The sequence below is a fragment of the Amborella trichopoda genome, chromosome 10 (assembly GCF_054954075.1).
Source record: "Amborella trichopoda isolate Santa Cruz 75 chromosome 10, AtrichopodaSantaCruz75HAP2 v2.0, whole genome shotgun sequence".
NCBI lineage: Eukaryota > Viridiplantae > Streptophyta > Magnoliopsida > Amborellales > Amborellaceae > Amborella > Amborella trichopoda.
In genome coordinates, this window is record NC_142345.1 from 41,250,985 (window position 1) to 41,322,580 (window position 71,596).

The 71,596-nt window shown below is 36.0% G+C and overlaps 5 protein-coding genes across 18 annotated transcripts in view; 1 reads left to right on the forward strand and 4 right to left on the reverse strand.

Moving 5' to 3' along the window:
- The first annotated feature begins 6,639 nt into the window (after positions 1-6,639).
- On the forward strand, positions 6,640-22,915 carry LOC18433937 (transcription factor BIM2). Of its 5 annotated transcripts, none has more exons than XM_088848993.1 (13): positions 6,652-7,265; positions 8,030-8,296; positions 8,525-8,602; positions 14,784-14,989; positions 15,064-15,158; positions 16,228-16,360; positions 17,351-17,487; positions 18,945-19,053; positions 20,123-20,192; positions 20,317-20,412; positions 20,530-20,981; positions 21,508-21,634; positions 22,323-22,915. In XM_088848993.1, exons 4-13 carry the CDS (start codon positions 14,904-14,906, stop codon positions 22,434-22,436), a joined length of 1,419 nt encoding a protein of 472 aa, XP_088705119.1. In that variant the 5' UTR covers positions 6,652-7,265; positions 8,030-8,296; positions 8,525-8,602; positions 14,784-14,903; the 3' UTR covers positions 22,437-22,915. The 5 variants fall into 5 exon arrangements, with proteins under 5 accessions (XP_020522638.1, XP_011623243.1, XP_088705119.1 ...); XM_088848992.1 differs by having other exon boundaries at positions 6,675-7,265; positions 15,064-15,188; XM_020666979.2 differs by having other exon boundaries at positions 6,640-7,265; positions 14,784-15,158.
- A 3,139-nt stretch (positions 22,916-26,054) lies between these two features.
- Positions 26,055-26,885, reverse strand: TIC20-V (TIC 20-v-like protein). Its single transcript, XM_006844013.4, has one exon. The coding sequence runs from the start codon at positions 26,848-26,850 to the stop codon at positions 26,194-26,196; it is 657 nt and encodes a 218-aa protein (XP_006844076.2). The 5' UTR covers positions 26,851-26,885; the 3' UTR covers positions 26,055-26,193.
- A 6,047-nt stretch (positions 26,886-32,932) lies between these two features.
- On the reverse strand, positions 32,933-40,857 carry LOC18433935 (rhamnogalacturonan I rhamnosyltransferase 1). Of its 4 annotated transcripts, none has more exons than XM_088848996.1 (9): positions 40,293-40,857; positions 38,748-39,232; positions 35,915-35,982; positions 35,682-35,770; positions 35,423-35,588; positions 34,813-35,102; positions 34,384-34,588; positions 34,126-34,283; positions 32,933-33,527 (listed from the first exon to the last, which is right to left on the reverse strand). In XM_088848996.1, exons 2-9 carry the CDS (start codon positions 39,079-39,081, stop codon positions 33,284-33,286), a joined length of 1,554 nt encoding a protein of 517 aa, XP_088705122.1. In that variant the 5' UTR covers positions 39,082-39,232; positions 40,293-40,857; the 3' UTR covers positions 32,933-33,283. The 4 variants fall into 4 exon arrangements, with proteins under 4 accessions (XP_088705122.1, XP_088705124.1, XP_088705123.1 ...); XM_088848998.1 differs by having other exon boundaries at positions 38,748-39,240; XM_088848997.1 differs by having other exon boundaries at positions 39,532-40,857.
- A 7,609-nt stretch (positions 40,858-48,466) lies between these two features.
- On the reverse strand, positions 48,467-59,798 carry LOC18433934 (Prolyl oligopeptidase family protein). 6 transcript variants are annotated; one of them, XR_016042146.1, is made up of 11 exons: positions 59,291-59,798; positions 57,303-57,460; positions 55,491-55,713; positions 55,222-55,364; positions 54,502-54,704; positions 53,480-53,614; positions 51,804-51,980; positions 51,249-51,604; positions 50,723-50,939; positions 49,180-49,373; positions 48,467-48,972 (listed from the first exon to the last, which is right to left on the reverse strand). XR_016042146.1 is itself a non-coding variant. In XM_088848999.1 (11 exons), exons 1-11 carry the CDS (start codon positions 59,644-59,646, stop codon positions 48,780-48,782), a joined length of 2,307 nt encoding a protein of 768 aa, XP_088705125.1. In that variant the 5' UTR covers positions 59,647-59,798; the 3' UTR covers positions 48,467-48,779. The 6 variants fall into 6 exon arrangements, 5 of the variants coding, with proteins under 5 accessions (XP_088705125.1, XP_088705126.1, XP_088705128.1 ...); XM_088848999.1 differs by having other exon boundaries at positions 51,804-51,932; XM_088849000.1 differs by having other exon boundaries at positions 51,804-51,932; positions 59,298-59,399.
- A 3,609-nt stretch (positions 59,799-63,407) lies between these two features.
- LOC18433932 (eukaryotic peptide chain release factor subunit 1-3) overlaps positions 63,408-71,596 on the reverse strand; it is a 17,230-nt gene continuing 9,041 nt past the window's right edge. For both annotated transcript variants that reach the window (XM_006844009.4, XM_011624939.3), the window contains exons 2-3: positions 64,744-66,177; positions 63,408-64,064 (exon numbers count right to left, since the gene is read on the reverse strand). In XM_006844009.4, the coding sequence (XP_006844072.1) occupies positions 64,834-66,147 (1,314 nt within the window). In that variant the 5' untranslated portion in view covers positions 66,148-66,177 and the 3' untranslated portion in view covers positions 63,408-64,064; positions 64,744-64,833. The remainder of the gene's footprint in view (positions 64,065-64,743; positions 66,178-71,596) is intronic.

The following is a 71,596-nucleotide window of genomic DNA, read 5'->3' on the forward strand; positions in this document are numbered from 1 at the left end:
GGTAGGGTTTTTCCTGATGGAGTAAATGAACATTATGCTCGTGCGGAAGTAGAATATCTTTTCGATTAATTTAATATGTGGGAATATAAACTTTAGAGAAACCTTAGAATAGAGAGATTATTTACTGATCCCTAAAACGATTTGCCTGACTTAAAAGGAGAATGTCTAGGTAAGTTCCACTAATGCTGCATATTATAAAGCTTTGGGGGTCCCTAAACAATGTGCATGAATGTGGTCTTTTTGTATTCGTAGGGAATCTTTCCCCCTTTGTTTATGCTTGTGTTTATATATTTAGCTTTTTTATTTATGCTTTGTTTTTTTTTTTTTATGTTTTTTAAGAGCTTTTTGTGTGTTTGTGATTTTTTAATGGTTTTTTAGGGTGTTTTGTTGGGTGATGGGGATGCTTAGGGTTTGCATGATAATTTTAATTATTTGTCGGTTTTATGGGGTAAAACATGGAATGTTCTTTGTGCTTCCACACAGGAACTGTCTTTTGGGTTTCACAAGACCACAACGCAAACTACGACAGGGATTACGCCGGAAGCTGGCTCCTGGCACCGCTGTCATCGAATATTCTTCTCCAATGGAAATGGCTCATTATGGCAACTGCCTTAGAAAATTAAAGTGATTTAAAAATCCCTTGATTCATAATTATTTGGGTCAGATCAGGATCAAGATCAGGAGGTGGGCGGTCCCAAGTTAAAGAGCCATTTTTTATTCAGAATTATTTGAATCTGATCGGGATCGGGAAATGAGCAGGCCCGATTTGAAGAGCCCTAGAATCACCATGATTCTCTAGTTTGTTCGATGTTTTTAGCTTCTTTGTTGCTTGTAGGTCTACTGCACTTGGGAACTGCATGAGTTGGATTAGGTGAACCGGAATTGAACCTCTGGCAATTCAGGACATGCTTCGGATTTTTCAATCACTAACCGTGTGGTATAGTGTTCTTTTTCTAGCTTTTTGTTGTGCATTTTTTTTTATTCTTTCTTGTATTCTAACATTTTCAATTTCCATTTTGAATGCTGGTTCATTTATTAATCATCAAAGGAAATATTGTTATCTATGGAATAGCATCACCGGTTCGTGAATACTAGGTCGAGCTCAACTCAGACTCACCCGAGCAATTGAACCTCAACAAGATACTGAGTTCAAAACCAAACCCACAAGAACCCTCCTAAATCTGGCCAATTCTCAATATTTTAACATATTTTTAGGAGTTAGCCAAACGTAGCCAAGCCTGCCAGACCTAACTCAGGCACGGGATCCGAGCGAGCTCGGGATCCGAGCGAGCTCGCATTGAGAAGCCCTGATGATGATGTATACAATGGGGTTCCAAGTGGAAAAACTGTTTCTTCTTGCATTTTTTAAGTTATGGAAAATCCAATTCTCACCGGACATGGCCATGCTTGGGTCCATGGTCTAAAAAGAAGGGAACTCTTCTCCTCAACCTGGTCTTTTGGACATGTCCATATAATGGTAGGGCCCTCCTAAGTCATAACACTATCAGAGCAACATAGGGAAGGGACAATTGATTCTCAAAGTAGTTTTCCCCCTCCTAAGACTTGATTTTTCATCAAAACATAGCACTACTTCTAAGACATTACTTGTTACTAAAGACTATAAAGCTTCTAACAATTGAGTGATAATTGGGAACATGGTCTCAAATTTGTCTACCTATGGTGGGGTATAGGGCTCAAAATTTTATTCCTGTCTCACCTTAGTTCAGCAGAAGGAATTCAAGGAACAAAGTATAGAAAAATAAAAGATATCATGGGTCAAACGCAAATATACATTTACCCACATCATGTGCTGTTGGACTCAGTTTCTATGGGTCCTAGTACTTATATGCGCATATGCGTCCTCTCTTCAAAATCTATTTTTGAAATGAATTTTGGACCTAATCTTTTAGATATATGATTTTGACTATGGAGATCATGAATATGTAAAAACTAAATGAAATTTAGAAGCTAAAAATGATAACTTTTTGAAAAAATTTTTATAGACCATTGACTTTTATCCCTTTCAGAGGGACCACCACTTAATATTCATTTATCTTTAATGGAAAAAATTTATATAAGATTGCAACCCTAACCTTAAAATGTAGAATTGAGGTGCACCTCAAAAATCCATCATGAAATGTTGTTTTGATATGGAAAACCCTCTAATTGATCATCCCGACATCGAGATGTATAAATATGAAAAGAAAAAACGATTTCGAAACCTAAAAATAGTGTATCTTGCAACACATTATTTGGACCATCAATTTTCAAGATTTTCAAAAATTTTATAGATCTACTTCATTTGAACTATTTTTGGAGTTCAAGCTTTTATAATTAAAGATGAAATTAGCTTCTCAAACCATCCTAAGATTATTTTACACCAAAAATATATTTATGATGAAATTTGGAAGTGTGCCTTAGTTTGATTGTTTAAAATTGCAACCTTATACAAACCACACCCTTAACATCTTTAATATGAATGTTTTATCCCTCTTTAACTGTAGAAATGCGGCGCCCCTTCAAATGGCTATTGAAGATCTCACAATCATGTTTGCAAAATTGTTTATTAATCAGCTTTCTAAACGTCTGTTATGGATTACCCAAATTTACCTAGCCCAAAAGGAAAAATCTCTTAGGTACCTCCTTTCTTTCGCTTTAAAAATAAAGGAAAGTAGTGACGTTTTTTAGAATATTTTTTATTTTTTATTTTATTTTATTTTTTTTAACGTTTTTTTTTTAGGGTTCTTAAATGTTTTTTCGATCATGCAGCCTGCTAGTGCTATGCACGGAAATTGATAGAGAGCTTTCTTTATGGATTTTGGTTTTGGGCATTTATTTATTTATTTTATTCAAGATATAATAGAGAAAATTAATATTCTTAAAAATAAAAACTATATGTGATTATTTTATACTAATGTTATTCAAATTGATCATAAAATATAGTTAATATAAAAGCTCAGATGATGATTTAAATTGATCACAAAATACAAAAAACTTGAAACTAGAGCTATTATATTCTCATAAGCAAAAGTATCTCGTCCACATCTTATAACGAAAAGTATCCTGTAATAATCTTAAAAAAAAAAATTTTTAAAAAAAAGAAAAGAAACTTTTAATAAGTGATGGTTTATATGAGCATAATAGTCTTAGGGACCATCACTACTGTCAAAAGCTTTTACCTTAAGCTTTTCCTTCTTTGCCAGGGCGTGGTTTTCAGGTGTTAAAAGTGGTTAACTACGCCACACCTCATACACATGACGGAGGCGTTTTAAAGAAATTAATTAGGACAAAAGGTAAAACTTCGTCTAACAACTCATTTCACGCTCTTCCTCTTACAAACAGAGTGAGCTCCTCCCTCTAGTCGAATTTTTATCGGAAGCTCATTCTCAAATATTTTAGGTAAGTGACTTCATTATCTTGAAAAATAATCCGTTCTTTTTAAAAATGAAATGAAATAAGTATTTCTGCTTATTATCATGAATTTTAGGCGCGATAAATTTTATGCGCAAGCGATCTTATTATTTTGAAAAATAATCTTTTTAATAAAATTGTGATATTTTATCTATGTTAGAAATCTTAAATGCTGTAAATTTTTAGAAAAATAAATTTATTTATTTTTCTTGTTTATTGTTAGAAAATTTTAGATACTGTAAAAGTATTAAAAATAAATGTGATATTCCTGCTTTTAGTAAAATTGTGAGATTTCTTTCTACTGTTTTTGAATATTTAGACATTGTAAATTTCATGTACAAATGACTGCCTTATTATTTGAAAACTGATATTTTACAATTGATTATAGAATTGTCTGTGAAATGTTTATTTACGAATTAACATCCCATAATAATTCTGTATTCTTGAATTTCTATAAGAATTTTTCTATACATATTAGATTGGCAATTATGCTAAAATGGCTTTACGAACTGCTACTTTTCTAAATTTGAGCCGAAAATATTCGACTGGATATTTTTGAAATGTTATTGAAAGTGACTGTTATTAATGGTTTCAGTGAAATTCATATTAATAATTTCAGTGATATGTTGAATACATGATATTGCTGCTTTCGAATGTTTAAAGAGATTTAGAAATACTTTAAGTATGCAAGTGGACACATCCGGTTCGCCGGTGAGGTATAAGTGGACCTATCCGGTACGTCAGTAAGGATTAAGTGGACTCAGCCGGTACGCCGGTGTGGTATAAGTGGACCTGCAGGGATTAAGTGGACCTATCTGGGACGCCGATAGGGATTAAGTGGACCCATCAGGACGCTGATGGGGTATATAGGTGACCTACTTGGGACGCTAGTAGGATATTTTGTGAAATCTTTTGAATTATGGATGGACGTTAAAATGTTATACGCATTTCAATTATTCGAATTATACTTAATTATGCATTTTTGAAAGTAAAATTGTTGATGCATTTCTATTAATAGATCTCTTTTTTTAAAATATTGATACTTTCAACCATGATTATTTGTAGGATTATGGTGATCACTTACTGAGTAGCCAAACTCATCAAATTGAGGTAAACATTTTTTCAAGATAACTGCGGTTTCATTTTGAGTGCTTGTCAGAATCAACTCTGGAAGATATTGTAATTGTGCTTAAACTTGTAAATTTGTCCTATCAAGAGATGTATATATGTATTGACTGTCACATCTCAGGAATATCAGTATTGTAAATTCTTAGGGCGGGACATATCCCTTCCACATGATGTGGACAAGTGGTAGGGTATTTGTTTGAGATTTCACAAGGCCCTATCAAATGGCCAATAAATGATTTCATATTTTATTTCATTTTTAAATAAAATATATTTGAATTTTAAGGTGTAGGTTAATTTTAATAAATAGAATTATATAATAAAATATGTTGAATAAAAACCACATTTGATGCCAGAAAACCTTGTGATGTTTAGGGATCCATTCCCACCAATTATGGAATTTCATGCTTTAAAAATAGTACAAATATAGTGGATTTTATGAACACTTGAAATGAATGGTCAAGAAAATTATTTACTAGTTGATCAGTTTTAGGTCGAATCCGTCTTTTTTTTTCCATATCCATAAATATCATGGCGGAGATATCGATTTACAAGTTTTTGAAAGCGAGAACTATATTTTCCAATGAAGTTTGGTGCCGATATATAAAATCTCTCGACTTTACAAAATATGTTTCCTCAAGTAATATGGTTTCCTTGAAGCCATTGTACACTATAAGGCCATTATATTTGCCAAGTGTTTTTTTTGTACACTATAAGGCCATTATATTTGAAAAGTGTTTTTTAGCTTGGTATGCATTACTACGTTCAAGAGAAAAAATAAAAAAATGGAACTTTGGACCTAGTCCAAGGCGTACTACAAATTACTCCAACTGGTCATCTTGACTTCGAGATGTATAGATATTAAAAAAATGGATTTCACATATTGATAATAGTACATCTTGTTATAAATTATTTAAATTGTCTAGTTTTAAGATTTTTAATTGTACATATCTACTCGATCTGCATTATTTTTAGAGCTTTAAATTTCACGATCTCGAACAAAAATAATTTTTTAGGCAACCACAAAGTTTACAAACAAGCACCAAAACTACATCGCTTAGCGTAATTTGGAAGCGCACTTTGCTTTGATTGATTAAGGTTGATCCCTCTTTAAAACCGCCATAATTAAAATTTGTAAAAACAAATAATTAAAATTTGGGGCATGATTTCATGCAACAGTTGTATAGTAATATTATGCAACTCATGTTATATCTATTTGTTTGATCCAAAATTTGAAATATACACTCTTTTCTTTTTAATGGACAATTACAAAAAAGAAAAATATTGAAAACGCAACCTAGAAAGTATTTTTTTAGCCCAATTAACATAGGCCGTTCATTTTGGTGAGATGCTTAGATCTAGGTCTTAGAAGAATTTTTTCATTTCTATTTTTTTTGGATGGTTTTATTATCATTAGATGAATAATGTTAAAAAATAAAAAAATTTATTTTGAGTTTATAAAGGCCAATATCTCAAAATTCACCAAATGAGTGGCCTATATTCATTTTTGGAAGGGGCTCATTTTGACCATATCTAAAGTTCAAATTGAAATTTTTTTTTTTTGAAGGATTGACAATTGAGACGAAGAGAATATGCGTACAAAATTTTTAGTCATATAAATACCACAAATATAATTTTTTAAAATTATTGCTGCGTTATACTGCGATACAACCGTTGCATTATATGATTGCTCGTAAAATTTTGTTCATTTACTTTGAGTCTGGGCTACGTTCGTCATTTTAGTAAAGTACTAGGGGTATTTGCGTCCCTAACTTATGACGGAAGCGAATCTCTTGCACATGGCTGCGCTTCCGTCACCACCGGGTTTCTCGCAAGTGTGTGGGGACTCAACAGGCCCCACGTGCCGACCCAGCGCACGTGACTCCTTAACCACTCTCTTAACCTCCATTAGCTCAGGTTAATCGCGGGATCGGAGCTAATCATGCGTTTTCTTGTACACCCCATGTCAACTCCAAACCATGGTCAACTCCTACGAAACCCTAACGCCGTTAAGCTCCGTCTAGACGGCGTTAACGGAACGGCGTTTCCCTTACGGACAAAAAAAAAAGGCTTTCTAAGTAAATAAAATATTAAATAAATAAAAAGGTCGTTTAAAGGGTTTGGAACCAGACGCTTTTGTCTGGCTCAAACTCCTCCCACTGGTTCGACTTCTCCAAGAGAGGTTCCGATATTTCGACGAAATTTCGGTGAATTTCGCCGAAACCTTTGGCTCTTCATGCGTGTTTCCCTTTAGGAGGAGCTGAGGAGTGAATTCCGGCGGAATTTTGGAGAATTTCTCCTGCATTTGGCCTTTCCAGGACCTCTTGGTTTCTTCTGGAGCTTTGTCCTGCAAGCAAGCAAGCGTTTTCTATCGGCTGGTGAAAGTTTCAGTTTTCTCTGATATTTCGGTGAGTTTTTGGCCGTTCGACTCTACAGCCTCAGCCTCCGTTCAGAGATAGTGGCAAAGCGCCGGAGACACTGGGCCGAAATTTCGGTGAATTTCGACTGTTTCGCCTTTGAGGAGGTTTTGCTTCACAAATACATCGAAAAAGATAACGCCGTGTTAGAGATTTCCCGAAATTTTTGCATATTTCGGTGAAATTTCGCCTCGTTTCGTTTATCTGAAGAACTTTTGAAGCGCGTCCCAAAATATTATTTGAATTTCGGTCCAAATTTCGCTGCATTACTTTCTGCAATTATTCGGCTTCCTATACACTGAATTTCGCCTGGTATGAACATTCAACAACATCAAGAAGCAAATTTCTCGTGAAATTATCACATGCTTTAGTGTGCTATGCTCTTTCGTGGTTGATTTAATGATACAAAATTCGTTTTAGAAAATTTTTTTGTCTAAAAGCAATATTTTTATCGATTGAGTGATGCTTTCTAGAGTCTCAGATCGTCTATTTTTCTTGGCTATAACTTATAAGCTTGATTCTGAAATTTGATCAGATCTGGGATCTTTTTACGATGATACAAAATGAGACATTTTTGGATGAATTATTTGTGAATTTATGCACTTATACGAGTATTGAAAAGATTTTTCGATGAACTTTTTGTGAATTTATGCAATTAAGGGTGAATTTAAGTGATAAAAGGAGACAATTCTGAGAAGTAAAAGGCGTTGAAAACAATTGTTTTTGCTCGTTCACTGTGGAAATGATTAGCCTGTGGATTTCGGAGAAATAATCTGAATTTAGTCGCTAAATTTGGATCAAAGTCACCTTAAATTCGAAAAAATACAGATTTTTTGTAATGGGAGCAACAAGGATAGTATTGTAGAATGCAGGATGAGGTTACAGTTAAAAGTTGAGGCCAAACTATGGGAAATTTTACCAGTAATAGGTGCTAAATTGGGAGAAAATGAATATTATGAAATTTTACTGAACTCTTATATGGTACGCTATTTTTATGTAATTCAATCGTAAGTGTCAGAACTTAAAAGCATCATGAAGAGTTATACTGATCTGGTTATTTTCTTTATTTTGTGAAGAAATATTGAATTTCCACGACTGGTGCTACAAAGCTTTGAGGTTTGAGTGACCCAGGCTTCTCAAGTTCATTCAGCGTTCACAGTTATAAATCGACTCCTGGTTTTGGTGTCGACGGCAAGAATTTTGAGACGGATCAGATTGTTTGTAGATTAACAATAAATTCTCGCATTTGGTACCATTTTTAGCCATTGAAAGCGCTGGATTCTTGTGTATTTTGGCTTCTGGAATGGAGCTTCCTCAACCTCAGTTACCTTTCACCACTGAAGGTAGTTCTTCAAAACCATTTCTCAATTTATAAATCAGAGAAAGAGAGGTGGTAATTTTTCAAACATTTCTCAATTCTTAAATGTGTGTGGATGAGAGAGAGAGGGGTAGTTTTTCAAGCATTTCTCAATTCTTTATTATGTGTGTGTGAGAGAGGGGGGTTTAATTCTTAAATCTTTGTGTATATGTGAGAGAGAGATTACATCATGTGAATTTTGGTATTTTTGCAGGAGCAAAACCCACTCACGATTTTTTGTCACTGTATAATGAAGCATCCTTTCAGAATACAGAACCCGGAGCTTCTCAAGGTACGTGCCACTTATAATTGGAAGCAAACAATGCCTTATCTGATTTGATTTAGACTATTTTCTTTTGTAATCCCTGCCCTTTATTTTCTCTATCTCTGGTTTTTTTTTTTTTTTCATTTTTCTAAATTAATCTCTTTTTTCTTAAAAAAATCGTATGCTTTTCCTTGTTTTGGGTAAATATTGCATAATTATATGTTTGGGTTGCCAATTGGTTTGGTGAAAATGGGATTTATGGGTTGGTTGGTGGAGTTCGTTTATCTAATGTTGCAATACCTGTGTTTTTAGTGCACAAACAAACAACTAGGCTTATATTTTTAAAAGAATAGGAGCATTCAATTATGGCGTTAGGATTTAAATATGATAAAACCCAACCCACTACCATGCTCTAACTATAATTTATTGTTATTAACTAGAAATTCCCTAGCTTTTTTTTTTTAAAGGGAAAATTGGAGATACCCCCACCCACCCATACCCTCCCCTCCCCCCACCACCATCACAAAAAAATAATATATATATATATATATATATATATGAAAAAAAAAACTAACAATAGCTGAGCAGCTATACTGAATAATAAAAAAAAACTAACAATAGCTTAACAGCTATAATGAATAATAATATAAGTGGAATCCCAACTGTCAGATATTTATCATGTGGTTCAGAATGCATATTACTATACAAATTTTAATATTTTTTTTGAGAAATCGGATCATAATGAAAATTTAGACATGTGTACTAAAAAATAAGGTGCACAATTAAAAAATTATATAAAAAATATTTCTTAAAATGTAAAATGATCGAAATACCCCTGAAAAATCATGAGGGTAATTTGGTCATTTTAAATTATTGAAAATAAATTTTTTATATTTTTATATGGTGCGCAATAGTGTTAGGTATATACAACCAAAAGTTCATCTTAATCAGATCTATAAAAAAAAAATTAAAATTAAAAGAGTGATATGTATTTTAAACCACTCGATGAAAATCTGACAGCTGAGATTCCACTTATATTACTATTCATTATAGTTGCACAATTATTGTAAGGTTTATATATATATATATATATAATTTCATACGAAAAAATGTTTTTGATACCACACTATAAATTTCAAAACTGTTTGTTTTTACATCCACCTCCAACCAGGAAAGTAGATTTTTTTTTAATCAAAATATCCCCTATTTTAAGCCGCATTTCCAAATTGTGACACCAAACATGTGCTGGCCCAGCACAAAAATGTGCGAGTGGCTTGTGCCAAACCAGGTTTTGACGGAAAGTGCCGGTTAGATACAAAATCTGCAAGATCAGCTTCTGATATTCAAATTTTGCTAACCGGACACAAAAATGCGTCAGATTGACTTATACTGAAATTGTACCGGTTTGACACAAAAATATATGCCTTAGACATAGTAGGAAATGTGGGATGAAATGATGGTATTTTGGTTAACAAAATTCATTTTTTTATTGGGTGCTGGATATAAAAATAAATTGTTTTGGGGTTAATAGTGTAGTATCCAAAGTAATGTTTTTTTTTTTTTTTTACTATTTTTTTTGGGAGTTGAGGGTGTTTATAATTTTTCCCTTTTTAAAAGAGTGTGGTTTGTACAAGGCCAAGGCCCCAAACAATCAAAGTAAGGTGCACCTTCAAATAATGTCGAAATATATTGTTTCAATACTTGAAATCTTTGTGATGACTTGAAATCTTATTTTTATATCTAATTATAAAATTTAAAACTTCAAAAATAGTGTATATCTATAACTTTTCCATTTTTCTATGGATGTAGCTTGTATAAGAACGAGGACCCAAACAATCAAAGTAATATGCACCGTCAAATAGTGTCGAAAGATATTCTTTCAATACCGTAAATCTTTGTGATGGCCTAAAAACTTAATTTCGTATCTAATTATAAATTTCAAAACTTCAAAAATAGTTTAGATCAAATAGATCTATGAACATTATTCACAAATTGGCCTTCCTTAAAGAGGAGCTTGTTTCGGTGCCCACTAATCTTCAAATTGATCATCTCTACCTCAAGATGCATGGACATGAAAAAAATAGATTTCAAGTAGTGGGAATAGAGCATCTTGTAATGCATTTTTGGACCGTCAATTTCTAAGGTTTTAAATTTTATAATTTTATTGTTTGGGCCTAGCCCTTATATAAGCTTTTGCCTTTTTCTTTTATTTACCTTTTTTTTTTTTTTTTTTTTGGGGAGGGCGGGGTTTTATCACTCAATCCATAGGGCACTCTAGAGAGAGAGTGTTTGATCGATCACCACTTCTAATGGATGGCAGGACATGTCTGTGGATTTATTCCAAGGGGATCTCTCCCTCTCTCTCTCTCTCTCATTGTGTTGTTAGCTTCGGTGTGGATACCAAGGTTATTAAAATGGGTGATTTAAATAGAGCAGCCAGATCTGACAACGCACATTCGCTGTGGGAGACACAGAACCAATCATGTAGACAGTGCATGAATTCATTGAATAGACGTGTTTCCTTTATATCTATACACTTATATTATATGCAGAGAGAGAGAGAGAGTCTAAAAGTTCGTATCATTTGGCTCTTCTTCTTTTTTTCTTGTTTGGTTGGGGGGAGTCCTAATTATTTGGTTCTTTAAGTGACAAGTTCAGATCTGACAAAGCACATTAACTTCAGGAGGAGCTTAACCATCCATGCAGGAATTGTTTGGTTTCATTTTTAGACAGTAGTGTTTGGTTTCATTTATTAGGAAACAATGATAAAAAGTCAGGAAGCTTCTGGCAAGACTATAACCTCAAGTAGAACAAGCATACAAGATTTTCCTTTAAGTATAGAATGAGTGAGGTGAGAAATAAATCTTGAACTAATTCTAAACTTTTGAGTTCCATTCTATTTTCTAGCTCTTTCTTCTGGTATTTTTTTTTCTTTCAGCACTTATTTTGTCGTAGAGAAGCCAGTTAGGGTGTCAGTTCCTTATGTAACTCCTTTTCCAGGTGACTCTACATCCTCTCGCTTCCTGCAGTTCTACCCTCCTTTGATTAAAAAAAAAAATATAGTCCTCTCTCCATTATCTTTTGGAGCATGTTGGGATTTGGAGTGATTGATTTGGTATTAATGTGTTCTGGGGTCACAATAAGAGGAAACAGTTCACCATTTCTACATTTTTGTTCATTGGGAGAAAAAATGTTATTTCTATTGTAACTAAATGTTACTACGGAAAATAAACTTTTTCAGAAATAATATCAAGATGGAAAAGTATTATTTGCTTCGAACATTCGTCATCCATGTGTTTTGCCACGAATATTTTTGGTGACGGTGAACGCAGATACTTGCTTGTAGATTAATCACTTGAAAAAGCATCTCCAATCCAAGAAATTAAAGGATCATCAATATGAAAGGGAGATCCATAGCTTCTGTGATTCGAATAGAAATGACAAATATTATGACCTGGTCCATCAATAGGTATATTCCAATTTTCAGACCAATCTACCCAATTCCCTTTGACATCTATAAAGATGAAATGAAAAGGAAGACTGGGAATATCTGAAAAGGAAGACTGGGAATGAAAAGGAAGACCGGGAATATCTTAAGCTTCAAGCTTTAGTCGAAAAGTCCTCGATGAATTTTGATTTGATTTTGAAGAGATTGATGAGGAAATAGACCGGTCCAACCCCCAGGTTTGATGAGAGTAATGAAGACGAAGAGAATGAGCAACAATAGTCAGCTTCTCACAACATTCTTCTGATTCATCTTCGAACATATCAGAAACCATCCCAAACAATCCAAATTCCTTAAATAGGTTAGTATCTTTGCATTCTTTTGTATTAGAACAAGGTGTCATAAATAGTTCTGGAAATATCAAATCTCCAGAGGTCTGGAAATATCAAATCTCCAGAGGTCTAAGAACAGGATTTGTATGCTCTTACCTCTATTTTAGTCTAGATTTTTAAAATCTATTAGACAAACTGAAGTCGATTTGCATGTGAAGGGGAAGATAGAACACCAAAAGATGAAAAGATTCCTTGCCAGGGAGGTGGCACCCTAACTGGCTTCTCTACAACAAAATAAGTGCGAACTTTGAAAAATCGTCCATGTTCACAGGATGACCTTGTGAGACTTATTCGGCTGCTCGATGTGTTTCGGAAATAATGTCATCTATTATATTCAAAGTCTAAACGCGATCATTACCCAGATTGACGCATTGGGACGGGTTTAGGTGACTTTACTTAAGATGCTTTGAGATAGAACACCCATTTTGCTTAAAGTCAAACACAAATGTTCAACTTTTGCATATTTATATACATCAAAAGTGTCAAATACTACTTGTTCATATTTTAAGGGGTTCACAATACCATGGGCAAAAACATCATCAGCATCATTCAAGCCTTATCTCAACTATTTGGATTTAGCTACATCAATCATGTTATGTTATTTTGCTCTATCAAGCACATACCCTTAGTTAGACCTGAAGTCATCAAATCGCCTCTCCTAACCGATGTTGTATTAGGTAGCTTATAGGCAAAGCTCTAGCATGAGCATATAACATAGGTTTAAGATTCATGAAAAGATGTGGCAAAGTTTTACCTTGGTTAGCCTACCTAATACAATCCTCCTCCTTTATTTGGGCTAGAGACCATCATGGGATAAGCTCTGGGCGTAAACCATGAGCTAAAATAAAGTACAAAACCACGGGCCAAAAAGAAAGAAAAATAATGGTACTTTACATGAAGTTAAAAAATAAAAAGCAAAACAAAAAAAACTATTCCATAATGAAGTCATTTTATTCTTCATAAGCCTTTTCTAATTCTTCTGGAGTCTCTATCATCGAACCATTCTTCTCGAATTTCTAACTGCATATAAAGGGTTTGTATCTATTTTGGAGACTTTTGAGGACATTGGGTAGCGAGATGTCCTTCTTCTGACAATAGAAACATGGTCCCTTTTTTTATTGTGTGTAAATGCCTCGGTTTCTCGAATACAATTTGTAGGGCTTAAACGTCCTCCTCCTATGAACTTCTCAAAACTTAGGACTATTATAGGATTCTACTCCATTTATCATATCACAAAGCTTTGGTCCAATCTTTATGTAAGATTTTTCTGAATTTTCCTTGTAACCAAGCTTTTTAATTTGTACCCATCTACATCAGATATTTTGGCAGTGATTATTTCAACAACTAGATCTGAAATATTTTCTGGCATTGCTGCAACATAAATGGCATTGCAAGTTTAGATTTTGTGTATCCCTAACTGTAGCTTTCCTTCACAAAACTTTTTGAAATTGTTTCGAAGTCATCAGTATTTACAAGCTTTCTTTTATGCAACAATACTATATCTACAGCTTTTCAGGCCAAACTTTCAACAACAATTTCTACAATTAATATTGAACCTATTTGAGCCAATTTCTACAGTTGCTATTTGTTCTGAACCAGAATGATGTTCCAACCATCATCTGACTTTTCCTTGCAGCAATCCTGTTGTTTGATTTGCCATGTCATTATTTGCCCATCTTTTGGCTGCTTGGACCATAAGTCACCTATATATCGAAAAAATAATTTATTGCATTGCTTTACTTTATGGTAAATCAACAAACTCAAAATAGAAATATCTACTCCAATCCCTTATTCATGTGTTATCTGAGGCAGCTATTCTCATCATTTTGTTTGCCCTAAAATTCATCCAAAACTTCTCCCTATGGGGCATTCTTATTGAGGAAGAAGAAATATTTGAAGGGAAATTGAATAATTTTACACTCGTCAGCCTGTCTTCATATGCTTCTCTATCTTAAAATGATTCAATAATTTTTCTCCTTCTCTCTTCCTTTCTTTTGGTCCTTCTTTTTTTCAGCAATATTTCTGAATTTCTCTTTATCTCTCTAATCTGAGTTTCTAGAACTGAAATGTGCTTTTTAGCAAAACTGGTCCAATGCATTAAATAATTCAGCTGTCTTACCTCATCTTTGGAAAGGAGTTATGAGGGGTGACTGGCACCCTAAATATCTCTCTCTCTCTCTCTCTCTCTCTCTCTCTCTCTCTCTCTCTCTCTCTCTCTCTCTCTCCCTTGCAAATAAGAAGTCATTATTTTAACTTCATATCAATTATGCTAACTGGCTTTATTTATTTCATAATTTAGGGTTGCAACCATCCATCTTGTATGGTCACTTTTATTAGCATATGTGTTTCATTTCCCCTTGTCTTATGCCAGGTTTCTCAAGTTATTTGAAGACCCAAGATTTCTTGCAACCTCTAGAGAAAGTAGGAAAGAGCAACACTAAAGGAGACGCCCCGTTGGAGGCATCTCTTGGAAAAGTTTCATCAGTGGAGCATGTTCTCCCTGGTGGGATTGGAACTTATAGTATTAGCCACATATCCACCTTTACACAGAGCAGTAGTGGGAAGGTTGAAAAACCAGTAGGTGTTGTGGTTCCATTGAACAATCCTGAGACAAAATCTGATAGAAATAATGATAATACTTCTAATAACAGCTCCTATGGGGGAGGTGCATTCACATTGTGGGAAGAATCAGCGGTTGCAGATAGCCGGATGGTGGATCGAACGGGAGAGAGACATCCTACAAGAGGTATTGGGGAAATTAATAAAACTCCCTCAGGTTGGATGTTCTTCTCATAAACATTCATATTTCCTTCTCTCTTTCCTCTTTTTTCTCTCTAAGCATATCTTCCATGATATTCATCTTTCTTTCTCTCTTTAAAAATATAAATAGGTTTGTTGGTTTCTCTTCAAAGTTCTCTCCTAAAATTGTGAATAGGTTTGTTGCTCTCTCTCCCTGAAGTTCTCTCTCTAAAAGCATGAATATATTTGTTGGTTTTCCCCCCTAAAAATATAAATAGGTTTGTTGGGTTTTTTCTCTTTTCCATTTTTTCTCTGAGTAAATCACAAACCCATTATGTCTCTAGAGAGAGAAATCAACTAACCCATTTACATTTTTAGAAAGAGATGAATATGAATAACAATGTAGGCCTAGAAAGAAAAAATGAGAAAAGAGAGAGAAAGAAGGGCATTTTTGTTATGATTAATGCTGAAAACTAGCCTTGAGGGGTCAATAAAAAATAAAAAGATATTGAGTTAATGACTTTTCAATAGGGGCATCGTAAGGAGAACATCCAACCTAGAGGGGTGGGGTGCTTAGTAATTTTCCCTTTTCATTTCAATTAGTTTGAGGGCAACTATAGTATAATCCAATGAGCATCACTCTCCATTCCAATGGATGGTAATGGATGAGAGTGCTAGCCACCAATATCGGATGGTGGATCCCACTCTCTGGCCATCCATTTCTTTCGGGACCACGATGGCCTCGATGGACAATGGTGTTTATACCATATTTTTGCCTTATAAAAATTCGGAGATTTGCAAGTTCCTCAAATTGTTCATAACCCAGAACTAAATGGACATCATTCTCAAATTATCTTTTCTTTTTTGATTGATGAACTGAATTAAGGTACATCGCATCCAATTTGCTAAAAAAAATTTACAAAGAAAAAAAAAATCAAGTGGCTATATGGATTCTAAGGAGCATCAGTCACTTTAAACAAAACGAATCATTCTTTCTTGGCATCTTGATCCATCTGCAGTGTTTTGCTCATATAACTCAATGAAGGTATTAAAACTTTTACTTCTTTTCCTTTCAGAGTATGTAGAAAAGTCTGGGTATTGGTCTACAGAGAGGCCAGTGGTGGGTGTAGCTGACCTGCCTTTCCTTACAAAGAGTGGCTATGGCCGCGCAATGGTAGACACGACACAACTATCCTCCTCGTCAACCAAGTAAGTTTGCTTCCTTATTTTAAATATGCATCCCATCATTAATGCTGAGAATAAGTTATAGTGGCTCTGAAAGTGTTAGGATTAATAGCACATTTTGGAAGAGATCAGAATCTATTATTTTCTTCAAATCCATGACATTGTGCTAGTGATCGATGCTCTGTTGTCTCCAATTACATTTGTGCTGTCAGGCAAAGAGCTGCTAACAAGAGGCATTTTGCATTCTATTTGGGAAGGGGTGCCCACCTTTCCAGGAAAGGGGCCCTCCCTTTTGCTACCCATACAATGCGTTCTTTGCGTTATATCTTTCAAGTAGAACAAATTAATTCGTCTCTCACTAGGATATGCGAATTGAGAAACAATGGGAAGTTGCATGCTGCAGGGAAAAACAGGTTTGCATCACTAGAAATTCACAATGAGGACTCGGAGAAATATCTTTTTTGATTCTTTTACATCAATGTCAACATTAGCACTATGCACAACTCCATTTCTCATGAAATGACCTCAGATTTTCCCAAAAATTAAGTATTATGCTCCCCATGCAGTATGATTGAACATAGGGGATTTCATTCAAATTATATGAAAGTATTCAATCCAAAATTTTAACTGACTTTTCTAGCAACAGGCATCATGACCATTGTAGACTCATGTTTCTTCTGAAGTTCACAATGCAAAGACTAAGGAGGGCAATGTATCTTTAAACTTAACAACAGAATGATGAATAGATTTGCTAGTATGAAATGCAACAGATTTAATCATTTGACATATAAAAAGCATTGGTCCTGTTCATCCAGGAAAAAGTTTCAGCCACATTTTATATAAAAAATTGCAAGTTCAAAGTTCCTTCAGGAAAAAGGAGAAGAAGAAACCCTGAGAGTGACAGGGAGACACATTTGGGAGATCTAGGTCACATTACACAAATGCCTGAAGAAAGCTGTTGCCTTTATTTTACATTACACTAAGTTTAAATTCATGTTGGAATAACTATTGCAGGCAACGGCCTCAGAACTCTCAAGGATTTGTGGAGATTGTAAAATCGGTTAAGGGGACCTCAGAAGATGATGATGATGATGAGGAAGAGCATATGGACCGCAATAGAGATAACAGGAAAGAGAGCTCTTCCCACAAAGGTATGCTTTACATGCCCCTCAAAATTATTGCAACGATTCTGCATCAGTTATATTTGAAGTGCCTTTCATTAACTACACAAAAAATTACGAAAAGTGTTTTCATTCAATGAATCACGTAGTCATTGGAAGGCAGGCCAATTTTTGTTTACCAATTAAACCAAATCTCCAACTTACTGGAAAAATCTCCATGACTGCTTTGAGAAGTGAGATTTCATAGATATCTTCTGCCATTGTAGCTGAACAATATGTCTTTTCACTTCAGGATCTGGAATGCAAACATTTTTCAGTATAGTTTATTTGTAGATTTGAGCATGCAGTCCAGTAGCTTTGTCAGTCCATGCTTCAATCCCCACTTTTGCCTTGATTCCTTCTAAAGTTCATTTAATAATTGCAGCATAACCCATTTTTTCCACTCTTACCATCCAATTATCAGCATCTCAACCTTGGATGTTTCTCTGACTCAAAACATTTCAACTACTAACTGACCCCAAAGGACCGTTCATACGTAGTGACAGGCCAAGGTGATTGGCAAAGGACACTACTATGTCATATCTTACCTAAAATCACTTTTCATTGGGACCCGACCAATGGGTCATCTGCAAACTGCAGGGAGACCTTCAATAAGACTGCTCCCTCAGCCCTTCTCATCAAGCGACTCTAGGCCCCAGGCATAGTGGTCAAAGAGAAATGGGAATACAATAATTACTTGCCTTGGCACCTCAAAAAGTGGAAGAATCCTTAGGTGATTAAAAACTAGGATAGAAAGAGTGCCATCAAATGGAATCTCTTATCCATTGCCTCCATCTGCAGCCAAAGCAACCCATCCAAGCATATAGCTTTAGGGAATCCAATCTATATCGATATTTAATGTTTAAGCACTTTCCATGTCAATCTTGCAAACAAGCCATGGTCCAAATTCTTTTGTTTAGAATCCTGGCAGCCAAGAGTCAATCACATACAATGCAAGATTTTTCTTTTTATAAAGGTAATTAGGCTTGTGGAAATCAGAATTCCTAAACACCTCGCTCAATCTCACAATTAAGACCTCAGCACCAATCTTATACAGGCTCTAACCAGGCTAATTGGTCTGAGACTCTGAAGCCCATTGTCTCCTTTGCCCTTTCCTTGGATTAAGGGTTCGTGTCGAGACCGTTGCAAGAACCATTTTGCCACTTTTAACACCCACAATAAAAGTCAAGTAAAGCAGTTGGCACTAATAGCTCTGTCACCCCCCAATGATTGCTACACTCCCAAATGCAATGATTGGGAATGGAGGACTTAATGCTGATATGTGGAACTATCTTTAAGATCTGAGATGTAGATCATGCCTCAAGAAAGGAATCGTCTATATTTCCATTTTGTCAGTTCTTACCAAACCTCTCATGAGTTTTAATTAAAAATATATTGGTTTCAATCAGGATATTTTACATAAATATCTTGTCGATGTGCTACTGCAGGGGACTTGCTGGTAAAAGTAGATGCAAAACACATTGATCAAAGAGCTAACACACCAAGGTCTAAGCACTCTGCTACCGAACAGCGCAGGAGGAGCAAAATCAATGACAGGCAAGTCCAATTGGATTCACATAAGATATCCTCATGTTTTGTCATTTGTCCAACCATGTATTTTACCTGTCTATACCTTCCTGTTTTTAATCATTACCCACTTAACTTGTTATTGTATAAAGATAAGACCATCACCATTGTTAGATAGCAAAACAAATTATCATATGATTCTTTGTGATTTCATCTCCAATCCACGGATGCTATTACCATCATGGTTATTATTATCATTAAAGATTTCCTGGCAAAACTTAGTGCTAGTTGCAAATGGCAACCCGGGAAGCTTTCAGCATATCCTCAAAAACTGAAATTTTCAGTTTTTCTCAGGGCTGGAAATTGTTTCAGTGAAGGTTGGAGGGTGTACCCCAGTACTTCTTTGGACCTTGGAGAGGAGAGATTTGTGTTAAAGTTATATGTTTGGTCCATGAGACAGGAATTGAGTTTAGTGGATCGAGATTTGGGAGAGAAATTTACGAGAGAGAGGTATATAAATAAGCCTCAGAAAGGCTATGGTGGACAGAAGGCATTTGGAAGATCATAGATGTTGGGAGGAAAATTTCTGGATACTCTCGAGCTACTAATAGCGGGATCAGAGCCCCTCTAGTATTGGATCATTTAGCTGCTTGACTTGGGATTTCACTCTCCTCGAGGAGGTGAAAGATTTGGGATATGGATGAAGGAAAAAGAGGCAAATGACCTAAAAAAACAATGGGAAAGGTTTGAGGTGTGCCGAATTTGGGTTCGTCTTGTTCGTTTGGAAAGGATATGGCTACTCTTGTTTTACGCATTACTTTTAGGATCCTTTCCACACATGCATGCACACACAAGCACACAGGCACATTTGTGAAGTATGTATCCATATTGATTGAGTTGTTTCCAAGTCAACATGAGTCATATTTAAAGACTGACAAAGAAATCAGTTGCATTCCTAATTGAACCCAGTTCACAAGTTCTCTAAATTGCATACCACAATAATGCGCTGTGACAATGGCAGTGAATTATTTACATTATGATCTAAGTAAGAATTTTTAAAATGTGTGTGTATGTAATCGGCTTTATGTATTGTCTGCAGATTCCAGATATTGAGAGATCTTGTGCCACACAGTGATCAGAAAAGGGACAAGGCATCATTCCTATTGGAGGTACATAGGACACTGTTATGATTATGAACATTACATATAACATATTTACCACCTAGTGGCCTTAAGACTATTTTACATTGACATCCAATGAAACGAATCATCTTCAAGCTGTATATGGCCGCAGGTCATTGAATACATCCAGCTTTTGCAAGAGAAGGTACAAAAGTATGAGTCATCATACCAAGGATGGAATCAGGACAAGATGAAAATAATGGCCTGGGTAATGAACTAGACTCTTCACTTTGCAAATTCAAACTTTAGCAAAGTTATGAAACATTCCGAGAATGATTGGACAACAAAGACCTAATGATATTTATAATGATCCATTTTGGAACAGAAGGGCCAAGGGCAGGGAGAAAATGCAGCTGAACATTCTCAACCTAAAATGAACAGCTCGTTTAGCAATACTGCTCCTTCAATAATTGCCCCCAATTCCCATAGTTCTCCCCAACCAGAGACTCATAACACAGCCTCTCCAGGGTATGCAACTCCTTATAAGGAAAAGGAGCGTATGGGTGTTACACCATGCAAACCTGTTGCTGTGCCTCTTTCTTTGCAGCAGCACATGTACTCACAATACGGAAGGGCCACAATGCAAACACAACAGAGACTAATATCGGATGCCGAAAGGGCAGCAACCCCACCTCAACCTCAACCTCAACCTCAACCTCAACAAAAAACAGGTCCCAGTGATCGGAAGATAGACGGTCCACATTCTTCAGGGAATGAGCAAGAAGAATTAGGTATTGAAGGAGGCATCATCAGTGTATCAAGTGTCTATTCTCAAGGGTGAGTATATCTTTCTTTTTTTGATTTCAATAATTTCTTCAAGCAAGGTAAAATATGGTATGGCTTCTCACAGCATTTAAGGCCTCAGCCATGACACCATGCTCTTGGTATGAATAGCAATTCATCTCCCTATAAATAAAGACAACATTTTTTCTTGAATTTCTTTAAAAGAATAACGAACAACAAGAAAGAAAGTCATTTTAAAAGTAAACGACCAAACTCCAAAAAGATCAGCAGTCTGACAAAGTGTGGGCACCAATCACATGGCAAAATTGAAGTGTTGAATGTTAAAGATCATCCAAATATTTTCTTTCTTTTTGACCAGCAAAAAAAATACATGCACCACTGAGCACAGCATTAAACCATGGATGTAACAGGAGCCACGTGACCAGCTACTCAGATATCACAAATAAGTGCGAATCAGGCACTTAGAGCAAATGACAAAAATCAAGAAGGTGAACGAGCTAGCTCGTTCTATCTTAATTGTTCACAAGATATTTTAAGTCTTTTTCTCTTGCTGGTACAGGTTGTTGGGTACTCTAACACAGGCTCTGCAGAGCTCTGGGCTAGATCTGTCACAAGCAAGCATCTCAGTGCAGATTGATCTCGGAAAGCGTGGAAGTAGGCCATCAACAACTACTTCCAGTGCCAAGGTTTGGAATTAAAGAAAAGCAATACTTCTAACAAGTGCATCAATCAGTGAATATTTTTTTTTTTTTTTTTTTTTCTTTTGGTTCCGTAATAACGTAGTCTCCTCATGTGAGACAGCATACACTCACATGTACCTTTATATGTGTATGTTTGTGTGACGTAATTCTCTGAAGATTTCAAAAGATGGACACTTCTAGAATGATTCTGCTTGGAATTGTTCAACAAACTCGCATTCACAAGTTAAAATTAAGAACCATACTTAATTGTAACAAATCATAAACCATGCCCAAACATGTGTTTATATAAGAATAACTTATGGTTGGATTAGGTGGATTAATCTTCAACCCTCCTCCCTCTATATCTCATTCTTTTGCTAATTTGGCTTCACTTTTGCATTCTTTGTCATTGCTTCCGTTGTTTTTTCCCCTCAATTCTACTTTTCATTTTGCTCTTAATTCTTTTAAGTTGTCTATTTTGTATACTTTTTTATGTATTTTACTCCTTTTGATGTAGTTGTTGATACTATTTATTCCGAATTCCCAGTTGCTTGTTCTTAGATCCTTTTTTGTTAAATCCTGCAAACCCTCTTTTTCTTTGCCTTGTGTTTCTACTCTTTTTAATGTTCTAAATTATCTAGAGCACACATGTTGAGAACTAGTAGTTTCATCAGTCGCTGATTCCCTGTGATAGGACCATGAGGAGCCCTCAACAAGTAATCTGATAACAGAGCATTCAAGGCCAACAAGCAGTGGAGGAGACTCGGAGCATCCTCAAAAGAGGCCAAAGAAAGAAAGGGATTGCTAGCTGAAGCAGCTTAGGCAGCACATGTATAGTGCAAATTCCACAACTCTAAGGGCTACTCTTATGGCCATTGTGGGTTAGATCCTTTGGGAACCATATGTCATTTGCTGGACACTGGCTATAAATAGCCGGATTCCAGACAACGGTCTTCATTTATTCAATCTGTATTATAACATGTCGAAAGGTGACAATATAGGGCCCGAAGAGTGGGAACAGCTTCGATTATGATCGAGGCTGTGTACATACTCTGGTTACTGTTTGTTGGGATGACCAGCAAACCATTATTCATTCATTTGTATTCATCACCCGAAGCTTCTGCAGATACAAGAAGCCAATGTAGCACTCTGGAGCAATTTTTTTGTTTTCTTTATTTTGTTTTTGGGCAAATCGGGGTGAGGGTTTTTAACATTATCCCTGATGAATCTGTGCCTGTGATTGTCATGAGAGAAATTATTGAGTACCAAGAATCATTATTTTCGTTCTTTTTTTATTTTTCTTTGCTAAGCAACATTGTTGAGGATAATAAACACTTTGCCATATTTCTTTCTTCTTTGGATTTTTCACTTGTTTTCTGAAAGAAATCTTTCACTTGTCTGTATAGTGTTTTGTTATTTCATATAGGATCGAGGACGATTTACAGATGATCATAAACATTGTGATTAGTGCTACACGAGCCAGCTAATCCTACATTGTAAAGGATCTAAGTTATAATCGAGAAGGATCTAAGATGTGACTTTGAATGGATAATGACAGTATATCCTATATAAAAGACCAGTGCACTGATAAGTCCATGGCCAAATGCTTTGCAGATGGGGAAAAGAGGGAGGTTTTAATCTCAAACAAGTTTACAAGGGGATCGTCTAATGCAGAGAGAGAGACCTCAAGAGTACATAAACAGCCATTGCACCCACACTCCCCAAAGGGAATTATCCTAATGAGGTGCAGCACAAAGTAGAAGAACACTACTGGTATGGGATGGAAGGAGCATCATATTAATTACATTTAACAAGAAACATGAGAGCAAGGAGAAGAAAAGAGTACAACAATCATGAGTTGGTATAAAATAGTACAACAATCATGAGTTGGTATATCTCAACACCCACCTGCGCTCTCTGTTCCCTGCATTAAACAGTCTCTGAAGATCTTCAAATTTGTTGGCAACTTCAAGTTTATCCCACATGCATGTGCTTGTTCCCTGCATTAAACAGTCTCTGAAGATCTTCAAATTTGTTGGCAACTTCAAGTTTATCCCACATGCATGTGCTCTCTACAGATGTTTTGCAGTGGCAGAAATCATTATTTCCAAGGAGATGGATCCCGAATAGGGTTGAAAGAGAAGTCAAATTTGAAAAATGTTAATAGGGGCAGAATAGAGTTAAAAAAAGTCATAGTATGAGGCTTTGAAATGATGTATGGTGTTTGGTAGAGGCATTACAAGGCGCATATTCTATGCAGTGTCCCAAATGCTTAGATTACTGAATCAAAACCATGCTACACTAATTTCATTCATCTTACTAAAAGGTGGATGAGGTTGTTCTCCAATCATCACCACTACATACCAATCAGTACCTACACCTCAGTGAAGTGGATCTAGCAGAAGAGACAGATCCTGAAGAAGAGGACCCAGAAGAATTCAGTCAGAGACCGTGACATATAGTCCAAACGAAGAATAGTCTCTTGTAGATATCCATATTTTGAAAACTCTTACATAAAACTATTTTTGAGGTCGTAAAAAAGGTTATGTCTGTATCAATGGCTATATCAATGACTCAAATGCAAATGTAGAAGGGGTTAAACTTAGTCTTGGTGGCCGATTTGGTCACTGCGAAAACCAAGTTAATTCACTGCCTTAAATAATTTACAGAGAAAAACTCAGGGAGTTCTACAAATTTTCACGACATTTTTAATAGAGAAATGCATATGTACCGGAATCAAACCTAGCACATCCCCTTACTCATATTTCAACAATATCACGTCGGAAGGGGCCATGGTTTTGTCAAATTATCATAGAAAGTTAGATTTAAAGCAAAACCAATTACATCCTGAGAGTTTTTCATCCAAAAATTGGCCCACTGGATTGGCTGAGGCAGGTGAGCTTTCTAAACAAATAAGAGTTTTGGTCACTGAGTGGCGCAGAAGGACATCATTTCTCAACATAAGAATGGGAGCTCGAGGTGCTTGTAAAGATGGACTCGGGAAAGCTCCCAATATTATAGATTGGATGATGATGATAATGTATGTGCATGGTATGGACTACTTTTGTCACATTGATATTGTCCTAAAATAGCTAGAAGAGACTAGGATCCAACTTGACAAGGTTTAGGATGGATGCGATCAAACAGTCTCTATAGAGTTCACATTTCAAATAGATCTCTTGTTAGTGGAAGTCATATCTAATGTTAGTTGGTATAGCAAAGTAAGGTTATCCAAGCAACTACTTTGTTCCTTTGATTAACTTTTAAGGAACAAAAATTTCTCATCTTGAGCATCTTAATAGAGGAATTTCTATCATTGCACAAGGAAACATTATATCATCCTACTCTTCCCGGAGTTATTAGTAAATGCAGTACAAGCGTCTTTCTGTTGTTGCAGATGCATTGCATAGGGTAACAAATGGCTTTCATTAGAGTGGCGTAGCTCCGTGGTGTATTTCCAGATTTACTTATCTACAGTTTCTTGAAGCAATTCAAAAGATTCGAGCAATGTGATGGTTTACAATGTGATAGCTTGATTATGAAAATTCGCAGGGACATGGAAAAAAGTACTCGAAACCAATCCTTTATAAACCGCTTCTCACATTATATCTTGTTTAACGTGTAGCAATAGTTAATTTTTGACATGTATAAATTGGATTCAAGTGTTTGTTTAAATGACTAAAAAATAGTTCTAGCATAGGTCTGTGAGTCATTCATCTTCATCATCCCACATCTTTTTATGACAATATCCTTTGGTAGATTAGTAGACTAAAGACACCAGAGCTGATCTGACAATTAGATAATCAGTGCAAAAGAGAATAATGAAATCATCTACAAGCATCCTAACATACCAACAAAGCCACCATAATTGTTGCAGTTTGCACATACTTCAAATGAAGAATAGACAACCTTTTCTAGTATGGATACTTGAACGAAACCCTCAACAGTTTATTTGAGGAACAGTTCAAACAATTCCTTGAAAACCCAAAATCAGAATTAGAGAGAGCATCAAGAATACGAACAAATTCCAGAGGACCATTATCATTTCTATTGACCAACAAAAAGTGGGTAAGTTCCCATATATTGAGAATCAGAAGCTAAATCATATGTATATGTAAACGCAGTTGATGAAATACGATCAATCGCAAAATTTCATGATAACTCAAAAACAATGCTGCAAATAAATGGTAACATGGTGTACATATAATTTAATAAATCACTAGCCAGAGATTTAAAGTCACAATAACCCCAATTGCTACACTCCCATGAACCATTCTTCCATCCCAATCCAACAATAGCAAAAAGAAACCACCATAAGGAATTGAGAAGATAAAAATAAAAAATAAAAAAAGGAAAACTAAAACATATCCAATAGCTACAATTGCATTACCACTTTATCGGTACGTAAAAATCACACCATCCAAAATGAGTAATAAGAAACTTGAAGTTGCATTACCACTTTATCAGTACATAAAAACTAAACCATCCAAAATGAGTAATAAGAAAATTGGTGTTGCTCAATCTAAAACCAGGAACCAAAAACACTATAAAAGATCCAGTCTTTTCTAAGGCACCTGCCTATCAGCTGCTTCTGCAACCAATGGCAACCTTGGCAATTGACCCAACAAGCAAGAACCAGAACCATATACCAAACAAACCAGCAGAAAGAGAAAAACAGTGCTATCCAAGCTCATCACCACATCTAGCCCCAACCCATCTTTTGGGGAAAAACTTCTCTCTAGAAGGTCGGGGAAAATGAGGAGCACATCAAGAACAATGGCTTGCATGGTGTTATACCTCACATACCTGCTAAAACTTGGGTTTCTCACCACTGCAAAGTAAAGGGCCAAGAAAACCAAGAACCCATTTAAGGGAAAGGCCTTAAAGATCCTAATTGCTGGTACAAGAGGCTGTAATAGTATTTCAATAGCTGAGAACTGGGTTATAACATATTTTCCATATTGAATTCCATCAAAGAATGGGTAAAAGTAACAGACAGCTGAGATTACTCGGTCTGGGGTGTCAATGGAGTTGTTGCCTTTGGCTTGAGCTACCACCATTAGAGAGGCTCTCTCGTGGCCATGATTCTTGCGTCTTCTGATTCGGTGTTTTAATGGAGCTTTTCGAGAGAGAATGTGGGTTTGGGATTGGAGGAGAGAGATTGGTTTTGGAGAGAGAGTGGAAGATAAGAAGGGAAGAGAGCAAGGGCGAAGTGCCGCCATGTGTCTTTGGTGAGTTCGAGAGTTATTTAGTGAAAGTTGTCAAAACATATAGCCAAGAAATGTGTTATTTAATATTTTTTATTTTTTTATTTAGTTTAAAAAAAAGTAGGAAAAGTTTTTATACAATGGGATCACAATTGTTTATAACCATCTAATGTGAAATTTGAACAATTCAATGTGAAATTTGATCGGTTGGGTGTGTTACAAAGTTTAAAAAAATAAAAATTTTAAAGTTTGAGTTTAGTCAATGGAGTAAATGCAACTAACTAATTTCACACCTAATTGTTAAGATTAGTTGCAACCATGTTGTATGAAATGTAAATGGTTTCATTCTATACTTTTCCATGTTAATATCTACATTTAAAAGCATGTCCTCAGTATCATGTTAATATATGACTTTAAAGCATGTCCACAATATTTCACATTCTTAGCATATGTCCTTTTTTGTGTCATATGTATAACTCCGCTTTGGCTGGCCAAGCCGTCATGCCCGTTTTAAGCCTAAGTAAAAGATGAGGGTTGTGTTAAGTAGGTAAGCCAGTATAAAGTTTTTTCAAATCTTGTCATGAATTTGGATCCTATGAGCAGAATGACAGAACATGATTTATGTAGTCGACCCCAAATAATTAAAACAAGGTGATAATGGTGATGACGACGACAATATCTATTTTTTAATTACATATGATATTTTAGTTTTTATTTTTTTTATACATTAGATTAAGCTCATTTTTTAGGTGTTCATACTTTTTGACATCATGCGCATGTAAAAAAGTGTTAAATGTAAAAATTTGAAATAATAAGATAACTAGAATGCCCCTATATTTTCAATGATTATTTTGGTCATGTTATTTTTATTTAATTATTTTTTTATTTTGACAAATGTGTGGTCGTGAGAAATGTGGGAACACAAATTTTGAACTCGACCTAATTAGAGAAAAAATAAATTCAAAGTGCTAGATGCGCTCTAAAAAAGTGAGACATAAATGTAAAACATAAATTATTAGAGATTTTTAGATTTCAAAAAATATAGGTGATAGTTATGTAAATTTCCCAAAATTTTAATCTAATCAAAGGGAAATTTACATAAGGGTGCAGTTTGCATACGGACGCCTCAATAGGTGTAGAGGTAAAGGGCCTTTCAAATTTTATCATGGTATATAATTTTGATGTAAAATGTTATTAGGATTATGTCGAAATCTATTTTTATAGCTAATTATAAAATTTTAAATTTCTAAAATGGTTAAAATTAAGTAGATTTATAAACATATGAAAATCTTGAAAATGGACGGTGTAGATTATATGTTGTAAAATGCACTATTTTTAAGACTTAAAATCTTTTTATTTTTCATAGTCATCTCGATGTCGAGATGATCAATCAAAGGGATTTTCAACGTTAAAACTACCTTTTTCGATGGATTTTTGAGGGGCATCCGTAGTTCTACATTATAAGGTAGCATCCTTATATAAACTTTTTCCTTTACATAAACTTCATATGCTATATTGCTTTCTTCTGGAGTAAGCAGAATTGCACAAGGGTTGGTATTGCGTTCACATATATTTTGGTTGCTTGAAAGGTGCTTGTTTTAATGGTTTAGATTGAATCAACCTCATCCATTATCATCATTATCCGAGTCTTACTCGAACTATTTTACGTTGGCTACACAAATCTTATTTTGTCATTTTACTCTATCAAGAGTCATACCTTGGTAAGACCATTGTAAAACTATACGTCGCCATATCTTTTCTTATTACTTTCATTCATGTCTTTTTGGTCATTCCCTTTGCTTTTTTATAACCTTACACTTGAACTAAATCTCGCCTCTTAACTAGTGTTGTACACACTATATAGTCAGCCTACTTAAATCTAGCTCTCTCATCTTATCGCCCATTGAAGCTTCAGTTAAGTTCTTTTAAATATATTCATTCTAAATTCTATCATTTCTTATTTTGCCTCATCCAAGGGCCACCTAGCCTGATCCATGGTCCAAAAAATATGATCCACATGGTCATAGTGAAAATGATCATCTCAAGAACTGATAAAATTCAGAATGAAAAACCTTCTAATTGATCATCTCAATATTGAGATGTATAAATATGGAAAAAGAAAAAACAAATTGAGTCTTAGAAATAGTACATCTTGCAACATATTATCTAAACCGTCCATTTTTCAAGATTTCCATATGTTTATAGATTTACTTGATTTCAACCATTTTTCGATTTTAAAATTTTATAATAAGAAATGAAAATAGATTGTCAAATAATCCTAAGAATTTTTTACACCAATACTCCATGTTATGATAAAATTTGCCGGTGCGCTTAATTGGATTGTTTAAGGTTGCAACCTTACAGAAACTGCACCCTTTATCTTTTGTATATAGATGTCATCATCATTCTTGTCCTTTATATTTCAAAGTGGATGGTTGTAAGGATGTCATGGACAGGATACAAAGTTCTAAAAAAAAAATCTTAGACTTCGTGACTCATCCCAAGTCATCCATTTTGACATCTAATGATTTAAAATGAATGTGATTCCATGTATAAAAGATAAGTGGTCTCTTTGTAAACAATCCCTATTTTATTTTTACTTGACACTTTAACATGCTAGACATATTTCTTTCCTTTTCACGTGCGTGGGAATATTTATTCATCGAGAAAACTTGCTCATCAGCCTGGTAATGCGCTTAGACACCTAAATGCATATGAAGCTGCTCTCACAGGAATACATAAAATGCAAGAAAAAGCCAGGAAAGCATTTTTCGTGTAAAACAGTTTTTTCCAAAAAGCAAATACATGAAAGCAGTAATCAAGCAGGAAAAAACTTTCTCAAAGAGTATTTTTCAGTTAACAACCGATTCGTTATTCTATTTTTTGGACTCTCAATCTATAGTTTGAATCATATAAGAACAATAATCAATTTTGGCTTATATTCTATTTTTTTGGACATTATCAGGCTTTCAATCTATAGTTTGAATCATATAAGAACAATAATCAATTTTGGCTTATATACTGCGAAGGGGAACCCTGTTTTCTCTGATCCATTCGACATGGACAATCTATGTTCCTTTCAGACGCCCCGCAATGGAAACCAAGGTTTTTTTTAAAAATATAAAACTTGAATCCAAGTTTTTTGAGCTGCAAAACTGTAATTGATCTATCCAAATAATGGTGTATCTCATAACCTCCTTTGGGAGGCGATTTGCTATAGGACACCCTCTAATTCAAAAGAAATTATTCTTCTACCTCCGCGTATACAACTCGAAGCTCCTAGACATTGGCCAATACCTGTGGTGTCTTTTAATTATGAAAAAAGCTTAGATGAGGTCTCAATCTTATATCGAAGAAGTAAGACACCTTAAAAATTCATCAAAAAAGGTTATTATGATGTGGAAAAATCCCTCAATTGATTATCTTGACTTCAAAAACGGATGTGAAAATAAAAAGACGAATTTGAGTACTAAAGATGGTGGATCTTGTGATATATTATCTACAATGTTCATTTTCAAGATTTTTAAGTGTTTATAGATTTATTCGATCAACATCATTTTTTTGAGTTTTAAATTTTATAATTAGATATAACATATATTTTTAGGCCATTATTGAAATTCCCAACACCGAAATTAGATCTCTCAACAATATTCACTATCCTTAGTTTGTTTAAGGTGGACGCTTTGTGCAAACCTGAACCTTTAGGGTGTGTTTGACATATGGAGTTTTTGAGAATGGAAGGGACTCTCCTATAAATTATGGAAGACTGCCCTTCCATAATTTTTTATGGAAGAGAGGTCTTCCAAAAATGGACCTATTTTAACACCTAAAAAAAGCTGCATGGAAGGTCACCATTCCACGTTGCAGCTTCCACACAGTAATATCAAACATGGAAGTGAGATATTTAACTCCCACTTCCAGAAACTTCCACTTGTCAAATATGTCCTTAGTTATTTAGTTCATTGATTCTAAGTGGTCCTATGATGTTGCTTTATTAAGGTGGCTTTTGACATGGCAATAGGAGAATGGGAACATTCTCCTAGAGAGATGGGGCTTCCATCCACAATGTGGGAGAGAGAGATTGCTAGCTTTGTAACATGGAGAGAACTCAAGATGGGCACGTACAACTTTGGATTAAGGGTGGCAATGGGCTGGGCCAAAAATAAAAGAAAACACAAGAAAAAACAGAGGGCCGACTAGTTCGAACCAGATTGGCAATTGCCCTAGCTCTTCGGGCCACATTCTGTGGCCCAAGCCCTACTTTTTTAGGACTGAGCTGCCCAGCCCTTTGCCAAGTCTAGTTTGGGTTTTAAGCGAAGAGATGGGGATGGAAATGATGATAGTGGGCATGATATGAGGACTAGAGTATCTTTTACTAGGAAAAATATTTTGTCCACCACTATAGTGGTTCTTCCACTCTTTTTGGTGGCCTTATATGTATATTTTCTTGGACCATGCAAGAAGCCTAAAATTTTTTTCAAAAGAAATCAAAATTCAAAAGATTTTATACTCCAAAGAACATTGTCCATTTACTCCCTTAGTTAAAACCCCATCTAAGATCTATTTTAGGACCCTAAATTTTGGAGATGTAACCTCTTCAATCTATATAGTAACCTCAATAAAACAATTTCCTAATTGCACCCTCGATGCAATTGAAAAAAAATAGTTTCCCAAAATTTCAGATTAAAAAACAAACCTCCCAACTAGATCTTCTCGCCAAAGAAGTAGATTGACACTACATGCTCTCCCATTGGAGCTTAACATACGAGCTATTTCCAAAATCAAGAGTCCCACAGAGCGTCAATGGAATGCTACTTTTCTTTCCTAAAATTGTAACCAATATTTATTTCATTTATTTCTCCTCAAAACAAACATTATACATGGGTTCTCTTTCAATTTTTCAAGATCTTCTTCCTGAGGTATGGTAATGTCAATCTAGTGCGGTTTGGATGATTTTGACATATCGATCCACCCTATTCCCGTGGATGTAAGAAAATAGTTGGAAAATATCATGGACGTAGTTTATAAGGTAAGTTTGTTTCTTCTTTTTTTGTACTTATTATTTTAGGTTTTTGTTAATTTGATTTGCGCAAAAGGGAGGAGTATATCTTTTTTTTTGTTTTGATTTATTGTCCTTGTGATGTGGATTTTCTCTAGAGGCTACTCTTTTTCTCATTCATCGTATTTAGGAAAAGCATGATCTGGTCAGATGAGCCGTTGGATCAAGATTGAACCCTATAAATTGCTACTTAGAAATACCACTTATATTGCTTTACATCTAGGAACTTCAAGATCCAATGGCTAGCAAGATCATACCTATACCGTCAACATAGTTTTGATTTCCTTTTGCAAAATCTATCAAACTACACTTCAGATCGAAGTATTTAATATATATTTTCTGATCAAATTTCAAATAGCTCATTATTATTTGGATCAATTTTCAAGTGGCCTTGACATGGGCTTTTCAAATTTATCCAAAGTGCACCTATTGTAAAGTATCTAATATTTAATATTCTAAGTGTATTAAATTTCTCTTTCCTTTTTAAATGATATCCACGACGATATCCAAGGAAACATTGTATGGTCTATTCAGGAAAGGTAGTCTGATCCATTTTGATGCCTCAAATTGACCAGTCCATTTCAAGATGAGATATTGCATTGTTGGCAGCCAATATCAATTGAGTTACATTATTAAAATGGGAATTGTTGGTAATTCAGGTTGAGCAACTCTCAATTTGAAGTATTCAATCTTTCAAATTGACAACTTTCCATGAAGCTTACGGTGAGATATTGCATTTCCAGCAGCAAATTGTTAATGAATTGTTGGTACTTTTAGGCTTGGGAACTCTCGGTTAAAATGAGATTCTTCACTAATTTGCAATAACTGTCATATATTTATATCTTTACGTTTGGTGAGCTTTATTAAAACTATAAGAGAAGATACAAATGTTGAGAGTTGATTAGCCCACAAGGAATTTTTACGTACTCTCAATGACCCTACGTATTTTGTCATCTCAAGATTTATATTTTCTATTTCTAATCTTTACTCGATAATAAAATGTATAAACGTAACAAAGAAACAAAAGGCAAAGTCGAATACAAAAAATCAGATGATCTATGCATATTCCAATAACCAACCTTCAAATAGGAACATGATCATTTCTCTCTCGCTCTCTCTCTTCGGACTTAGCTGTTGTAATACAGGCAGCCGATCCTTTTTCCTGCAATGTGCAGAGTACTGTACAAAGAGAATTATTTGAACGTAAATAACACATATATAAGTAGGTATCAGCTGCGTACTGAAGAATCACCCAACCCACCTCTCTCTCTCTCTCTCCCCTTTCCTCAATTGCATCGTCAATCCAATCCCTTTGCCACCCCCATATGATGAGAGAGGATACTTGATCTGCATTTCATGCAAATAATTAGAGAGGAAAGGTGGAGCTATCTATATCTCTGAAATTTGAGGGCTATCGATCAAACACTCTTGTGGGTTGGAATAGAAATAATCTTCTTCCTTTGGTCTTTCTGGAATTACTACCCTTTTTGATGGCTTCCCCATGCGATTGGAGTGGGTTTCCTTGATGGCAGAGGAGAATTCATCCCAGCCCAAGGAGCCATTATTGTATTGGTCTACTAGCTCAACTATGAGCTTGCGATCCAACAATATCGTCTTCCTGAACCCTAAGAATCTGCAGTATCAAATTCACAAGTTCTTTAGAGTAAGGAATTCCAAATTCAATTCCTGGTTTATGTGAGAGAGAGAGAGTGAGTGAGAGAGAAACCTGTACAATTTATTCAAATGAGAAATTGGGTTACTGGCAAACAGAACCTCACAAATCGCAGCACCATGTATGTTCGTTAGAGAGAGAGAGAGCCGTACAATTTATTCGAATGAGAAAAATGGGTCACTGTCAAACAGAACCTCACTAAGCGCAGCATTGTGTGTTCCTTGGAGAAAAGGAGAAGGGGGGGAGCAGGGGAAGAGAGATTTTCCTAGAGAAATTCATATGAGAAATGAACGGTTCCTTTAAAACCAAGCCCCACCTTAGAGTGGCATCAAACGTTTGTGTTAGAGAGAGAGAGAGAGAGAGAGAGAGAGGGAGCTTCAAAATCATACAAGACAAAGGAAGACAAGTTAAGGGGATCAGAAACGCTTGTAGGAAAATGAACACATACTACCACACACGATAAAGGAAGACAAATTAAGGGGAACAGAAACGCTTGTAGGAAAATGAACACATACTACCACACACTGGCAAAAGAAACAAGGGAGTGCAAGAAATGTACCTGCGGTGGCCCTCTACAACTTTGGCCATATTTCCATCATATGTAGGTATAAAGACATCGCTCTCTAATGAGACCATGTAATCCAGAGCCGCCATCTGAGACGAATGATTCTGAAACAACTGCAAGTCTGATGGTTCCAACAACATCTCCTTCCTCACCTGTTATGCACAAAACATCAACTTAGCAAAAGTATAATTCTCTTCTCCACACACATGCACACATTGACAGACAGAGAGAGATTGGAACTAAGTCACTAACAATATTGGGATATGCTGTAGAAAGGCTAGACATTCTCTTTTGCCCGCCATATATTTCCCCTGCAGCAATATAGATCCGCACATTTCTGTCAAAGTCGAGGGCCCTGAGAACAAGGGCTATCTCTTCTGGTGTTAAAGGGCACAACCCGTCTTTTCTTTTCATGTCGGAGTTTATGACTTTCTCTTTCCACCATGGGTAGGCATACCTATTTAAGAAGTCACTAATTTATCAAGTTTACCATTGCATTATGCTTTCGAAAATTCATGAAACAGGTAATAGCTTAAACTATATATATATACAGAGAGAGAGAGAGGTCCAATATCCCCAAATCTCTCTATTTGTATTTTTATATTTAAACCTATGAAGAGAAACAAGGCTCGAGTAGTAGAAAATAAAAAACAATTTAGGAAATATGGAAAAGAGGATCACCTCATTCGTGTTAACTCCTCCACTTCTACATTGATGCATCCATGTGTACACCCAGAGAATGCTAACATATCCATTTCATAACGAAGATGGAGAACCACGAAAGGGCCACTTTGCCTCAATAGTCTGATAACCTTTCGACCCAACTCCTCAATCTGTGATGTGAACCTTAAAGCACTGTAGTTGACACGGCACCTAAGGCGTTGGATCTTCAATGGCAAGCCATTATTTGCTAACCTCGAGTCAGTCTTGTTCAAATGCACAATCTTGTACTTTTGAATCAAGGGGAGAATCTGTTTACCAAAAAGATTATTTGCTCACCTCATTATTTTCATAAAGAGAAAAGTTTTTAACATTAACATAAGCTAGTCATTCTTTATTTTTCTGGAAGTTAAGTTATGTTGCGGCTAGAAGATGAGATGACGGTAATGTAGGGCAGTAAAAGTGACTCCAATGAGTCACGAACTCGGCAATAACCTTTCAAATTCTGAGAGACCAGGCATCCTAAAAGAAATTCTAAGAATTCAACCACAAGGTTACCACACCAAACACTACAATTTGATCATTAGGTAATGAGTGTATTTGATTTTATGTCAACGAAGTAGAGACTAACCTGATGAAGATAGTAGGATATGTTTGACCAACTAATGGGTGGCATAGAATAGACCATTCCTAGTTCTGCCCTTCTCTTTAGCCTGGGGGGTAGTTCCTTCAATATCCTAACCTCATCCCTCAATGAGGTAATAAAATGATCCACATCAAATATATCCTCAAATTCGCTGCAAAAAAGTTCAATATCAGAGAACACCATAGATTTAATGCAAGAGTTGTAAATTTCATTCTTAACAATGTACATCGAGTAAATACTCTACCTTGGATCTGCCCAGAAAGAGCTTTTGTCTAGCTCTGGCACTATTAATGTCACATTCAAATATCTTGCTATTGCCACCATGTCACAAATCTGTTAAATGTGGTTCAAAATCAGATTTGCTAGTTCACAAAATACCTAGTGCAGAACGTAAGTTTGCTTTCCCATGAACATCGAGTCTTGCAAATAATGAACAAAAGCAACACCTTAAAGGACAGCAAATAGTTGAACACTTACCGCTGCTCGCATTTGATTAAGACCTCCATTACATGAAACCATAAGGTAACCGTTGTTCTTGTAAATCCCTATAAAATTGTATCATGAAAATCAGATGTCATCAAGGTCAACAACCAAATTCAACATGCAAAAGAATAACGAAACTATAAGCATATTTATATTGAATAAGTTCACGTACTATGGTTCATAATGCAAACATGAAATAATAGCTAGATTATAGATCCACTGGCCCTCTACACTGGTCGAACAGTTTGTGCCACAATACTGCAATTGGGTTTGTTTAACTCCAGTGCTACACAATTAATACAAAACACAGTGGTAACACCAACAACATTGCTAGATAGAAGATTCAATGGCCTGTTTGAGAGATTAACCAGGAAACTCACTCAGAACAGCTTTACCATTTTATGAAATATAATCACTCCCTTTTTATCTTTTGTAAAGCACATCACATATGGAAAAATACATGTTATCACATACAATCATTAATAATTCCATCAGATAACAGCAAATTTTCAGCTTGTACACCTATGCCAATTGGAATTCACAAAAAAAAAGAATCGAGAAAAGGTGTTCAGAGGTTAGAACATATGATGAGACTTCCCTAATCAATAATGACTAGTTTTGAAAAGAACTTGTGGAGCATGAATTCAACGAGCTAAGATAATCCAAGGAAACCCTTGTTAAGAAGAGCTCATAGGCAACAAAGCTAAGTATCATGGATGATGGAACATTACCATCAAATACCACGAACCTTTACATAAACCTGAGTCAAAATTCAAAGAATTCACTTGGATCATGCGTAGTTTACTCAAATTAATAAGTTGCCAGGTAGGTCTCCTAAGACATAGAATTGAGCATAAGAACACCTAAGACTCGGGATGGCTGATCAAGTTAGCTGGGGACATGGGTGAATTTCAAGAAACATCGTGCCAGTTCGCTAGAGACTAAGAACAGCTGTTAAAAATCGCCCAGCTTCAAGTCTCATGTCACATCAGTAGGCAAGTTCACTCAAAGGATCAGTAGACTAGGCTAAATGACTCAGGGCACAGACTAGAGCCTTATGCAACTCATCAAGTCAAGATGCACATCTCTAGCTGATGAACTATAATACAAAGTAGGAAACAGTTGACACAATGAATCAAGGCCTCAATTGCCTAAATACCAGAGAGATGCCTTCAATCTAAACAGACAGTGTTTTTTACATTTAATTCGCAAAATAAATAATAAATAGAAAAAATAAGTCATTATACATGTAAAGCAGTGTAAGGCTTTCACAGAGGACTTTTCATAACCATCCATTGTGTACTTCACAAATCTAAATTTGGACCATGTGTTCAGATGAATAAAACCAAACTGCTATTCAAATGAATTGCTACCATACAGGGGCAACCCAACACTCAAAAACATGTTCCAAAAGGCATTAATCATTCTGGCACTCAATCATTAAATGCATCAGGCACAGAAGTCGCCAATGATGTAAAACCATGACAAAGTGTAGTCTGCGCTCACTATGTGAATCCTAGGAACTACATTGTCTAAAGGCTTGTTAATAAGCAATGCATGGAAGTTCCAAATGAATATCCAATCACAGCTGGAATACAACACTAGAAATACTCATAACCTGAAACCATTTCTAGAAGAAAGTATATCATACACATTCTAAGTACAATATAGTAATACACAAAGGAAGATCATCAAGAGACCAATTCTTAAGCTGGACAGTGGAGATGACAGCAGTTTCAAGCTAATATATCCCTATGGTATTATGGTATATAACTATATATTCATCATCCATGGTGAGAACTGGCAATGGATCCCCTTATTGGGAATAATATACTGCACACAAAATGTTTGTGGTACACTTTCCCTTTTCATTTAGTCACAAAAGTGGAATGCACAAATTTCATAATCAAAAGAAAATCTTTACAAAAAGAAGTACCAAGCATGTCTTATGGAAAGTGCAGTAACAAATTGATTGGGCTTGCAGAAGAAAGAAACGCCAAACATAGCATCATTCAGAAAGTCCTTAAGAGGCCAATTCTGCAAATGGCTCATACAGGTTCATCAGCTCTCTAACATTCAAAAGGACATGAGTTTGAATTGTGGGTCTTGGACATCCTAATATTTAGGAATACTTTCCTCCCAATCAGTAAGGGTATGTTTGATTGGTTCCACAAATCATGGAAGCTGCGGCTTCCACCAATCATGGAAGCTGCGGCTTCCACCCTTTGGCATGGAAGGAACGGCATCCAAAAATTATGTCTTTTGACATTGTTATTGCACAATCATGGAAGCCACATCTTCCATCTTGTGGCTTCTAGGAGCCGACTACAAATGCAGGAGACATTTTCATGGAACTTAGGTCTTAGAAAAAAAATAAATCCTACAGATGTCCACAATGGGAAGAAATGTGGAAAAAACAAGGAGAAAGAGCACAAGGATTTTGTTTATTGGAGGAAGCAGAGTTTCTTTCTATATGATTATAAGAGATTTTGCATTAATTAGGCAAAGACAAAACAGGGAACAAAAGCTTCTAGCAACATGCTGTTCCTCAGTTTCTAAACACGTATGTATCATAGACATCAAAATGCCTTCAAAACCAACAAAACAAACCAAAAAATGGGAGAAATAAAATCACATATTATGCATAAAGCACAATCATCTCAGTACTCCTTCATCGCTAACTTCCAACAAATAACCATATTCCAAAGATAATCACAGCTAACGCAACCATCTGAATTCAACAAAAAATGGACATAAATACAAGAAGGCAAGAACCACAAAGAAATAAAGGGGGGGGGGGGGGTGGGGGAGGAATGAAAGAGCTTACTTTTGGGAGGAAGCACAATCTTCTTGGGGAGAACCACCTGATCCACTCTCGAAGGCTCTGTTTCAGAAGCCATAAAACAAGAAGGCCACCCTTTAAGAACACGAGGACCCCATATCTCCCCCAAAGCTGTCAACTGAACCATACAAGTCCACAGCAAAATCATGGTGGTAGCACGAATCATCCAAACCTGCATTCGTGACCTAGGGATAGTCGAATTCCTTTGCTTCTCTGATTTGATATCACCCAAAGTCTTCAAACCCATTGGCCTTTGTTTAGCCCTACCACTGCAGTTAACAACGTAGTCTACACCTTCACTTCTCTCTAATCTGCACATCTTTATACATGCATCTCCCCATAAATCTCATCAACCATCCCAATTCTTATTCTCTGATGATTGTGGCTCATAAAGCAATCCAGTTGTGTACGTAACTTATACAATTTCACGGGGTTAAGCCACTGTAACTGACGACATGCGAAAGCTATACCTGAAAAACTAAAAAACCACTACTTCAATGCCTGCCCTAAATGGGGGGGGGGGGGGGGGGGGTGGGTGTTAATTTTCTAGGGTTTGAACCATAAAATTGACTCATTAGTTCTTTGGGACAATAAAACGAAGGCCTGTGACATTGAATCAATGGTCGAGAAGAGCTGCAATGGCAAGAAAACCGAAATTGGAAGAGTAAAACAAGGCTTCATCAACTCTCTATTTTCAATAAACCAATAATAACCGATCATCTAATGCTAAAAAAGAATGTAAACCAAACGGTTAAGGAACCTGAATTACCCAATGTAACAGAGATCGTTTTCTCCAAACCTTTCTCTTTCTTTGATGCCCAAAGAGCAGCGAGAATACAGAAAATACGGAGGCCTCAAGATTGGTGTCTGCCTTAAACCTTCAAGGAATGATAAGAAGAAAAACTAGAAAGCTGACCAAATACTATTCTTCTAGGTTTTCAACCTAAATGCATTAACGCTTCATGAAACAAGACCACTAACCAGAAACCTAAAATCTCAAACTTATTGGAGGATTTTATCACCAAATTCTCGGTCTCGAAGAGAATGACACTTAGAAAAAACTAATTTTTCAATCCCCGAGCTTTCCACCAAAATTTATAAAGTTACAATATCGTCCCAAAATTAGCAGATTGAAGTGCTCAGATCCTCACTTAGAGAATGCATCGAACTTTCCACCATTCTGTATCCATCATTAAATAAAAGGATTACGAATCCCTCTAAAACCTCTCATTCACGACATTTTCAAGCCAATGCAGGTGAATGTCAGCTATGTTTCCGTCTTGATCCTTCGCTAAATAGTCTGAAAATTTTAATGCCCTATGACCTGGTATTCATCATTTTAAAAAACAATTAAGAGCCTCTTGAATCCTGTGTAATCTACAGAAAATAGTAACCAATCCTGATATCCCCTCAAAGTCTCTGAATAAGCAGCTGGAAAATATAAAAAATCATCAAACAAAACAAGCGTTTTCCGGCCACAGCAAAAATTCAACGAGATATCAGCAGTTTCCCTTTCTGGTACCACATTACCTCAAAATCCCCCGTTTTCTATTCTCCGGAGATCTGTAGGCCAGAAAATCAAAAATCCGGCGAAGATGACGAAAAGAACAAAGAACTCCAAAGTGCTTTCAAATCCAGCAAGATCTAGACGCCAGAAAACACAAATGCAGACCAATTACAGTCACAAAAGTAAAGTTTAAAGCTTCAAGCTTTTAACATTCCGGTGAGAATCCCGCCGAAAAATGCCGTACGAACAGAGTTTCAGGTGTACTCTACCGAGTCGTGATTCAAAGTACCGGAAAATACGAATTCCGGCAGAGTTCCGGTTGATTTCCGGCCAAAACAAGACGGGAAGTGGGATTTTAGTGGCGTCCTCAGCAGACTTCGGCCATTTCCGTGAAACGGTACCCACAAAGTTGCCAGAAAATCAAATTTCGGTGAGGTACCGGTGATGAAAAGCCAACTAAAATGTGATTATGAAAACAATCTCAGAATATTCCGGCTGTTTCCTCCTAGACTTCGCCGCAAATAAAATTTCCTCAATGATTGCCGGCGATTTATGCCGGGAAATGGAATTCCGACAACTCAGTAACCCGAGAATGGCGGTGAGACGACGTCAGTGAGTTTGTATACGTTCAGGAATGGACGGGAGACCAGCTGACCCAATGTCTAACTATAGTTAACATCAAACACGTAACTACGGTTACGATCTGTCCAATTAATTTCTGCCAGGCTGGCAGGGCCCACCGGCTAAAACTGTCACGTGGCCTTAATCTCACCGTCGAAACTTGACACGTCGTGAGCTAGGAAGCCCCTAGTCACCACATCAGCCGACAGACGCGTTTCCGTCCCCGTTGACACGTTACGGTCGGTTATACAATTGTCAGGATATCATTATTCGCACCTATATTTCTCGACGTTACCAGCGTTTAGTATAAAAAAAAATGGTGTTATTATAGCAATAGCATGGGTGTTAATAGTGTAGTGGGTTTCGCCGTTAAAGGACCGTTAGCTTGTCGGTAGCACCGTCAGAAAGGGCTCAGTTGTCAGGAGATTTATGTCAGGAAAATGCCCGTGACTTTGTGCTAAATGACAGGAACCTACAAAAGTGGAGAGCCCGTAGGAATTTTAGCAATCGAGTTTGAGAGAAATAGCAGGAATATCCTTTGCTTCACTGTGCGTAAATTGCTTGATGCCATGCCCACCGCTTGGTATGATGAGAGAGAGAATACGCTCTTACCAATTAAGCCCAAAAGGAGAGAAGAAACTTTCTCTTTCATTTCTTTCTCTCTCTTTCTTTGGTAATGGTGGTTTTAATGGGAGCTCAAAATAAAAGTTTGTTTTGCCCTTTTTTTGGTGAACGGTAGTTTTAAAAAGAGCTTAAGATAGAAGTTTGTTTCGCGCACTAGACGTCGTGCATTGAAGTAGGATGAATCTATATAGTTTATGTTAAAAAAAAAAAAAAATTATTGGGCTCCCTCACTCTATTTTGTCTGTTGCTTTCATAGAGGTTAGTTTTGAATGAACCTCAAAATAGAATTCTCTCTTTTGCTCCTTCTTTCTTTGCCTGCCCTTCTTTTTTTTTCTTTCTTTTTTTTTTTCTTTTTTTGTTTTTCCTTGGTGAGTATGCTGCCCTTCTTTTTTTCTTCTTTTTTTCTTTTTTTTTTTTTGTCTTGATGAGTATGCTAAAAAGATGGTACCATCAATCTCCCTCTTCTAGCAGTAATTAATTTATGGTTGATGCTTTTCTTTCCTCCCCTCCCCTCACTTTCTCTCTCCTCTCTTTTGGTTTTGCTTGGATACGTATGAATGGGAGCCCTAAAATGATAATGGAGTTCTCCCCCTTCTCTCCCTCTCTAAAAAAAAATGAATTCGTATGTATGTGTTCCCTAAGGAATAAGGACAGTGTCCTGTTTTGTAGTAGAGACAGGCAAAGTCTGCCTTTCACGTGATCCAATATAAGCTTCCAAAAACAGGAAAAAGAACAATGTGTCTTTCACACCATTTGCTTCTTTCCTCTAGTAGCCCAAATTTCTTGTAGTTCATGCTCCTCCCATCCAAAATAATACCCTAATCAAATTACCCCATTGTTCACTCTCTCTAAAATGTTCAATGGATTTAGCCCTTTTTCTATTTTTTGGCATACTCACGGGCCAAATTTATGCAGTTTATTGTATCCCGTACAGTTTCAACATTTCATGTTCTCATCTTTTTATCCTTATTATGGTGGAGGTCTCTATCTCTCTCAAAATATAGGGTCGGCAATAGACCTAGACCCAACCCGATCTAGGTCCGGGTATGGGTTCAAAAATTGAACCCGATTGATCAAGTCCAAGTTCAAATATTGTGCCCAAACAGTATTTGGGTCTAGGTCCAAAGTTTGGGTAGGTCCCAATTTATAAAATATATTTAAAAATATAAATATTTTGATTTTTGGGTCGGACCCAATCGGATCTTGATCTAAGTCCCACATTATATCTTCGGATCCACTTTACCAACACCTCTCTCTCTCAATAGTGACTTTTAGTGTAATCTCTCTCGCTCTCTCTCTCTAAAAAATCATAGTGGTGTTGAAAAAGTGGAGCTGCCTCTGCTCTCTGAATTGAGAGGTGTTGGTCCATTGGAACTCTCTTTCTCTCTCTACGAAATAATGAGGTCATGCTTCACTCAAGCAAAATATTATGCTTCTTCAATGACTCTATAGTCCGTTACAGTGCTTAGGGTTTTTTTTTTTTTTTTTTTTTTGGGGGAATCAGTACCATGTAGGGTTACTTTTGTCATTTCGGTATTTATGGGGGACTAGATTTTCGTGCATCACGGGATCCCAATCCTAATTCAGCTGTCGTCCTTAAAGCGGAAATGGGACCCACAGTAGTGAGTTTGTTACCCTTGAAAATTACAGTCCATTTCTTGAATACCAAAATTGTTATAATCATATTTTTCGTAGATAAACGACCATATAAAACCCACTCCTTGTAGGATCTCAAATAATTATCGTTAAATTTAATATGGATTTATAAAAAAATCAAGTTTTACATCTATGTAATAACTTTATTAGAGATATGTGTACACATGAGTAGGAGAGAGTTCTAGAAGATCATTTATCTTCTCGATAACTTGATTAACCACTTTATCGCTCAAATAAATTGTCAAAATACGTAAATGCCCTCTATTTTTTTCAAGATTCAACGTGATTGCGCCTCGACTATTCCATTTCTTTCTTTTCTTTTTTTAATTTAAACGAAAAGAGGTCTTTAAAGCGATGGATCATCCTACCACCTTGATCATACTATTTTTTACCGTACATACGTTACAATTCAATTTTATCTTTTCTATAGAGTAAGTATTAAAAATGATCATTTATTTTTAATACATATAAGTCACAATCACTCTTATACATTATATTTAAATCAGGTGGTTATAAGTCTATCATTAACTCGATTCAAGTATTAAAAAAAAAAAGATTTTCGAATTTTATCACACACATCAAGATATGCAATTTAACATCTAATGGTCAATAGCAATTGTGACATCCTTATAATAAAGATAAATTTGATGGATTAGAGTGTGTCATGTGCAACATAACGTTCATATACTGCCAAGAAATCTTTTTTATTTGACCAATTATATTGCCAATAAATCATATGCAGCATAATGTTTATATATTGCCTAAAATTTTTGTAGAATTTCATGACCCATCTCAAGCTATCCAATTTATTATTTGATTATCTTTTTAATAAAGATAATCGTCCTCATTATTTACATTCCCATACCCATTTACAGTACCAAATACGTGGAATTCTCCTCCTTGACAATTTAGAACAATTTTTCCCAAAAAGGTCAAAAGCGAGAAAAAGTAGTGAACTATTTACGTTATTATTTGTCTCCTATACTTCAATATTGGCAACAAATACATTTAACGCATACCAAAACCTGATCTTTAAAGCTTATACATTAATTTTGCAACCTTTACACCCCGAATATTATTCACTGGGTTTGTGATTTTAGCGGTGGCAATCGGGTGACACGGTAGGTCGACCCGGTCTGGGTCCATGTTTTGGAGCTGGCTTGTCGTTCCGGGTCCAAATGAGTTGGACAGATGACGTAGTCCCAATCCGGGTAGGGTCTAGTATGGACCCCTATCGGTTTGAGTTGGGGTCAAGTTGGTTGTGGTCGACCCGATCCGACCCATCCAAGTATAAGCATATAAACTATGTAAAAAAACATATATTGAATATTATATAAAATATATATATTTTTTAAATTTCTAGACCTGAAATTAAAAAAATAGTTATCCGGCAAGTCGTGTGTCCGGATGACTCGGACACAACCTAGGTTCACGTTGGGTCTAGGTTAATGTTGCTTGTACCCAACCAAGAGTACGCGACCCAAGGCCGAGGCCAGGTCCAGGTCCATGCACAAGATAGTCGACTTGGACCCGACCTGTTGCCATCCCTAGTGCTTTAAATTTTCAACTCCATAAATTATTTTCTTTATTAACTATGCTCGCCTGGGAGCATATTGTTGTAATATCCATAGGGAGCACCACGTCAATAGAAGCAAGATCACAAATCTATTAAATTTAGTTTGAGCGTGGGACGTCAAAGGTTCAAACCCTTACTGTTTCTTTTTTTTCCCTATATGTGTTCACTTGGGAGGGTAGCTGCAATATAAGACCAATGTTGTTTTTTTTCCTTTTTTATTTTTTTATTTTTTCTTTAAGTGTTTCAAATATCACATGTTCGATTAAAGGATTCCTTGAGGCAAACCTGATCTAGAGACTGCAATCCGAAAATCACCCGAGTCTTCTATTTTTGAAGTAAATTTTTAAAACTTGTTAAAAATTCCCGACAATGGACTTCAACTCGAAAACCCGGCAAATCGGATCCGAGCTCGGACCTTTTTGAACACCTTATCAGGGGTGATGTGGGTGGTAGGTAAGCCAGTATTAGAACCCTAGAATTTGATGACGTAGACCTCGCACCCTCACCACTAAGCCCCGGCACCAAATATATTTGATGCACCTTAGCAAATATTATTTAGCTATAAACTGTGGAGGCCGTGTGTCCTAATCTAGCTGTAAAGAAAAATAAATTTGAACCCACTACATTAATTCTATCAGTTGGTTGTCGATCAATAACAATCTTTCTTTTACTAAATAATTGCTTCCACATACATTTTAGTTGTACCTTGCTATATATTCTATGTACTTTTTACTATTATTTATTAATCTGTAGATATATATTATGTGTGGTGTGTACTATGTATTTGTAATTTATTTGCGAGAAGTAGCGCAAGGTCCACGATGTAAATACTCCAAGGCTTGGGTTGCATTTTGACATCGCCATTCAATACCATTAAAAAGAATTTTGTTAGTGCGTATACCTTTAAATTCTTCAATATGTTTTTTACACTTAGATACCTTTATCCTAGTAACTTTTTGTCTAAGGGTATTTTAAGTAAGGGAGTAGTTTCCATAAGGTTGCAACTTTAAACAATCCAATTAAGACGCACTTTCAAATTTTATAATAATATGTAATTTTGATGTAAAATATTTTTAAGATTATCTCAAAATCTATTTTTATATCTAATTATAAAATCTTAAACTCCAAAAATGGTTAAAATCAAGCAGATCTATAAACATATGAAAATCTTGAAAATGGACAGTCTAGATAATATGTTGTAAGATGCACTATTTATGAGACTCAAAAACTTCTTATTTTTCATAGTCATACATCTCGATATCAAGATGATCAATCAAATGATTTTTCAATATTAACAATCTTTTCCGATGGATGTTTGAGGCGCATCCGTAGCTTTACATTTTAAGGTTGTAACCTTACACAAATTTTTCTTTTTAAGCAATTAGTCAAAGGTAAAGTAGAAATTTCTAATAGAAACGAAAGCATTTATTAACAAATAATGGATAATGACATCACCGACATGGTATGTGACATCACCCACAAGATACATTAATTTTTTTTAACTACTAATAGAGTGCCATTATTTTTTTACATAAATATTCATTCTACCTATCTTAATGACAAAAACTACTTGTGCTTAAAAAATTTTGTATCACAATTCAAGGGTATCTACATGTCCAAAAATATTGAAGACTTTAAAGGTATACACGATCAAGCCTAACAAAACCCTATTAAAAAAAAAACATTAGGTTCAAGCAATTTTTTAAGGGTGTGGTTTGTATAAGGTTGAGGCTCTGAACAATCAAAATAAGAAGTACCTTTAAATGGTATCAAAAGATGTTGTTTCAATACTGGGATGGCCTTAAAATCTAGTTTTATCTCTAATTATAAAATTTAAAGCTTCAAAAATAGTTTAGATCGAGTAGATCTATGAATGCTTGAAAATCTTGAAAATTGAAAGTCTAAAGATGCATTACAAGATGCACTATTTTTAAAATTTGAAATTTATTTTTCCGCATGTCCTTGCATCTTGATGTCAAGAAGATCAATTTAAGGATTTGTGGGCATCAAAACAGCCTCTTCTAGTGAAATTTTTGAAGTGCGCCTAAGTTTGATTCTTTAGCACCTCACACTTGCATAAACTTTCTTTATTTTTTAATTAGGAGTTACATGAATTTCATTTGAGCAGGTGATTGCGCATTATAGAAAGGGTATTTGAAATGAGTCATTGATTCTCTCTCTGTATTTTTTTTATTTTCTTTTGGATTTATGCATATAGATTCTTGATGCTCTTTTCAGAACTTTGCCACGTACTTATGAGAACAATTGGGATCAATGTCTGACATGTTCTTCATGGCCGTTGACGAGAACCGGAGATGTGTAGAGAGAGAAAGAAAGACCCAGTCTGACCTGCTGTTCCTTTGAGAGAGATGACTAATTCTGACCTATTGTTCCTAGAGAGAGATTGGTGGAAGGAGACTATAGGAGCCCCTCTAGAGAGAATCTCTAGAGCGATGTTTTAAAATTCAGAGATTTCCAATCTGGATTGGCCATCTGGATGCAGAATTCGTTGGTACCAAAAGAGTTCTAGAGTGGTATATGGCCGGTTCCCTTCGCCCCTCTTGATTTTTTTTCTTCTTTTTTCAAGCTTATCTAATTGTCTGTGGTCCCCTAAATCCCCACCCCATACACATCTAATTAAAATCTTATTTTATTTCATTTATTATTATTATTATTTTGGATCACATATTTGGACAATCCAAGAACAATCATGATCACTGATCCAACCGATCTAGATCAGCATCAAGGGCGGTCTATCCCATGCATTGTTCGCAAAATCGCCCAGAATCGGCCAGTTCCAATTTTGGGCGGTTAAGGTGATCAACCGGTATTTTAAAAAAAAAAAAATCAAAAAATGTATATAAATTCTTATAAAACAAGATTTGATTTGTAATGTATTTTTAAATATTCTTTACATTATGATAAAGATTAAAAACTATTTTGGTAATTAATACTAACTTATTATATTTTCTCATTTTTTCTAAAAAATTTTAAAAATAACCTTTGAAAAATATAAAATCGGTTAAAATCCATTTTTTCATTAATTTTCAACTTCATTTGAATGTGTTTTATTTTAAACATGTTTATATGCTTTTCATATTTTAGTAGATTTTTTTTTTTATGTATTTTTAACATTTTTTTTAACCACCAAGACTTTTCCGGTTAGAGCGGTTGAATCGGCCAGTTTGCAATTAGACCGATTAAACCAAACCCATATCCGATTAACCGTTCCGGTTCGATTTTGCAAACATTGATCCCACTATCCATTTATTTAAACACTGCTCTAGAGAGAGTGGGTAGTTAAGGGGAATGGCCAGATACTATTCCTGACCTACTCTTCCGGGCCCATTCGAAGAGAGAGAGAGAGAGAGAGAGAGAGAGAGAGGTATGTGTGTGTTTGTTGGATGAGGACCAGCGCATTAATCTCTTATTATGGTTCAGCTTTTAGGGTAAGGACCGGCGCACTAACCAACAATCTACTTCGCGTACCTATCGGAGAGAAAATGGTGCACCTCACCATTAATTTATCAGAGTGAGAGAGATGTGCACACGCACTCTGGATCAAAGTGGAATCCACATGTTGCATATGTAGAGAGAGAAGAGAAAAGTGGGGATTTTCAATGGCCTCCACAAACAAAGGCCAAGACATTTTGCTTCTTTCCAGGGTACGATACGTTACGATACCATGGGACATCGACCTCATCAAAAAGCATAAATGTCGTCTCAAATGCATTTCTTATCAAACTAACCAAAATGCCCCTATCACCTTCCTAGACACCAACACCACATGGGCTTTTTGGTTAAATCATAAATGAATTTTTTTTTTTCTCTATCATTCTTACATTCTTTTTCTTTCTCCTCTGCATCCCATAAAGCAGACTGTGAGAGAGAGAGGAAGGCTGTCATTTCATTTTGAAAGAAATTGAACAGCAACTAGAGAGAGAGAGAGAGTCCTTTCATTAACTTTCATAGAAACCAACCAGCAACAGCAGAGAGAGAGAGCTTTTACTTGTTGCTAAACTTCCATATATTTTCAGGCTATTTCGCTCATCATTTTGATTAAGAAAGCGTATTCATACGCCGTTTCCTCACAGTGCTTGTACCTCCCTCCCTCGCCAAAATGGCCCCCTTCCATGTTTGTCCTCAAAACGACTGAACTCGAGCAGCTTCTGCATGTCTCTTCTCTCACTCTAGCCACCCATTTAGCTCCTTCCCAAACACCCACCCTGGAAAGCAAAAACACCACAAATCCAATACCAAATATAGAAAAATATGGAAAATAAAAGCACCTCTCTCGCTAAGTTCAAATATGAATGACTCTGTTTACATGCGTGCGTGTGTCAGGTAAGGAATGAAGAGACCCAAATGAGGTAAAAGAGCAAGAAATAACAGATAAGCTCTCATTAACTCCCAAATGGGGGAGAATAACTTACCTTGAATCATTAAAAGATGAAGTAACCAGCATTGAAGGATAACATACTCCCTGTTGAATGTTATCATATGGAGAGTAACAACAAATCATTTCGAATTGGGCTTGGATTGTTGGATCACCAAACTCCTCATAGTCCAAAGTGGTGAGCGGCAGAGATGGATTTAACAATGTGTTGCATATGTCAAGAAATGGAACCTGCAGACAGAAATCATGTTTGCATTTTAAAAAAGGGTGCAGTTTGTATAGACTCAAGGCTCTAAACAATCAAAGTAAAGCTCACCTTCAAATAGTATCGAGAAATGTGGTTTCAATATTGGAAATCTTTGTGATAGCCTTAAAATATATTTGTATCTCTAATAATAAAATTTGAAGCTTCAAAAATAGGGTAGATCGAGCAGATCTATGAAAACTTGAAAATATTGAAAATTGACAGTCTAAAAGTGCGTTTAAGATGCACTATTTTCAAAACTTGAAATCCATTTTTTTCTCATGTCCAGGCATCTTGATGTTGAGATGATCAATTTGAGGATATTTGGGCATCAAAACAACCTCATCTAGTGAAATTTTTGAGGTGGGCTCTAATTTGATTGTTTAGAGCCTCGGCTCTATATAAACTTTGGGTGCAATTTGTATAGAGCCAAGGCTCTAAAAAAATCAAAGTAAAACATACCTTCAAATAGTGTCGAGAAATTCGGTTTCAATATTGGAAATTTTTGTGACAGCTTTAAAATATATTTTCATATTTAATTATAAAATTTAAAGCTTAAAAAATAGTTTAGATTGAGCAGATCTATGTAAACTTCAAAATCTTGAAAATTGACGGTCCAAATATTCATTACAAGATGCACTATTTCCAAAACTTCAAATCCATTTTTTCTTATGTCCATGCATCTTGATGTCAAGATGATCAATTTGAGCATCAAAACAACCTCTTCCAGTATAAACTTTTTGCTAAACTTTTAAAAAATAGTACTTTCCCTAACAACAAAGATTCAGCAGTTGGGTTGTCTCACATTCTCTGAACAATCTATGGGAAAACTAAATAAAAGAAAACTTACAAGATGCAAGGAAAATCTAAAAAGAGAAGGATACTTCAGAAAAATTAAAAGATGTAAGGAATTCTAAAATGAGAAGGATACTTCTCTTAGTATATTGATATTGATAGAGTTGAATTTTTTCTTATAATTATTTATAACTTCATTTCTTGTTTAGAATTTACATTTATCTGGTAAATTTAGATTTCTTTTTAAAAATTTTGAGATTGAAAATTTGAGGGAAAATTTTGTGATATTAAGGAGAACATCTTATTATGAAAATCCCCTAACATGCTTCCGTGAAATTTAAAAAATAAATATATTGTGGTCCATATACTTGCAGGCCAAATGCATGGGAAGATTTCAGAAAATCAAAACAGAGGATGTAGACACCAAACGATCAATTATGTCGTTTGGTTTGATTCCAAAACTAATAATTTGGTAACAAAAAGAAGAGCAGAACACTTAACTTCAACAACTAAACCACATTGGACCAATTTGCTCATTTACCTTCAAAATGGCAGCACAAAACAAGTCTGGATACAGGTTAATAGCCGCACCCACCAGAAGCCCACCCGCACTGAACCCGACAGCACCAAGCCGATGCCTATTAATGTATCCCTCATTGACGAGGTACATTCCGCAAGCAACAAAATCAAGAATTGACTTCAGCTTATATGGTCCAGCACCATCATGATGCCATGACATGCCTAGACCTCCACCCCCTCTAAAAAAATCAAAACCATCTTAAGAGAACAAGAACTGGATGCAAACAAGTGTATCGCTGGCACTATCATTCACAATATCCTTATAGGAAGTTAAAGCAACAAGCAAGACAGCAGTTGTTCAGATTCAGTGGGTCATGAGTAAAATAATTGTATTATAGAAACTCTAGTTGTTACGCTATTAAACTTCAAGGAATCAATAACTAATACACATTTTATTGGGTAGTTTCTGCTAGTTAATACTCATGTCCGTCAAAAGGAAAAAGAAAGGTGCATGAACCATGCTACAAAAGAACCATAATTGGACTTGCCTTACATCAGCAAATGCTATCACCCAACCACGATCTAGCAAACTTATCCGATCAGTACACCAGTTCTTCTCCAGAACTTCACCGTAAGCTCCATAACCCATTAAAATTCCAGGGCTTTTACCATTTATTTCCACTTTTTTGGAGTATAGAATGGTCAGAGGAACATGGACACCATCAAGGGAGAGAACTTCTTTCCTTTCGCAGGAATATAATTGGGAGATATAACTCCAGTTATGGCGTGCTTTTACAGTATCATTCTCATTAACATCAAAAGAGTCAATACCCAGAACTTTCTCTTGATGCACAATTGTGAAGTCTTGCTTTAGCATGTCATAGTCAACTACTGCATCAGGCATCTGCATTTTTATGGGACACCAAACATGGAGCATACTTTTAAGCATGTCATTTTACTCATACATATGATTCTGACATAGCAGGAAAATATACAGTGTCACATAAATGGCATGAAACCTAGTCAAAAGGGACTGTGACTATGCAAAGTGGTAAACATACAACAGTTTATCTATATAACAGATTTTTATGTTAAACACATACCACAGGAGATGAAATCACCACACGAAAAGTAGAGTCCATGAAGTCGTGATTTGAACCAGGAACGACACTGCTTGTGTCTGAAGGCAATGGAAAGAACCACGGATTGAGATCCTCAATATCCATAGGGTGCTGCATCACAAATCACGGAAGACTTCCATAGCAATAATGGTTCACGTGCTACAAATATCGAAATGACCAACATAACTCAAAAGATAAAGACAATATAATCGAAAGCCTTTAATTAGAAATGATTCAAGAGATAAAATATAGATTTTATATAAATCGCACTTTAAATGTATCACTTCATCGCTCGCTTGCTCTACAGGGAAGTTAAGAAATAAACAACATCCGCAAGGCTAATATCTCGTTCCTTGGAGTGTGACTTCCATTCTTTGACTCGTCCGCCCCTATGCATCACATCTTGTTGAAGGGGAACAGAAAACCGTTCAGCTGGCTGTAATCAAGGAAAGAACCCTGAATACTCAACCGTCGGATCTTTGGTCGAACAGAATATCAGAGACAGTTGAACGACCAATCCAATCCATTCTTTCACTTGATGGATGGATCCCCCGATCACTACCCGCTTGTTCTTTCGCATTATATCTTGGTTCCCTTCCGGATGATTGAGCGGCTAACGAGGATGGGGGGATGACATCGGAATAACCACAACTGCTGTGAAATGACCATCCACTCCATCTATTATGGGAGGGAAAAACATACACGTCCTTCACCGGCAAGCTATCCTACGCCCACCGGTGAGGCAAGCTACCCTCGTCCGTAATTTCAATGTACACCATGCTTTTATGTACAACATATTAAAGATATATAATTTGCATTCACAGTTTTATTCTATGATGCATATTTGTTATCTACTGTTTTTATTTTCTTTTTTCTCGTGAATGTGTAAGGAGCATTTCTTTTACTTCTGTGCTTCAGTTGTCATTTTAATAGTTCAGTGCATGCAAGAAAACTTTTTTTTTTAATGAAATTGACTGTATTATATTAATATGGAATAAATAACATATCAGTCATATGTGCATGAACATATACAGAGCATAAAAAAAGCGCTTCAGCTCCACAATCCCAAAATTGAGTGTGCTGTCTCAAAGAGACAGAACACCGAGAAATTTGTACAATTGCTTTTTATAAATACTTGGATGTTTGTCATCTTCATCCATGGTACACCTAATATCCTTCTGCTTGCCTAGACATTATAACCTGAGTTTCACCCAATAATCACATTAATCAGTGAATAAAAACATAGTTTCACAAACCATGTTGTTGTTCTTGAACTACAAAGTGATGGTATTAACGCCATAGAGTTCTCAGAATCTCCTCTGCTGTTTCTGGACTACATACATAATAATCATATGGATATGTGGATATGTTACAAAAGTATATACTCTTCAGATACATTACTCGTCCATGGCCTGAATAAAAAAAACCTAAATAGTAAGAACCTCCCATATACTCCTAATCAGGAACATATATTGTTCCTAAAATTGAACATGCAAATGATTACATTATCCTTTGCTGAGTTAAAAGTTCATGAAGACAATGCATGAATACTTATCAAAAATAAAAGATAAAGAGGAAGTAAGGACACGTGCCACACCTGAAAGAAAATTCTACTGCAACAAAACGTAAAACATAAAATTGAAAACTTATTGCCATACCTTTAAAGGAAACTCCAGTGGCATTTTTATAGAACAAATCTTGGGGATTCCACCTCTATGAAGAAAAAGCACCAAATGTCCATCAAATATGTCCATATCCTGAATCTCAACACCTTGACCAGCTTGAATAATATTCTGGGAAAACAGGAAAAAGAAGAAGAAGAAGAATGCTGAGTTGAACAAAAGAATTTTCCACTAAGCACATCATACATCTTACAAACGTATTAACCGCAGCTTCTTTTAGCAAATAAACAGAATTGAGAGAGAATATTTGAGCTAGAAAACATAGATGTTGTAAGAAAGAAAAAGACCAAACAGCACATGATTTTTCCACAAGGAAAAACGCATCAAGGTCACCACATATTATGTATGCACTGTAGAATTCCAACAAACAGTTAGCCTAGTCATCAAATACAATAAAAAAAGTATAAGAGTCATATCAACTCTTTAAAAGTCATATGGCAAATCTTGGACAAATCCCACAAAGCGACACACTCATGAACCAATCCAAAATAGGTTTCATTTATTAATTCTTTAAGTTGTTAGAAATTGATAAAGGAGTAGTAACTTTGACTTAAATCAGAATTAGAAAAACCATTCACAATCTTGATTCTCAATGTTTATCTTCTCCACTAAATAGTGGAGAGATTCATGGAAATGAGACTTTCCAGGGGAAATAAGCTCACTGCTATGAAGCAGAAAAGTAGTGGACATCCACTGCAATGCAAAATGAGCCTTAAAGGAAAGATAATAGAGAAAACAATAAGATCATGTAGTCGAGTCACTTGCATTATAAATTTCCTAAGAAATTTTTTTTGTTAAGAACCCCTCCTAGAGAGAGAGAGAGCGAGAGAGACAGAGAGAGCTTAAAGAAATTGGAGTCTCTAGAGTGGACGCTGAAGATCATGCTTCTTCTATGATGAGATTGATTACAATTATGGTCGGCATTTGAGATGCATTTAGGACACCTAAATCCCTTATATCGAATCAGTGGCAAAGTTCTTAAAGCAATAAAAATTGACCTGCCATTCCCCAGAGCGTAAAGTTTCAGCTTGGCATCTAGCTAAATGATAACCTTCCGCAACAAATTGAGAGCAGCCTAAAGGAGAGTTTGTAAGAATGTAGAAATATCCATAATGGTGTTCCAGAAAATATTGTACACCAGAAGCACGTTTCCACACAAGTTGCAGACCATCTTTCAGGTTGCTTGAATCAAGCAAATAAACCTGTAACAGGAGATGTAGCCATCAGAACATCGATTCAGGAAATAGAGGCAAATAATATTGATAAAAAAATGGAGAATATGAGGACAGTACTCAAAAACACCCACAGAGATCATGGACCACAAATTTGAAATATCAACACATCTGGATCCATCAATTCCTTTTCTACAATGACTACTTTCATCTTGTTATCTTACCCTTTTGCCTGTCTTCCTTTGTATTTTTAGCACCAAATCAGGCCAAAATAGTCACTCAAAAAAATTTATATGAACAGGTTTTTCAAGTTTCTAGCCCACCCACCTGCATGATCTATGCCAGTAGATGCTGCCCTGATATTGTACATCCCTCCACTCCATTCCCCACCAAAAAAAAAAAAGAACACACACAAACACACACCCAAAAAATGAAAAAGGAAGAGAGAGAGAGAGAGAGAGAGAGAGAGAGAGAGAGAAGGGACAAACATATTGTTGCATCACTTAAAGACGGCTAAAAGAACAATAAATCTCGGTTAGTAACCTTCCTCAGATGATGCCCTTGAGTTAGAGTTCACAGTTATGAACTTTCCATCTTTTGTACTGGTAATGTCAACAGAGCAGCTTAAATCACTTTCCTCATATATTAAACAATCTGTGTCATCAGATCCCAAACTTCGGCTAAATACTCTGCCCAACAACTACAACAATAAGAATAAAACGTTCCTTCTCTAGCTAAGAAAACAAACAAAGAGATTAATTACATAAGCTTTCATATAAGGAAAATTATACAAATGAAACAGCACAGCGAGTCACCTGTGAGGCCGTTGGGTCTCATCAACAACTGTATAAAGCAAAGTCCTGCTGTCTTTGGCCCATGCCAAACTGACAACACCTCTAACAAAAGAGTTTGAAATGAGGCAGCCTGTCTCTAGATCTTTTATCTGAAGCATAAAAAGTTCTTGACCAGTCATATCTAGTGTATATGCAAGGTACCGGTGATCAGGAGAAACCTGGCATGTGCCTATATGAACATAGCCTGCATTCAATGCAAATCTAGTGAAACTGTGAAACCCACAATTTCAATACAAACAGAAAAACAAGAAAATGACCTTTCTGCTAATGGCCCAAATAAACTCAACAATTGTGAAAACAAAAAGAGCTCTAAGGCAACAAATAGTAGCACAGATTTGTTTTCACTTGGGTGTCAGAAGAGAATTTTTCTGAATGAGTCATTCTCAAGCAGAATAAAAGATCCCTAGTTCAAAGATTTCCAAATCTCAATGACCAATGATTCAAATGTAACCAGTTAACACATTTATTCAACTCCATAGTCTTCCCTTCAAAGATCAAGCTCCCTCATTTCATCTGTTTAGTGTGCAATAGAGACTATGATTAACTAAAACAGATGGCCGTATCCCCATGTAAAAATTATAGCATGGCTCAAAAGAATTCAACTCCCAGAGACCAAAAAATCATAAGGAAACTTGAAAGAAATTTGAAGATATTTGTTCAAGGTACTCTAAAAGCTTAGAGACTTGAGGATTCCGGGTCCCTCTGCAAGAGTACACCCTTCTTCTCAAGTGATCAGCTGGTCTTGAGGGCAGCCCAGCAAGTTGCTTCATTAGTTCAGTCTAAGTCAATAGCTTTAATAGTGGCTAGTGTAGGTTATTATTTAAAGGCCATAACCAGTGTTGGTCCTGCCTACGCAGGGTCCCTGGAGGGGTGAGCTGGAAAAGGTCCTAACCTTTGACATTTTTTATGCGCAAAGTGGCCACTCTCAGGACCTGCTCTTGTGCTAGCTACCCGAGCCTTTTACCATCACACCAAATGACAACCCCTAGTTTAGGTTATTATTTATTTCTTCAAATTAAAATATGCTTAATTCGCTCATGCTTATATCTTAACACCCTTATCATTTCGACTTAAGGTTACAGATAATCATTTTCTTTTACAAGGTTAACTTTCCATATAGAGTGTTCAACAAATCATAGTTCCTTTTCCTTTAGGCAGTTGTATCTGCTACTCAACTCGAGCACATCATACAAAGCGAGCAAACTTTAAAATGTTGATCACTATTTTGTGAGCTGTTGAATATCAGCAAATTTCTGTATGACCATAACTGAAACTAATTTTTATGTGATCTTAAGGGCCGCAAACAAATTGCTTGTCCTTAACCCTCAAGATGAAAACTTAAAATGATTTTGAAAGGTGAAAGTGTAGACTACCAATACAAATTATTCCGCAAACATGTACTATGGGGTATCCTCTATGCCATGTGGGGTAATTTCAGTGAGTTTGACTGACCTTTGAATGTTCAATGGAGAGAATAACTCATAAATCCCTTTGCCTGATTTATAGTAATTTAAAAAAAAATAATCAAGTCACCAAAAAGAAACAAGATGACTGCAACATGTATAGCTGATCACTTGAGTATCTATGAACCTCTAACTAGAAAGCAACATCAGAAATACCAATCAACATTTAAACAAATAAAATCTTAGAGGAGTTACAGAGATTAGAAAAAAATGCATGGAACATTAATTAACTTATAGAACTGAGTTAATGTTTGATAGGCTAACCACAAATTCAAAGCACAATGCAGAAAGTAAGAACTTAGGACCATGCCAAATTGTTCGGCAATTTTATTCCAATCGAGCAATACATCTTCCTCCCTATTCCCCCCCATGTACCCAACGATTCTTTCCATGAGAGTATCATTGGTCCCAATTCTCCTGCACAGGACTGGATATTCTTTTCCTTTGGGAATAGTTTGATAATATAACCTGTGTAAATAAAAAAAAAAAAACATATAATTGACAAATAAATATTACTGGACCAGCAACACTGTAATAATCTTCAAGAATGAACACTCTCTTTTATAAAGTAAAATTAACAAATTTTATATTATGTTTCTTTCTAACAAAAATCTAGCATTGTGATGTACCGTTGCGAATCACAAAACAATGTAGCCAACGGGATCCACAGCTTTCTAAGTAAAAGGTATATAAGAAAGGAAGGATTCATTTTTTTTCCTCAAATGTGAGAATGTATGATGCTTAAAAAAGCATTAAACAAAAACTAAACTTTAGAGAGATACATGTAACATATCCATTAAGAACACAACTCCAGTGTAGCATAAGACAACAGATGAGATCACTTCAATCAGGCACAAACTCCACAAATCACAATCAGAGTCTTTACAATTATAAATGCAATATGATGCAAGAAATAAATGCAAAATTCCTAAAACCCGTTCTCGTTCACGAAAGACGACAATCGACATCAACCTCTCTTAAAGACATCTATCCCTACCAAGAGATCCTAACATTTCTGAGACAGAAATAAAACTTATGAATTCTTAGTTATGTAAGAAACAACAATAAACCAAATCTGAAAATGCTAATTTAATCATGAACCAAATAAGTAAATAGTAATAGTCATCATCATCATCATCATCATCATCATCATCATCATCATCATCATCATCATCATCATCATCGTCATCATCATCATCATCATCATCATCATCATCATCATCATCCCATTATGCTATATCAAAGGTCATGCCCTCGGTTAGACCATAAGACACCATATCTCTTCTCATTACTCTCATTCATGTCCTTTTGGGCCTTCTCCTTGTCTTTTTATCAGCATTTTAAAAAGTGCTAGGCGGCACCTAAGCGATCGGGGAGTCCAGGCCTCCCAGCTTCTAGGCGGTCGCCCAGAACTTGGGCAGCCCAGCCAAAAAAATAATTTTTTTTGTAGGTTTCAAACGAAACTAAAGCCCACAATTTTGCTCTTTTAGTATTAAGAAAATGATCCAAAAATACCCTCAAGGAGCCGCATTTCGACCCCTGGTTGGGGCGCAGACCCTGGACAGCCGCCTAGGCGAGTTCAGGTGGGCGCCCAGGGATATCCGCCAAGGCGGCCACCCAGACGCTGGGCAACCCGCTTTTTGAAGCAGTGCCTTTTACAACCTTCCACTTAAACTAATTCGTTCCTCTTAATCAGAGTTATATTAAGTCTACACTGCATATGGCCAGCCTACCAAAGTCTACTTTCCGTCCTCTAATCGGTTAATATTAGGTCTACATTGCATATGCCTACCTAAGTCTACTTTCCCTTATCTTATCGCCTATTGAAGCCACCCTTAAGTTTTCTCTTATGTATTGGTTATGAATTATATCCTTACTTATCTTGCCACTCATCCATCTTCTCAATTACACATCCTATAAATATGTTGTTTCTTGACCGCCAAACATTCCGTCGCATAAAGCATAGTTGGTCTTGTTCTATAAAACTTCCCCTTTGTTTCATTGGTAAACAACTAAAGAATTAAATCATTTTGAAAGTGAACATAACATAAATTCAATAACTAATCCAGAAATACTCCAATCAAAACAATAATTAGAAAACAAACAAACCAGCAATAAAGGCAAATGCTTTGCCCCAGTTTCACAAAAAGCAGTACAAAATTACAAACCGGGAAATAAAGGCAAATGCTTTGCCCCAGTTTCGCACAAAGCAGTAGAAAATTAGTATGCATTAAAAAAACACAAATGCAAACAAATATGAAAGCCATAACCATATAAGAAAGCTTGAAGTTCACTAACCACGGACCCCATTTCTCAGGTGGGGTGAATACACTGGAAGGCATTCTTTCCTTCATCTCCGCAACTAGTTCTCGCTGAATATGCTCCGTATCAGCCATGAACGCCTCTGCGTAATTGTTTTCCTCTTGCAGGTAGGTGGGTAGATCAGGATCGTCTAGGTTAGACATCCAACGGTAGGGATCGACCCAAGAGAGGCCATGTGCAGTTACAGAAGAAGGGAGCTTCTTTGGTTTTGGGGGTTGCAAACTGAATGGGGAAAAACAGTTCTTTCGGCAACAAGAAGAGAAAGAGGAGGTTAGGAAGGGAAGGGAGAGAGAAAGGAGACGAAATGTGGGTTTTCTCATAAATGAGAGCATGGATATGAAAGGACAAAGAAACTGGAGAAATGATAGAGACACAGAGTAGGGAGAGTAAGAGTCTCAAGAGAGACTGGATGGGGCAGGCACAGAAACTGATAATGAGAAAGAGAGAGGGAATAGAAGTGTAAAAGACAGAAATTTGTAGCGTCGAGGGTCAGAGACCTGCCCTTCAAATTTGAAATTAGAATTTAACGAAAATAATAATAATAATAATTGAATATTTTGATTTATCTCAAGCCATCTAATTTGACATTTAATACTTAAGAGTACTTGTGGCCACTTTGTAATGTAAATAAATGGCAGCAGATAATACAATCCCATAAAATTTTATATCTATAAAAGAAAAAAAAAATTTATATAAACATGAAGCCCTAAACAATCAAATTAAAGTGCATCTCAAAAATTCACTAGAAGAGGTTGTTTCGATGCTTCAAAATCTTCAAATTGATCATCTTGACCTCAAGATGCATGGACATGAGAAAAAATAGATTTGACATCTTGAAAAAATTTTGGACCATCAATTTTGAAGATTTTCAAATTTTTATAGATCTACTCAATCTATGCTATTTTTAAAGCTTTAAATTTATAACTCAAAATGAAAATAACTTTTCAGACCGTCACAAATATTTTCCATACTGAAACGATATCGTTCAACATAATGTTAAGGTGTGCCTTATTTTGACTTTTTAGGGCCTCAGCCTCGTACAAAATGCACCCAAAAAGTTAAGGAAAAGCAGTTTATGTGTCGAGGGACGCATTTCTACAATTGCTCAAATATTTTTCAACTAAAAAATATCTTTTTTTTTAATTTTTTTTTTTTTTTTACATATTAATGATCTCCATGTTGGGGAGACTGTATATTTCTTAAAAATCACTGTCAAATTTTATTTCAAAAATTGATTATTAAGGGGTTTGCGTTTCTGCATATGACTCCATATTCATAGAAACCGTATCCAAAAGGAACAGAACAATGTCTTGTCGATTTTACTTGTACCAAAAGATTTCCCGCTCCAGCGGTGTGCTGCTCATTTACGCCCTCGGGTGAAACTAATGCTAGCAATTTTTCTTTGGATTCCAAATTCTGAGGATGTAATCTCTAACTCATGGGCCAATCTCAAAGATAACAAGTTTAAATCTCACTCTCTACCGGTCTAGAGAAAGTGACATCCCAATCCAATATTTGTCATATTTAGAGGGAAAAATCTATAGCCAATTAGTTGGAAAAATGCTTTGAAGATGATGATGGAGAGAAAAATCTGGACGTTCAAGAAATAAAAATCTTAACATTTTTCTTTGATGATATTCATCTAGTGATACTTAAATAATCCCAAAACTTGAACTAAAAAAAAAAACCTTTTATATTATGATCCCATTGGAGAATGCTCTAGCAAAAGAATATTCAAATGAGAATTGTCCATTCGCTTTCAAATGTCCGTACATGATTCATTTTTGGCTATTTTGATTCTAGGTTGTATTGTTGAAGTTTAGACTTATTAATGTTGATATTTATCCGGTATTGTGGATTTTATTATGGGAGATCAATTATTTTTTGTACGTGGATATCATAATCATTATTGTTCATTATTTCCCTTAAATTTTAAAATAAGGGATTGTAAGAGAGTCATTGAGTAAGATACAAAGTTCCAAAAAACAAAAAATTCTCACACTTTGTGACTCACCCCAAACCACTCAATTTGATATCAAATAAGTGGAAATGATTATAACTTCCATGTACAAAAAGTAAATAGTCTCTTTCTAAATAATCCCTTTTATTATTGTTTTTTTACCATATTTGCTTCGAGCCCAAGCTCAACATGGAGACTGTCGTGCTCCATAGTATGCGTCCATACATACTCTATTCTCCCCTTCCATGACCATGGTCATAAAATCTGTGTTCGTGTGTTGCTGTAATGGTGTTTCCATGTTTTTTTTGTTTAGATTCTTTTTAATAAATCAAGTTCCCCCAAGCAAAGAGCACCAATGTTCCCATTGTTGTGTATTGCTTTCTTCTCTATTGTCAATCAACTTTAGCTCATTCATATGTAAATGATCTACTACCTAAATTCATAAACCATTTTTCCTTTTTGTTTGCATGATATTTCCAAAATGTTCTTGCCTCAAAGAAAAATCCTTTCATAAAACTAAAGAAACTCACAATAGTATTAACCAGTGGAAGTATATTGTCCATCTACTCACTCGGGCAAAACTAATGGTAGCAATATTTTTTAGATCCCAAATGTTGGGATGTAATCTTTTGGAGCACAAGGACCAACCTCAGGATAAAAAAATAAAAATAAATCTCATTTTCTTCATGTCTAAAAAAAGGTAACATCGAAGATTGCACATGAACTACTCAATATTTAGACTTGAACTTTTGGAGGAAAAGATCCAAATGTTCAAGAATTCAAAATCAAAATATTTTCTTTACTAATAATCGTCTAGTGATACTTGGGTCCCAAGCTGGATTACTTATTTCACTTTTATCCCAAAATATTAAAAACATCGCAAGCCAGCAGATATGAAAGGGCGGTAGCTATTGAACCATTGAACATAAATACAAAAAGAAAAATAGACATCCCACTCATAAAGAGCATTCCATTTTAGATCGCCAAACCAACCATATTAATCACTAAAATTTCCACAAATTTTCAAACAGGGTTCCTCACAACCCAACATCCATTCGCAATACCATCCAACAGTATTTTAAAATAAAATATCCAATGATTCCCAATTCAATAAAATATCCAATGATTCCCAATCTGAATCGTCAATTGGAATTGGAACTCGGTTGAAACCAAACCACATCTTAGGATGGTATGGATCCCTACCCAATTTGCCCCGTAAAATCTCCCTTCATATATTTTTTTCCTTTTTTTTAAACATATCTAATATTTTCTCTCCCCTAAATCCCCATCCTAAACCATGTTTTTTTTTTATTTTTTCTATTTATTCATATTTTCGTATCTTTCTAGATCACTAATTCAGACAGAATCAATCCAACATCCTACTCGTATTTATGGAGTGATCGATCCACCCCCACCAATCCAAATTTTAATACACTGATGTCAAACATTAAATAGCATAGGAGTGCCAATACTCATTCCTTAATCAATTGCATAAGCTTGCTAACTCATCACTTGATTAAAAGTAAATATAAAAGCTCAAAGCTGACACATGAAAACACTTTCTAAAAGTATGTTCACACAAAAAAACTGCCTTGTATGAGTGTGCAAATATTATCATACCAATTGCTCCCAATGCATTTTGTTCACACTAATTGACAGCCAATTAGTATAAGTCCCAAACCTAATCATACAGAAGAATTTTTTCATATAAAAATACTCATATAAGAAGTGAGTATTTTCACACATATCAATCGTGAGAAGAAAACCCTACCACCACATTCCAAAAAGAAAGAGCACCCAAATATAATGTTGACTGTCCGCCATATGTACCCCTTTATCCCAAGCACAAATATGCTACCTCACAATCTTTCAGAGAGCACACTAAGAGAGTGAGAGGAATGCACAAGCACTCACATTCCAACATAGAATGTTTTTCTTTTTCCCATAGCGAAAGTGCGGAATGCATGAGCACTCACATTCGGACAAAAAAAGTGTTTCTTTCTTTTTGGAGTTCAGTGGTAAGAACAAACTCTAGACGTCACATTGTGGCAACCCACCACCCTGACCACCCATGCCTAAAGGCCATTCCCAAAAAGAAATAATGCTCGAACACAATGTTCGCAATGCACAATATGTCACAACACACAACAGTCATCATTCAAAATCATCAGGGCACAGGTATACCACTCCCACATTCTAGTGTATTACTACATAAAATAAGAGAAAACATGAGCAAAACCAAAAGTGTTCATACCCCACATCAAACACTGATAAATCTTCAACTAACATTAATGAAAATTGGATATTACCCCACATTCTTGCAATTTACTCTACTTTATTCAAAACGGTACACTACCTCGCACTCTTGAATCATATGTTCCAGAGAAATTAGCCAACGTTACTAAGATACGACCCTCCAAGTGTAAGAGCAGCAACCATCTAAACTGTGTGTGCGACAGCGAGAGAGAGCGCACCAAACGTCAAAGTAAAACTCTAAGCAAAATCTTCATCTCAACTCCATGACACACACATGCCATAATACTGTATATGGAATGTCAAGGACTTCAACCCTAGATCTTAATACTGTATATGGAATGTCAAGGACTTCAACCCTAGATCTTAGAAAACCTGAATAAGTATAATCAAGCTTCTTGCACCATCGACAAATAGCGCACATTGTGTCATCTGCCAAATATAGTCAAGCTATGCATCAAAACGGCCAACACCAAGATCTCTAAAATTAGCTCCCACACTTTCGATCATGTTTCCGAAACCACCAACGATATTCACCTACACAGGCACCAAACCAACAAACTCAAATAGATATTCCAAGATCATATCAAACACAAAACACATCTGAGCCAACAAGTAAACAAAAAGTACATGAAATAAGGGTGGAGGGGACGAATAAACATCTAGGTCTTGCGGTCGTGAACCAATAAACCATTTGGAATTGCACATAAAGAGGCGGAAAGAACAATCAGAGACAAATTCTTCACAAATTTTAGCTTCCTTAATATATGCCATGACAAAGATGGAACTTGGGTCGCTAATTGAAATGATTCTAGTCAAGACCTCAATCCCAACTTCTGTTCTTCACCTATTGCATCTCCAAATCAGTAAATCTCCACTTACATGATTCTCTTGGAAAAAAAATACATTGATAAATTGAAACATATCCACATAAGAATAAAATAATAATTTCACAATATTAAATTCCAAATAGATGCACAAATGCACGCTCACACATACACAAGCAGATGCGCACCCATACAAGATGGGGGAGGGGGAGCACGTGACCATCTATCACAGGGGGGATACACACCTCATGCCTGCCTCATATTTTGAGTGAGAGAGAGAGAGCGCTCAAAGAAATCGGAGTTGCTAGCGTGAATGCTAAAGAACATGCCTCACACACACACACACACACACATACACAGAGCATACATATGAGAGCGAGAAAGCATACCATATGTTTTGAAGACGTTTCATGCATTATGATGCCACCGGCGGCATGGTGAAACGCCGGTGACCGTCGCACCAGCAAATCAGATGATTGCTATTCCGAGTCATCGTCAATCTCACCTTCATCTGAGAGCTCGTCAAAGGACCTCATATCGAGCTGGTATCGAAGAATACCACCGATACCACCAAAACCTCTACAAAACTGTGATCCCTCTTGAGACTTATTGGTCACAAACTCCAAAGTACACCCAAACTTTTTATACTCATTAGCAAACCATTCCAATAGTGAAATCTTCTCCTGAACCTCCAATTCTGCTGAATTAGCCTGGTCCCTAAAATTGTTTTGATCAGCCTCTTGTTCCTTGGCCAAATGCTTTATAACTATCTCCCCTGTAACACTATTCTTCAACAAGTACCTGTTAATGTCCAAATTCTCCCACACAATTAGGGTTTCTACAGCACCCATCTCCAAAGCCTTCAATGTATCTTCAACACCAAAAACGTATTTTCCTGTATCTTGGCTTATCTCTTCAAAATACTTGCCTATGAGCTTCTTCTCCTGGATAAACTTCACATTCGAGAGGATCTCAGAAGAGAGCTCAATGGCCTGGTTAAACCCATTTTCCCCACCATAAGAAACATCGACCACATTTAATATCTTGGCTTGGAGGCGGGGATCAAACATATCGGATTGGCTAAGCTCGGTTTTAAAGTCAGCAGACCCTGCAAGGATCAGACCCGCTACATTGGGCTGGCTTGTGGCTGGGTTTATGAAGAATTGGGTTGCAAGCTCAGCAGTTTTCCTAACATAATTATGACGTTTCTCCATTCGAAGCCTAGCAAATCGCAAGGCTGACTGCCCTCCTCTTCCATGTTTCTTAGGAAGGTCCACTGTGAACTTATGGAGAACTTCTCGGGTGTTTCCACTAAGAGTGCCAAACAACGTGCCATTACCATCCATGACAATGAAGCCAAACTTGTCATCGGACTCCAAGAGCTCATTTAAGGCCTCAGTATGGAACTTGTTGTCACAAAGGTACAAAGAGGCGTTAATAGGTTTGAAGGGCTCAAAGTCTATTGTCACTTTCTTCTCTTTCCCATCTTCAGTAACTATAGTCCCTGTATATAAAACCAGCCCATTAGGGGGGACTTTGTTGTACAGCTTAAGCCTTTGTTGGGCCGAGGTAATGGCACCAAGAACAGATTGCCTGTTAACCCTAGATTTGATGTTAGAGGCAGTACCAAACTCATCACCAAGCATCTTTGTAACTCTTGAGATTTGATCACGAGGAGGCATGATAAGAGAGATCATGCTCGTGCCATTGCCCCTTGCAGCCTCCAAGGCCTTGATGAGTTTCTTTATCTTCCATATCTCGATGTTCTTATCAGTTTCATGACCGTCAGCCATTGACAATAAATAGAAGCAAGAGCAAGGTTACTGCATGAGTAAAACAAGAAGTTAACATGTTGTATAACAGCAAGTTGCAGGTTGAAATATTACAGAAGCAACAATTCATTTTATAAAAAGACACATATAAAAAAAGATAGCTTGCAATGACACTACAGAGAATTTAAAACAATAAAAAATTGTCCCAAACAATGTTTCCCATAAGGGTATTTATAGAGCCATATAGGGTGTAAATTTACAACATATCATATCCATGATTTCAAATTGTCACAGAATCATAGTAATATGGATGAACAAAGGAAAACAAAATGGATGAACCAAAAAAAAAGAGAGCTCTTTTTAGAAAAACAAACCAAAAACAAGAACATGATTGTGGAAGAAGACTCATTTCCAAATGATCAGGTGAACTAGTTATATGCCCATTCTGCCCTGGAGAATCACCATGTCAAATAAGACACAATACAGCCAATTCAGGTCTCCTCTCAGTATGCGCACAGGCAAGTGAATGACTTTTCAGAACTGTCAGGCCAATACAGGGCATTGAGTAAAAAGTAGAGCATTTGTGTTTGGGAACAATTTTGTGATCAAAAGGTTGAGTATGATGGTTTATTCATTATTTAAATGCCAAGTATAAAAAATAACTAAGGCCCTATTTGGACAGACAAACAAGGGAGGGAGTTATTTATAAGGCGCAGTGTACCACACTAAGATCACCGTCTGTACTACACTAAATGAGTACACTATTGCATACTCATAACTAAGATCACGGTCTGCACTTAATCAGGAACTGTGGAGATGAGTAGCTTTCCCACTTGAGAAAAAAAGGGAGGCCAGTTTTCTTTTTTCAGGGTCATGAAATGTTTGGGCAGCATCTTGTTGACAAGCAGGGTCAACCTCACCCACGAATAGTGGAATGTCTAAAAATGGGTCATTTTCCACTCCTAAGTGGATGAAATAAAATCCATTTTCGCAAAATTTGATCCATTCAAATGGGACCCAAAGAAAGAAAAAAATAATAATAATGCACAGAATTGAAGAAAAAGTGCAGACCATTTAAGAGAAGTAATCTAAACAACTTGAAGAATAGTAGCTTCGGAAAAAGAGTCATTTCAAGGGGTACTACTTTGTTAAGAAATAATCATTATCGATAAATAAATTGAAGACAAAAAAAACAAAAAGACAAAAACAATCAGCTACATGCATTCAATGCATCAATAGATTACTCTTCACCGTATGATGTTATCACTCTTTTCTTTTCTTTTTTCGGATTTTTCTCTTTTTCTGTTTTGTTTTTTTGGCGGGGAAGGTCAGTACCAAGCAACATTTCAAATTTATGCTATTTCTAGTGCTACATTTTTTCACAATCCCTTGGAACCTTTCAGAATTTACTGACTGCTCCCCCTAGATGAGTAATGTGACTGGCCTATAACTGTCTGCTAAGATGGGGTTTAACTACTATTCACCCTAAATAACTGATGGCAGTGTGAGACATGGGACTGGCAATGATTCACAACTACACAAATCACATTCATCAGAAACAATAACCCAAATCTCAACCCAATTACATCAATATGAAAGCATATATAAGGCACCAGTCATGCATTGAAGAACTATAACAACACAATGATTAATTAGCAAAACATTTTGAAGAACCCACAATTTGCTGCAGAGAACACCTAAAAGCAAATAAACCAACCTACAAAAAAAAAGGAAAAAAGAAACTAAAGGCTTAGACAAACATGGAAAAGAGATAGACCCCTAGAGCCAAGCTGCAAATGTACTATGCCTCACGGCATGTATTTGATAATGATGCCAAGATTAACTTATGAATGAGATAGAATGTGAATATGATTTCATTGATATAATCCAGCTTCTTTGTAGGTAATCTTAATAAGTGATCTAGTTGCCGAACAGGAGAGGAGAGAAAACAATGATGGAGGTGATGAAGATGACAACCAGAACTTCAACTGGATTTTTTTATCATCTACTGGATAGGTTGACCACTGAATTTTTGGGGTTGGTTGTTTTTTTTTTTTTTTGGCAGGGGAGAGAAGGATGTATATAAGTTGCATATCTAGAAAATGGCTTAATTTGATATAAAGCTTTGAAATGAAAAAGGCACAAAAATGCATATAGATCGAAATCATCAACATCATAACCTTTTCCCAACTAAGCATATAGTTCAAAATAAAAAAACTCAATTTTTGAGTGATAATATCCAACGTGGTTGATTGTAGAATCTTAGACATTATTTGCTTATCCAGAATTTGCAACTTCTATGCTTTTATTTCTGTAATAGTGTAACATGTATAGGTCATGCTGAATTATCTATCTAGAAGATCCCTCTGTGCATGCAGCCCAGAAAATTCATGCTCCATAGAAGAATTAGCATCCCTTTTGGAAGCTAATTATATCAACAAGAATATTAACATAAGAATATGCCAAAATGTGGAAGAACAAGATATGAGCATATTTTGGTATGCCGTTATGTGATTATTCACGTTCAAGTATTAATTATCGATATTAAGGATATCATGCTGCTATAGTAGCATCTAGAATGTTCTCCTTAACCTCTTTCTAATAACCAAAGCAAGAACAGAAGCAGCAATATTTGGATGCCCAACATCAAATCTTTAAGGAAAGTCTGTTTGCTACTGTACAGAGGGATGAAAATTCTTTTAGGTTACTTAAAGGATAAGTGGGTTCAGGAGAAGAGCTATTTTGGTTTAGGTTTTTAGAGTTGTTTAAGCTCGCACTTAGTGAAGAGGTTTAGGTCAATTGAATAGAAAATCTCAATTCAGTAACTCACAGGTGATGTGTCGGCATCGACGAAGACAGTTGAATATCTGCTTGTCCATGGCAAGTTTGTATTAGAAATCTTAGACAAATTCCTTCAGCTCTTTGCATGTACCAGGTAATTCCAAAGTTGCGAGCAAATCTCGTGACTCATCATGGCAGGGTCTTTTGGTGCCCTATAAAAATGAGCTAAGCTCCTTGTAGAGATGTTCCCCTCTCGCTATCTATTTGGGGCTCAGGATGGAAAGCAACAACAAAATTTTCAGAGGCATCATGGCTAGAGTGATGAGGAGCATGTTAAATGTCAAATGTCATCTACTGGACATTCGTGAGAAGGCTACAGAAGCAACTCATGTAAAGAGTGAGGGCAAAGGTTCTCCCAAATCCCAATGCAATAAGGCAAGCACAAATCCAGTAAATTTTTTGGAAAATTGGGAGTGGGTCTGGAGTACTACACAAGATATCAAATGGGTGCTATGAAGAATGCCATCTGAGTTGATCTTTAATCAGCAGCAATATAGGATAATTCTTTTAGTTAATATTTTACTTCTTTTTATTGATAATGTTGATTTAAATCAAGTAAACGCATAAACATAGGAACAAATACATGCACAGTACAAAGGGCAGAGTTACCAAGGATGCATCTCAATGGGGGCGAATCTATCGCAAAACAAAAGTTCCAACTGGGTGTTGGAAAATACATTAAATTGCTCAGAACATTGAAAATGAACTGAGGACTTCCAGAAGTCAAATAACTTAAGAAAATATGAGCTACAAGTCACAGGGGAGGTACCTCATGGTGAGCCCATTTGAAAGAATTCAAAGACTTTACCATCCACTAAGACATGGAATGTGGTAGTTAACTGAATAGGCCAGATCAGCAAAACACACAAATATACACATCTTGCCACTGCACCTAAAGCAGTATCTTAAAAAACAGTGTCTACATGCATTACTTTTGACTAGTTTTTCTCTTGCTTTTGTCATTCACACATGAAGACTTTTGAAACTACCAAAAAAAAAACTGAAAGGGACACTACGGTTTCGTAAATGACTTGTAAAAGTTACTAAGACATAGCCCAGTCCAATTTTATACTATATTTTCATAATAGAGAGCTAATTTAAGAACTATATCGTGAATTTGAAAACAAAAAAAAAAGCGTTTCGGGGCAACATGGGACTAAACGAGTTAACTCCAAAACCAGCCAAATCCCAAACCATTCAGGGGTCCATAAGCAACCTTCTAAAAGCCAAATATGATATTTTTCAGTATTTTCCAAGGCCTTTGAAGAACCTTTTCTTTTAAGGATTAAGAAAACACAAGGGACAAGGGATTTCTTTTTTTTTGTGTGGTTTGATCACTACAATGGACAAGTGAATTAAACTACAGATATGAATATTCTCTAGTAATCCAAATGTCCTATTTGCATTGCTCCAGGATTTTCTGTTTTCTAAGATATACTTGATGGATTTAGAAAGTAAAAGAAAATGTAACAAGGCATCAATGTGAAAGAGAAATCAAGATCACCCCAAAGTAACATACTTTAGACCAAAAAGTTGGACCGACAAGGTTTGATTTCACCACGAAAGATTTCATACCAACTAATCCAGTTTAGTTTTAGCAACACCAAATTCCTCCGAACTTGGAAACTTTTTCTTGAAAAATTTAGAAACTGCCCCACCCCCAAAAAAAAAATGGCCAACTTGCATTGCTCCATGATTTTCTGTTTTCTAAGATATTCTTGATGGATTTAGAAACTCCACCACCACACACACACCCCCCCCCCCCTCCCCCGCCCCTTCTCTCTCCCTCTCCTCCTCTTCTTGAAAGAAATGATTGTCCAATAAGCATCTTTCTTTCCCATAAGAAAAACCAATGTCTAAAAAGCAATGAAGAAAACCAATATCGGATACATCAAGGGAAAATTCTTCAACAAAACAGCCAAATCCACCCATTGATTACACAAGCATGTCAAAGCAGGAATAAGGGTTTGCATGTAATATAGCATTCCCCATTCTGATACGTCATGGCACTCATTGGTGAGAATAATACACAAACAATTAGCACTAGGCTCAAATCAATTACAGAGGAGATAGGTATAAGGACGATAAATCTGTGTTGAGTCAACTTTAAAGGGAACCAATCAAAATCACAAAGGTAAATGGTTCAGGGATAATTAAATTCTTTAAAGTAACACAAGGAAGGCAATATAATTCATCTAAGCTACCGTTCAAAGAATTAAGTTTGTCATTCAAAATAAAAAACTGCCCCTAAAAGAGAAATGCTATTTTAAAATATGAGAAAACCTTAACTTCGAATGAACTGTTAACACGTATGGCCATAAGGCCTAGCGTGATTTTGCTTACAACTGTGAGCTGGGAGGCCTACAATTGTGGGAGGAATCCTATGCTTATCACATCCAACGTTCACATGAACCAACGCCCATATGAACGTTGGATGAATATCCCTAAGATCAGGGAAGACCATTTCTCAGAGACCCGTGGGAAAGATAACCATTAAGCCCTTTTCTTCTCCCTATAAAATGGGAAGCCAGAGAGAGGAAGAACATAGCAAGAAGAAAGAAACATAGAGCTTCATCTGTAAACAAAAATAACTTCTCTACTCTCTCTCAAAAGGGCAAGAAAAATCCGG

Bases quoted from the DNA above. Each gene is read 5' to 3' on its own strand.
- LOC18433937 (XM_011624941.3), top strand. From the start codon at position 8,257: ATGGAGCTTCCTCAACCTCAGTTACCTTTCACCACTGAAG. The intron at 17,488-18,944 runs GTATGCTTTACA...GTGCTACTGCAG, and splicing joins AGAGAGCTCTTCCCACAAAG to GGGACTTGCTGGTAAAAGTA. The intron at 20,982-21,507 runs GTGAGTATATCT...TTGCTGGTACAG, and splicing joins TCAAGTGTCTATTCTCAAGG to GTTGTTGGGTACTCTAACAC.
- TIC20-V (XM_006844013.4), bottom strand. From the start codon at position 26,850: ATGGCGGCACTTCGCCCTTGCTCTCTTCCCTTCTTATCTTCCACTCTC.
- LOC18433935 (XM_088848996.1), bottom strand. From the start codon at position 39,081: ATGTGCAGATTAGAGAGAAGTGAAGGTGTAGACTACGTTGTTAACTGC. The intron at 35,103-35,422 runs GTTAGTCTCTAC...TTTGGTAAACAG, and splicing joins TATCCTACTATCTTCATCAG to ATTCTCCCCTTGATTCAAAA. The intron at 34,589-34,812 runs GTGATCCTCTTT...CTTCTTAAATAG, and splicing joins GAGGAGTTAACACGAATGAG to GTATGCCTACCCATGGTGGA.
- LOC18433934 (XM_088848999.1), bottom strand. From the start codon at position 59,646: ATGCTCTCATTTATGAGAAAACCCACATTTCGTCTCCTTTCTCTCTCC. The intron at 55,365-55,490 runs GTGACTCGCTGT...GTTGTTGGGCAG, and splicing joins GAGACCCAACGGCCTCACAG to AGTATTTAGCCGAAGTTTGG. The intron at 48,973-49,179 runs GTAAGTTATTCT...TTTGCTTTCCAG, and splicing joins TCATCTTTTAATGATTCAAG to GGTGGGTGTTTGGGAAGGAG.